The sequence below is a fragment of the Budorcas taxicolor genome, chromosome 11 (assembly GCF_023091745.1).
Source record: "Budorcas taxicolor isolate Tak-1 chromosome 11, Takin1.1, whole genome shotgun sequence".
Classification (NCBI taxonomy): Eukaryota; Metazoa; Chordata; class Mammalia; order Artiodactyla; family Bovidae; genus Budorcas; species Budorcas taxicolor.
The window spans coordinates 126,146,231-126,215,516 of NC_068920.1; the positions used below are offsets into that span (position 1 = coordinate 126,146,231).

At 40.2% G+C, this 69,286-nt stretch overlaps 1 protein-coding gene across 1 annotated transcript; it reads right to left on the reverse strand.

The window, feature by feature from the left end:
* Window positions 1-5,237: 5,237 nt before the first annotated feature.
* On the reverse strand, window positions 5,238-29,068 carry CNRIP1 (cannabinoid receptor interacting protein 1). Its single transcript, XM_052648807.1, has 3 exons — window positions 28,602-29,068; window positions 26,387-26,537; window positions 5,238-6,211 (listed from the first exon to the last, which is right to left on the reverse strand). Exons 1-3 carry the CDS (start codon window positions 28,778-28,780, stop codon window positions 6,047-6,049), a joined length of 495 nt encoding a protein of 164 aa, XP_052504767.1. The 5' UTR covers window positions 28,781-29,068; the 3' UTR covers window positions 5,238-6,046.
* Window positions 29,069-69,286: the final 40,218 nt, after the last annotated feature.

Below are 69,286 nucleotides of genomic sequence, written 5' to 3' on the forward strand. Positions count from 1 at the left end.
AATACCAAATAAATACCATACTTGCTAAGAAAATACGGAATTAGTCTTATCTTACGCTCCAACAGTAGTTCCTATGACTTCCAAGAGTAAAGTTTCTCTCCAAGTAATCTGTTTGTAGAGAGCTGTAGGTTTCTAACTAAATACAGAGTTCCTAGGAATGGAATACTTCTATTTATTGATAATAATTTAGAGTCATCTATATAGATTTCATCAATTTTTGAGGGAAAGGCATTGACCTAGTAGACTGCAAGTAACGGAAGGCAAAACCACCAGTTAAAAAAAATAAACACGGCAGGAATGTGGGGACATGATGAAGTCATTTTAAATATAATGTATCAGGAGGAAGGTGTTTCGCATGTGACAAATTATTTAATCCTAACACACTTCGGGAAGTGGATGGTAATGTCACCATTTTGCAAATGAGAAAACTGAGGAACAAATAGTTTCTTATAAAATCATCTGTTTAAACTTGAGCATTATTTTTCAACATCTGAGACATTGTTTTTTTCCTATAAAACCGAGATTTGACATGTGCTGCCTACCTCATAGTGCTGTTGGGAGGATTAAAAGAAATAACAAACAGAACGTTTGACATCAATCTTGACCTTTCTCTGGTTTTAAGTTTTCTGATTCTGTCCTGATGTTTACATATTATTAAGAACTGGCTCTTTGTAAAAGAGACTCTATGAAGGCTGTTGGTGGAGAAAGTCTTTCCCTAATATATCTGAAAATATACTGATTCAAACTATTTGTTTTTAAATAATTAAAAATATGGTCTTTACATGCCTTCTCCTCCTTTTCCTTCTTCTACTTCTCCTTTTCCTCCTCTCCTCCTTTCCCTCATCTCTCTCTTCTCCTCCTTCTTCTTGCTCCTCTTCTTCCTCTTCCCCTTCTCTTTCTTCCTCTTCTGCTTCTTCTTCTTTCTCTCCTTCTCCTTCTTCATGTTTTATGTAAAATCAAAGCACAAACTTTGACCATTACCCATGCATGGAGTATCTTTTAAAACACTTTCAGTTTTTCTCTTTGCATTTTAATGGTTTTAGTTGAAAATGTATTTTTTTCCCCTGTCTTTTAAAATAACATCTCATGGACAGAGGAGTCTTGCAGGCTACAGTCCATGGGTCGCAAAGAGTTGAACATGACTGGGCCCAAACACACCAAGTAATAATGTTATGTGTCCATCACAGTTAATTTTATATACATTAACTTACTTAATCTTCACAACAACTCTTTCTCTAAGGTAAATATTGTTATTATCTCCATTTTCCAACTGAGAATATGGAAGCAAAGAGATAATAAGTGACTTGCCTAAGATCACACAGTTAATAAGAGGCTGAGTCAGGTTGTGAATTGAGGCATCTTGGCTCCAGACTGAACTCTTAAAACACTGGGTCATGATGTAACATTTCTGAAGATAATGGATCACTTTCCTAAATAAATCAGAGTCATGATTATGTATATCAATTTTTATTCATATCCACAGAAACTATGGAGAAGGCAATGGCACCCCACTCCAGTACTCTTGCCTGGAAAACCCCATGGACGGAGGAGCCTGGTGGGCTGCAGTCCATGGGGTCGCCAAGAGTCGGACACGACTGAGCGACTTCACTTTCACTTTCCACTTTCATGCACTGGAGAAGGAAATGGCAGCCCACTCCAGTGTTCTTGCCTGGAGGATCCCAGGGACGGGGGAGCCTGGTGGGCTGCCGTCTATGGGGTCGCACAGAGTCGGACACGACTGAAGTGACTTAGCAGCAGCAGTAGCACAGAAACTATTCTTTAATTCAGAATTATGTCCCTATCTGTTATGCTTTTTGACTTACCTTCTTTCAATATTTTTTCTCTTTGTCCTCTCTCTGTGAAAAAATTATTTTCAGTATATTGACCTACAAATTGCCATCTTTCCTCTAGTTATTCTGCTCCCAATTTTCCAAGAGCCAGAGACCAGGTCACCCTATAAGTTAGAACTGTCTTTAAAATATGAGTCATGAGGTCTTGAGAGAAGACCTAAGCCTTTAGTGATTGGACTTGGTGACATCTGTGATGGAAATCTTCACTTTTGGGCATGTTTTCTGTTCTCGACTGGGATTCTGGATGGTTTAGATGACTTCTCAATAAGCGAGGTGTCACAAAATAGAAATTCAAGACATTTCTACTCTTCCACCTGTTCCAAAGTGTTTCAGACATCATAGTAATTAGAAGGATGGCCTAGTTCCTCAAGCTTCTGGGTAGCCATCCGATGCTTAGAAGTAGAGAGACATGGCTACAACTTGTATAAAAATAGCCCTTCCAGATGGTCGAGGGGCAAAGTTACAACTCAGCAGCTTGATATAGCTGAGCTCTTGAATTTAGGAGTAGGAGGCGAGCTATGCCGAGAAGTAGCCAGAGAGACTGGGCTTGAGTCCAATCATAAGTATAACAGGAGATGCCAGGAGAGATCACTTAACGTGGCAGATTAGCTGTTAAGATTTCCTGTTTACTTCATCTTCATCCCCTCCTCACCTCCCTTGATTCAACCTTACCTCCTAGCCTCAAGGGAAACACACACACACACACACACACACACACACACTTAAAAAAAATAAGGGGTACAAAGTAGAGGTATAAACCATGAATCTTAATGTGTGTTAGAATTCCACCAGCCAACTTATTTTAGCCACAAGCAGAATAATGGTGAGCACTGAAACCCACACAGCATGTCTCTAGGACTCAGACCCTCCAGCTTCTGGGTCGGAGTTCATCTTCTCTTTGGTGGGAGGGTGTGTCCAGTGATATGCGCCATATTTCCCCCAGCCCTACCTTAAGTCATTTCACACTCAAAAATGGAAGCCTCTAGTTAAAAAAAAAAAACAAAAACATGGAAAATGACCAAAGTCACGATACTGTTTCTACCTCTGAAAACAAATACTAAGGCTCTGATGAACGAGTCACTAGCTTGTTTCCCGAATGAGAATACTGACTCAGCAAATGTTTCAACAGGCTAAGATATGTGGTTTTCACATTTACTCCACCTTCTAATAACTCTGCATTTCCCCTGGATATTCTGGAAGAAAACTTAAGCCTCTGCCTGTAGTAAATCTATTACTTTAAATATCTCAATGTTTGAAGTCAAGTGTTAACTTTTAAAATACAGTAATTAGGAATGGATTAATGCTAACATGTAGCAGCAGTTGTAATAGACACTACCATTTTTGAAAAACAAGCAAATTGAGAAGCATACTCTTCTCTTTTAATACCACTCATGATTAGCCCAAACCCAAGGCATTGCTGTGCCCTGCTGGCAGTCCAGCCTCATTGCAGGTAAGTAACATACAGGTGCAGAGGTTCTGGGGCCAGTCTTCCAAATTCATTTCTACAACAGTCCCAGGTTTCCCTGATAGCTCAGTTGGTAAAAAATCTACCTGCAATGCAGGAGACTCTGGTTCAATTCCTGGGTTGGGAAGATCCCCTGGAGAAGGCATAGGCTACCCACTCCAGTATTCTTGGGCTTCCCTTGTGGCTCAGCTGGTAAAGAATCCGCCTGCAATGTAAGAGACCTGGGTTCAGTCACTGGGTTGGGAAGATCCCCTGAAGAAGGCAAAGGCTCCCCACTCCAGTATTCTGGCCTGGAGAATTCCATGGACTGCATAGAGTTGGACACGACTGAGTGACTTTCACTTTCACTTTTCATTCTTATATGGAAGGTTGACAGGCAGCAAGAAACAAACCCCCAACTAACTTTTTCCAACCCAGTAAGATTTGTGCTTCCCAAGTGAACATTACAATATTGTTACCAAGTGGTAAGTTACTTTTCTTTTCTCCCTCATCTATGTGCAAATATATTTATATATATTTAAGAATATTTTTGGCCACACCGCATGGCATGTGGGATCCTAGTTCCTCGACCAGGGATCAAACCCAAGCCCTCCTGCATTAGAAGCACAGAGTCTTAACCACTGGACAGTCAGGGAAGTTCCATTAAGTCACTTTTCAAGAGAATGGTTCTTCACTTTTTGGAGATTTATCCTCAACCCGCATGGAGTACTGGCTTTGTGCCAGGTGTCTTGCAGTGTCTGGGAGCAGGCAAGGAGGCCTCTACCTTGATAGACAGGCACAGTTACAGAGCCACATCCTCAAACAGCTCAGCTACATGGCTGGCTGATGGAGGACTGGTCACCCTGGAAGAAGGAATGGAGAGAGGGGGAGGGCCATTTTTTGATTGTTCACCAAGAACTCAAGCCTGCGTTTGCTTTGTTGGAGCCAGGTGGAGTATTCCTGTGTAATGGTCAGAATTGATCTATGGGTAAGTGTGCTAATTCTACTCCAGGTATATCCCCCAGCCTTGCAACATAGGTAGAGATCTTGTAACAGAGAAAAATAAACTTGATTTCATATTGGATCTATTCCTTTAGCTCTAATCTTTGTGTTCTGGTGCCTGTGCTTTGTCATGCTGGCTCTGTACCTTTTGTAAAAGAATGTGGCCTATAGTCTGAAATACACAGGACAGCCCATTCTCAAGGCTCTGATCTTTAAAAGTGTACTACTTTTCTAATCATAAAGAGATTAAAAGGTTGCAGAAGATAGAGAATAACATTTGTCTTGTTGGAGGTTTCCAGGAACATCATGACCTGACCTATGCAGACAGCTGCAAGAAAAACGACTCCGACATTAAGAATTTTGCAACAATCTGCCATGTTTTCTCCCTTTTCAGTATTCTGAAGGATGCCTGAATTCAACTCAGGTAAGATGGTTCTTTGGGACACTAATCCACCATCTTCTTGGGTTGCTGGCTTTCCAAATAAAGTTTTTTTCTTTGACCTGACACATTGTCTCTTGATTTATTGACCTGTCATGCAGTTACCCGGAGAAGGCAATGGCACCCCACTCCAGTACTCTCGCCTGGAAAATCCCATGGACGGAGGAGCCTGGAAGGCTGCAGTCCGTGGGGTCACTGAGGGTTGGACACTACTGAGGGCCTTCACTTTCACTTTTCACTTTCATGCATTGGAGAAGGAAATGGCAACCCACTCCAGTGTTCTTGCCTGGAGAATCCCAGGGACAGGGGAGCCTGGTGGGCTGCCGTCTCTGGGGTCACACAGAGTCGGACACGACTGAAGCGACGTAGCAGCAGCAGCACCACGCAGTCACCAGTACCAATTTGGACTCAGGAACAGTCTTAGTAGAGCTGACCTGAAGCAGAGGTCTACCTGCTGAACAGATATTGCCCAAACTAAGAAGGTAAGTCAAGGATGATTTTCAATATCTTTATTAAGAAATATCAAAAGTTGATTACATTTCCATACACAGTTTTACAAAGTTCAAGTGAAGGGGAATGTAGGGAGGCCATCAGTATGCCTGTTTGGACACCACAATCACTTACCAAAAAGGTAACCTTGTCACTTTTGGTCACCTTAACAGTGGTCCACACAAGGCCCTTTCCCACTTCCACTAGGCCACAGCACAAGACATTACTTGAGTTTTACTAAGTTATAAATTCTCTTCTGTCATTATCCTTCCCTGAAAGAGCCAAGCTGTTTATAGAAAGCACAACACTTGAGTCCCATTGACTGCTGTTTGCATCACATTTTCACAAAGCCTGCTCTGAGAGTTGGGAAACATTGCAAGCTACATGTTACCATAGCACACTTGGGATGGAACCCACGCACATTGTTATTTTTTATTTAACATTTAACAAAAAAGAGGGAAGCACTCAACTTGGAAACAAAACAGCACAGTCATCAGTGGAGAAGTTAAGTGCGGGACAGGGCCTGCAGATTCTACCATGCTCCTCCAAGAGGTCACCAGGGTGACCAAGAACAACTGGAGGCAGGGATACCAATACAGAATACAGAAAGAGAGCCTCTTGGGCAGGGAACATCACAATCTTCTGTGTCAGGGATATTGAATCAGAGGGGAATTACACTTTCAAAAATAACCAGGGCTAATGGGTCCTTGGCACCCGACAGGACACAGCAATGGTGTGGTGTGCCTCGGGGAAGGCTTGTGCTGGGTCAACTAAAACTGGGTCTCTGAAGGGACTGTCCAGCAGCATCAGGAAGTGCTGTCTTCAGAGGAAGGACTCCTTATTCACCCACATGAGACTGCGGGTCTCGTTGGGCTTGCATTCGTACTCGATGACGGAGAAGGGACTTCCCCACTGGCAGTGATCTCGCTTGTGGTAATTGTAGAACTTGACCTGCCACATCGTCTCGAAGGTCCCAATGTCAGTGAACTGAGGGAAAAGAAACACACCCCGTCAAAAACTCATTCTGCCACTAGCAATAGACAAGAGCTGGTGTTCGTGGAAGAGGTGTAACAGGGAAGAACAGATCCGACTCCATATTAGAGCTGTTCCTTTTACTTTAACCTTCACATTCTATTGTTTTTGCTTCGAGGTAAGAATGTTACCTGAAATACACAGGAGAGCCCATTTTCAAGGTTCTGACTTTTAAGAATACACTTTTCTATTCATATAGAGGTAAAATGTTGCAGAACAGAGAAGAACATTCATCTTGTTGGAGGTTTACGGTAACATTGTGACCTGACCGAAGTGGACTGCTGCAAGAATAAAGGATTCCTGCACTAAGAGGTTTGCAATGACTAACTCTCCTCCCTACACTCTGCCCCTCACGTTTTAGAAACCAGTATAATTATTCCGGGCTCCTGTGATAAAAGCTTAGGCCTTTTACTCTAACGACCGATCTTCTTTGTTACAAGAAAGATTTTCCTGAAAAGCTATCTGTAAGTCATTTATTTCTCTATAAAATCATATTCCCATTACACTTATTGCATTTGCTATGATATTGCCTTTAATAAAAATAACTCCCCAAATGTATATGTTTCCCAAATTTAAGTTCTGGAAACGACTCTTAGAATTTCACAATTTCAGAGCTTGCCACAGAAGGGAGATTGGGAAGAGAAGAGAGGGAATGGTGTTTAATGATTGTTTTTGGTTTCTGTTTCAAAAAACAGTTGTACAAAATAACGTGTGTACATCAGGACTAAACATAAGATACAACTGCCCTCCCATCATTAATTTCAACTCCAGGAATACCTATCTTATTGAGAGCATTTGCTTGCTAAAGATGCTAACTTTCAAGTACTATCGAGTGTTTATAAGCCATACCCATGCCTCAGGTTTTGATTATACATTATCCAAAGCCACAGTTGAGTACCTACTGTGTGCCTTGCACATAGAAATATTTGTATAAGGGATGCTCCTTGCTCTCAAGAAATTTGCCTTCTTCTTCCAGAAGACAGGCCCTGAAAACACTGCACAGAATTCTCCAGAGTCATGAGCACACAATTCTCATGTAGCTGAGAAGAGGGTACAGAATACCCTAGAGGCCACTGGGCAGGGGCTCAAGTGGCCTGTGGGGTAGCCTGACCCTGCCACCATCTCCTGGAGCTATTTAGGGGACCTGGCATTAAGTAGCATGATGCCTGCTGTTATTTTCTCCTCTGACCCTCCCTTGTCATGGGAGGTTACAGGGACTGACTTAGTAGGGTTCTTAGACTTGTCAGGAGCCAGAAGACATGGAGGGGGGAGGGCAGTGAGCAATAGGAGGCTTCTGCTTGCGGCTGCCACAGGGGGAGGGTGATCAGGTGCTTCCCAGATAGCTTTCCAAGATGCTTTCAAAATTATATCCTGCACCATTGCCTCATCTTGTTAATCTGATCCCAAAACAAGGTTTGGCTTGCCTTTGGAAAATTCGCTTGACTTGTAACAGTGGATGATGTACCTCGAGTCCACAAATCTTCTCTCAGCTAAGAAAATGAAGTCTCTCTTTTTAGAAAGTCATAACTTAAAGATCTGTGCACAAATATGCAGCTTTATTCACAAAAGCCCTAGACTGGAATCAACCCAAATGTTCCATCATTTACCTGCTGATAGACACATTTTGGTATATCTATTAATATAAAAAGGATTTTTACTTAACAATAAAATAGAACATACTGATTCAGGAAGCAATAAAGTTGGATTTCAAAGTCATACTGAGCAAAAGAATTTAAACCCCAAAGAATATATGATTCCGTATATGTTTGTACATATATATGTATATCTATATAGTCTGTAGTGATAGAATGCCAGGCTCCTCTGTCTATGGAGTTTTCCAGGCAAGAATATTGGAGTGGGTTGCCAGTTCCTACTCCAGGGGATCTCCCTGACTCAGGGATTGAAACTGCATCTCTTGTGTGTCTTGCACTGCAGGTGGACTCTTTACCTGCTGAGCCATCAGGGAAGCCCCAGAATATAATCTATGCTGAGAGGAAATATCTGTGGTTATGTAGGTTACCTGAGGTAGGAGGAGGGGATAGATGATTGATTAAAATGTGCCAGAGGCAACTTTTTGCAGGTGACGGAAACATTTTACATCTTGATTGGGGTGGTAGTTACATGAGCACATGTATGTGTTTGTTAAAACTCATTAATCAGTATACTTAAAATGGGTATATTTATTATATGTAAGCTATACAACAAAGTTGATTAAAAATTAGAAATATTGATTTTTAATGAGCAACAAGGAGACAAGTATTCTTAACCCTGCCAATGGCAACTGAATTCCATAGCCTTTTGGAAGGGTAATTTGTATCAAGTAAAGCTGTGAACATACTTGGGTATAGCAATTTCATTTATAATTTATCTTGACATCACAGTGTTCGGAATAGTGAAAAACTGAATACTAAATTTCCATCCTTAATTATGGCATATCTATATAGTGGAATACTATGTAACAATTCTAAATGTAAATATTTAAATAAAAAATTTCTATTATTCTGTATTGTTACCTGAACTAAGCAGAGTACCAACAAGACTGTCTAGCATTAATTGCATTAAAATTATACATGTTATGGACTTTCCTGGTGGTCCAGTGGTTAAGAATCCGCCTGCCGGTGTAGGGACACGGGATCAGTCCCTGGTCCAGGAAGATCCCACATGCCGTGGAGCAACTAAGCCCACATGCCACAGCTAATGAGCCTGTGTTCTAGAGCCTATGAGAAGCGACTGAGCCGGGGGCCACAGCTACTGAAGCCCATGTGCCTAGAATCTAGGCTCTGCAACAAGGGAAGTCATAGCAATGAGAAGCCCGTGCACCACAACTAGAGAGAAGGCCCTACTCTCCGTAACTAGAAAGCCTGCATGTAGCCACGAAGACCCAGTGCAGCCAATAAATAAATTGCATTTAAAAAATTACACATGTTAATGCTGATGGAATAAGTTTCATTTTCTTCTATGTACTTATTGGCACTTTAAAGATTTAATGATCAAGTTTTACTTTTATAATCAGAAAAAATGTTAAGCCAAATTGTATTTACAAGTTTTACCAAATAGATAATATCCTTAACATAAAATATGTTAAGAACTACTAAGAACATTTGGATAAAACTGAACAGTTCATTAAAAAAATTGGCTAACTCTGAAAAATATGAGTCGGACAAGACTGAGTGACTTCACTTTGACTTTTCACTTTCATGCATTGGAGAAGGAAATGGCAACCCACTCCAGTGTTCTTGCCTAGAGAATCCCAGGGATGGGGGAGCCTGGCGGGCTGCCGTCTACGGGGTCGCACAGAGTCAGACACGACTGAAGCGACTTAGCAGCAGCAGTATTATTAGTAATTAAAGAAATACAAACTTTCAGAGTTTTGTATCTTGTTCACCTATCAACTTAGCAAACATTTTCAAATACCAGAAGCAATTTAAGCCTAAAACTTTAGGAAAGTATTGTGAAAAAAGGTGGTATATCTGTACTCTGAATATGTATAATCACTAAACAGAAATTTAGGTTTTTAAAAAAGTGTATTATTTATTTATTTCGCTTTGGCTGTGCTGGGTCTTTGCTGTTGTGCAGGCTTTCCTCTAGCTGTGGTGAGTGGGGGCTATGCTTTGAACTTCTTACTGCGGTGGCTCCTTGTTGGGGAGCATGTGCTCTGAGGCATGTGGGCTCAGTAGCTGCAGTGCATGGGCTCAGTAGTTGTGGTCGGTGGGCTCTAGAGAGCAGGTGCTGTAGCTGTGGCACCCGGGCTTAGGTGCCCAGTGGCAAGTTGAATCTTTCTGCATCAGGGATTGAAACTGTGTCTTCTGCATTGGCAGGTGGGTTTTTTACCACTGAGCCACCAGGGAAGCCCAGGAATTAAGTTTTAATGATGACAGAAGATGATTAAAACAATGTTAACAGAAAAAAGATGGCTGAAAATGAGCTCAAATACACTAAGATGTATAGAGAAAAGGAAATGGAAAAATATTAACAATAGTTCCCAAAGTAAACTTTTTCTATCTTTCTACTTAGATTTTCTGCAATAAATATGTTACTCTTATAAGCAGAAAGAATATTTTAAATGGTAAAATGGATCTATCACCCCTGAAAAATTAACACGAATATCCCTCAAACCCTAGGGATTTAATAAAATCTATTTAAGGATACATATATCCTAATGAAAACATTACAACTTTGTTTATAATACCATCCTTAAGTGGTAATAATAAACTGATATCTCATTTTACAAATCACCGAGATGACTTACTATTATTTTTTACCAATGTAGGATACTGTACATTTTAAGTGCAACTGAATTAAATTATAAAAATATTGTATAAACACCAACTAAACTTTCACAGGAGCAGCTTGAAACAAGGTTAGGTAAGTGGGAGAAACAATACTGTGGCCTTTCTGGAAATAGATATAAATAAAAGTTAGTCACAAAAACAAACAAAGATGATTATGACCACAGGCAATCAACAAAAATGAAAGCCCTTAAGGCACTACACTTACATCTGAGTAACCTTACAGCTAAGAAAGTCTCCATCCAAGAATTCTCAGTAACACAGTAAACCAAAACAGAAATATGTTGACAGCAAGTCACAGCTAAAAATTCTACTTTGTTTCTCTGTTATTAATGTTGGATTCACGGTCATGTTATAGCAAACTTAACTGCTGCTGACTAGGCATATATTTTCCTCTCTCCCACATCTTAATTGTTTTAACTTCTCATAAGCGCTCTTTCTATTTTTCCTTCTGGAGCTCTATTTCCTGGCCATTTCTACCTAACTCAGGATTTCTTCTGTTCTGGCTAAGAACAGATGGGGTCTTCAAAGCCGACATTGTTTTTGAAGAACAGAAACAACTACACAGCTCTCTACCCTCTCCCAACCCATCTGTGCCTTCCAAGGAAAATCTACCCAGGCAAGCTCCCCAGTGATGCAATTAGACAGTGTAATTCTGTGCATTTAATAGCTCTCTTTTTTAAAATACACAATTACTATCACTTAATCTCATTCAGTCTTGTGACTGGTTTTAACATCTCCATTTTGTGGATGAAAGAACTAATTCAGAGAGGTTAAGTGAGTCACTCTAGTACTGTGCAGCCAGCTAGTGGTAGGAGCAAGTCAAGAACCTAGGTTTCCTAATTTTCATCTAGAAAATGATAACCAGGGTACAAGCAAATGAGCTACAAGCTACTGAACAGTGTTTCTTTTTTCTCCCTGAATGAGAAGAACATCTATGAATTGTCATGTGTAGAATGTTTTAGGAGGCCACTACAGACTGACTGTATCTCCCCAAAATTCATATGGTGAAGCCTAAATCCCCAGTGATGGTATTTGGAAGTGGGATCCTCCAGAAGTAATTATGGCGGGAAGATGGAGCCCTCATGAATAGGATTAGTGCCCTTATAAAAATAGACATAAGAGGGGTGATCTGTTTCTCCCTTCCTTCATGTGAGAACACGGTAAGAAAGAAGCTGTCTATGAATCAGGAAGAGTGTTCCCATCAGACACCAGGTCTGCTGGCACCTTGATCTTGGATTTCCGGCCTCCAGAACTGTGAGAAATAAATATCTGGTGTTTAAGCCACCCAGTCTATCGTATTCTGAAACTGACACTCTACTATAGACCTGGACATTTTATTTACTTTAGTGTTCTTACAAGTTACAAGCCTTGGTACACTTTTATTTGACAACCAATGTGAAGGGGAACCCATCAGATTCTAAGGAGAGGAGACTCATTTGTTGTCCTCAGTAATAAGTGAGGAATCTTGACTTGTTAATAAACAGTAAATATCTTATTAACATTGTTTTTCTGTTGTGCTGGGTCTCTGTTACCCTGTGCAGGCTTTCCCTGGTTGTGGAGAGCAGGGGCTACTCTCTACTTGCGGTACATGGGCTTCTCACTCTGGTGGCCTCTCCTGTTGGAGAGAAAAGGCTCTAGGCACAAAGGCTCTGGGTTGCGGCACTTGGGCTCGGTAGCTGTCGTGTGGGTTTGGTAGTTGTGGCTCATGGGCTCTAGAGTGTGGGGTTAGTAACTGTAGCACATGGGCTTAGCTGCCCCATAGCATGTGGAATCTTCCCGGACTGGGGATTGAACTCATGTCTCCTAAATTGGAAGGTAGATATTTAATCACTGTACCACCAAGGAAGTCCTGAAGAATTAGTTTTAAACAATTTCTGTGGTGGTCTTACAACCATATGACCTAGAATCCCCAGAGTACTTCTCTCCATTCACCATTCTACTCAATTTCACCGGTGACATGTGAAATTCATTAAGAATAAAGTGACTCAGAAATTCACTGACTTAGGAGCACAGAATGAACTTACTGTATTGATAGAGACATGATGTTACTTCATTAGTAAACAAATTCAGTATAAATGAGCATCTATAACTTTTAACTGTGGTATGACCTACCAATTCCTACTGGATTCCGAACATCTCTATTCCTGTACTGTTTGAAGTTTTATTAGTAAATCCTTATTTTCCATTTCTCTTAGCTGAATATATAGGGTTAAAAGTTCTAAGTCTTGTAAGTATGCTTAACTTCATAAGAAATTGTTAAACTTTTCCAAAGTGATTGTGCCATTTTACTTTCCCACCAGCAATATGACTTTCAGTTGCTCTATTGATACATTCTCTCCAAAAGCTGACATTGCCAGTTCTTTTAATTTTAGCTGTATAGCAGTAAGAGGAAGAAAAGCAATAAAGAGCAGAAACCAATTAAACAGAAAAAGGAAAAACAGTAAAGAAAAACTGATGAAACTAAAATCTTCTTTAAAAACTGTCTTTAAAATTGATAAATCCCAGCAAAACTGAGCAGGAAAAAGAAAGCAAATTACCAATATTAGGAATGAAAGATGCTATCACTATTGATCCTATATTGGTAACAACATGGGATCCTTAGATTAGGAACAACGTTATATCAATATGGGCTTCCCTGGTGGCTCAGTGGTAAAAAATCTGCCTGCCGATGCACGAGACATGGGTTCAGTCCTTGCATTGGGAAGATCCCTGGGAGGAGGCAATGGCAACTCACTCCAGTATTCTTCCTTAGGAAATCTCAAGGACCGAGGAGCCTGGCAGGGTGCAGTCCATTGGGTTGCAAAAGTGTTGGCCACAACTTAGAGACTAAACAGCAACATATACCAATATATTTGGTATACAAACGTACAAATTCTTTGAAAGACACAAACTGTCACTAAATCTCTAACTACTAAAGAAACTGAATTTGTAATTAAAATTCTTCTAAGGAAGACAATTTCAGGCTCAGTGGCTTCATTGATAAATTCATACACTTAAGGGGAAAATACTGATTCTACATAACAGAGGAAGGAATACTTCTCAATTCATTTTGTGAAGCCACTGTTACCCTGATACCGAAACCTGGGATATTATGGGTAAAGGAAAGTTGCAGACAAAAATTCCTCATGGATTTATGCATAAAACTTACATATAATTTTATTTGCTTGAAATATTTGTAAATCAAATCCAGCAATACATAATAAGGATATTACATTGGAGGTTTATCTTCAGAACTCAAGGATGGTTCAATATTTGAAAATCTATGTAACCTGCATATTAACAAAATAAAGGAGAAACACTATGTAATCATATCAATAAATACAGAAAGAACATGTGGTAATTCAACTTCCTTATACCTTATTAAAGACTCTGATGCTGGGAGGGATTGGGGGCAGGAGGAGAAGGGGACGACCAAGGATGAGATGGCTGGATGGCATCATGGACTTGATGGATGTGAGTCTGAGTGAACTCCGGAAGATGGTGATGGACAGGGAGGCCTGGCATGCTGCGATTCATGGGGTCGCAAAGAGTCGGACACGACTGAGCGACTGAACTGAACTGAACTATACCGTATTTATACTTATACCATCCTTATTTATACCTTTTACCATCCTTATACTTTATTTTCATATATATAATAAAAACTCTCAGCAAACTAGGAATAGAAGAAAATTTCTTCAGTCTGATTAAGGGCCATCAATAAAAAAGCAATAGCTAACATCACTTTCAATGTTAAGTGAAGCGAGTCCTTTTCCTATAAGATGGAAATAAACCAAGGAGAGCAGTCGCTTCTATTCCTGTTCAGCATTGTATTAGTGGCCCTAAGTCAGTATCTTAAGGCAAGAGGGGGAAAAAGGGAAACAAAACTTTCAATTCATGATAAAAATATGTGTGCAAAAATTATGAAGCAGTTAACAAGCAAATTCAGCAAGTTTGAAGGACCCAAAATCAATTTAGAGTAAATCATATTTAATAAAGAAATACACTAGCACTGAATTAGTAGTAGTATTTTTACTATTTGGCCAATTTTGTGGGTGAAAATTGGCCTTGTATTATTTATATATATATTTATCAATAGTGAAATTGTCATTTTTTAATATTTATTGATGATTTGCATTCCTTTAGCCTATTATTTTTTGCTTATTTTTCAATTTCCCATGTCCTTCTCTTTCAATTTCCTATGTCCAGTAAGGTTCTCTTCCTTACTGGTTTCTAAGAACTCTTTATATATGAAGCAACAGATTGTGGCGAAATATTAGAAAGAGTTGACATGAGGAACACATTTTACGTTTGGGAACGCATGGATAAGGCCACCTTCCGGCACAACACAGGTTCACCACATGTACTGCTTGCCTCATTCCTCCAAACTACCCCCAGTCTCCTGTCTAAGAGGGCCAAACAAAAGGGGAATAATGTGATGACTATCATAATCCAGACAGAATCTCCCTTTGAGCTCTCTCCTTGAAGGGACTAAGTGGAGAATTAGTCCCATTAAAATACAAGTCAGCAATACTCTTTGAAATGGGGGTGGAGGCTTTTGGAGTTGCGTGACGAATCGGACACGACTGAGCGACTTCACTTTCACTTTTCACTTTCATGCATTGGAGAAGGAAATGGCAACCCACTCCAATGTTCTTGCCTGGAGAATCCCAGGGACAGGGGAGCCTGGAGGGCTGCCATCTATGGGGTCACACAGAGTCGGACACGACTGAAGCGACTTAGCAGCAGCAGCAGTTGTTGTTTAGTCACTAAGCCATGCCCAAATCTTTTGTGACTCCACGGACTATAGCCCTCCATCAGGCTCCTCTGTCTGCGGGATTTCCCAGGCAATAATACTGGAGTGGGCTGCCATTTCCTTCTCTAGGGGATCTTTGCCACCCAGGGATGGAAGCCACATCCCCTCTGTCTCCTGTACAGAGGTTGCTCCTGTACAGGCAGGTTCTTTATCACTGAGCTGTCAGGGAAGCCCTCAGAGTTGGGTATCACTCATTAATTCCCTGTGCCAGGGCCTCTGGAATTATGTGAATAAAGAGATCACTGCCACTAATCTAAGTCTGATGGCATTTGATAACATCCTGAGTTCAGCTTCAGGGCTGCAGCATTGTCTGCACGGGCAGTGGTAAATCGAGGCAACAATGCTCACCCATCCATGTTATAAACAAGCTTTTCACGTGTTACCGAGTATCATTTGCCTTTTAAGGAGAATTTAATTACCTTTGTTTACAATGTTTAACAGGAAATCTACATTTATGTAATCAGAGTTTTCCATTTTTAATCTTTGAATTTCTTCCATTTCTTTTAGGTTTAGATACATTCTTTTCATTTTGTTTTTTTAATAAAGTTGATGCTTTAGAGATAATCTCGTAATCCATCTGAAATATTTTTTGATCAGGAAAGAAGGAAAGGCATCAGGAAAGAAGAACAGAGCCTCCCAAATAGCCAATTATCCTAGCATCATTTATCCAATGTTTAAAAATCTGAGAAACTATCTTGAGGTAACCTTAGACTTATAAGAAGTTGTTTCGGTGTATCTTTAATTCAGCTTTCCTTGCTAGCTTCACCTACTTGATTAATTGACTTTACCTAGACATCTCAAGACTTCCTTATTGTGCAAGTGGTTGTGTCAGCAATGTATAATATTTAAGCTTGACAAAAGTTTTGTCATAGGATAGTGTTAAAGCATATGCAAGGCTTTCATCACTAAAATGAAATTTTCACTTAACATTTCAGCTGCTTACTTGATCAGAAAAACTTCTAATTTCAGTTAATAATTCTAATTTCAACTGTAATTGAATCAGCCTATCACTGATAAAATACAGATGCAAGGCCAATGCACAAACCAAAAGCTGTATGGTCATTGTTGGAACAATCAATCACCTGCTTCTTCTAGAGTAGAAATTATATTTAAGGACCTAGGCTTTACTGCTTGGACTCATAAAATGTGAAATACCATTTTAAATCTTTTGGAAATGATGTACAATATAAACATAAATGAAGTTAGAATTAGAGGAAAGTTAAATCACATAAAATCTAAAATTATGGGAAAGCCAAAATAGTCTGTCGACTATGAAGAAATAACCATCTTCATTTTAAAAGAAAAAATCATAATAAAAAATGAAAAATTTTAGTGTAATTGTATTTTGACACAATGGAAAATAAAATAGAGCAAAAGAGAAATAGGATAGATATGACAGATTTTTTTTGTTTATTAGGAGTCTGTGATTTAAAAAAATAATTTTCAACAGAAGCATTGATAAAACATGAAAGAACAATCTACAGAAGAAACAAAATTAAATTGACATGTAGAAATGTTCATTCTTGTGATAGTGAAAAGTAAACTAGAAAATCTATTACATTTGAAGTAATTCTCAGTGATGTACTAATTATAACAAAGTCAGTAGGTTTCTTCATTGCTAGCAACATTGTAAAATAGTATGTACAACTTAAAAAAACAAATACCAAAATGCTATACTGGAGAAGAGCCTCAAAGATTCAGTTCTTTTGACCAAATATTTTTACTCAGATTGACATGGATATATATATGTATATATGTATATACATATATAAAATTTTACATTATAGCACTTTTTATGATGGGACAATCAATATATCTAATATCTGGGTAAGTCTAATCATGATACATTGTGATACAGTCATATTACCATTAAAATTTTAAAAATATGTAGGAAGTTGGACAATATATATATTAAAAATGATTGCAACTATAGAAGGTATTTATGTGGAAGTTAATCTGAAAATGAACCAAATAAAAATGTAGGGATTAGTGGTGCTTTAAAAGTTTGCTCACACTTCTGAATCTTATCTTGATATTTCAGTTTTTTAAAGAAACATGCAAATCCCTTGAGATGCTGGGATGCATTGCCATACTTCTCGGCATGCCTGTACCCAACCAGAAAGGAATCCTATATGGATTTGTTGGATTTCAGTCCTAGTTGGTGTCATCCTAAATGACAGTATTTGAGAATCTGACTTCAGCAAATAACTAGTATCATACCCTAAGGGTAAGTTTATAATTTTTATACCATGTTAGGGCTGACAGTGGTCTTAGTGATCAAAGAGTAGAATCCATCTATTTGTTTTAAAGGAACAGGCCCACTGAGTTAAGCCTGGGATCCCACTGCCTGGGATCACAGTTAATTATGGGGCTTCCCTCATGGCTCAGATGATAGAGAATTGTCTGTAATGCAGAATACCTGGGTCAAGAAGATCTCCTGGAGAAGGGAATGGCAACCCACTCCAGTATTCTTGCCTGGAGAATCCCACGGACAGAGGAACTTGGCAGACTACACTCCATGGTGTTTCAAAGAGTCGGACACAACTGAGGGGCTAACACACAGCTAATTATAGAAGAAGATGGCATCCTAATACCTTCAGAACGTCCAGTTTTAATTCTGACATTCTAGAGGTTTCCTCAGGCACCCACACCACTGATGTTTCCCTTGATAAAGTATATAAATTTAATAATCCAGGAATTTGCTGCTTAACTGACTGTATTTACCTGGATAATTCAAGGTTTTGGTGTTGCCTGTGAGAATATGTTATGTCTACACTTTTTAAAATTTGAGTCATAATAATGGTAACTTAAAAATGTCACAGGATAATGATGAAACTAGCTGAAAGCTTCACCACTAGAATGAACATTTGAATTTAATACCAGAGCTGCTGACATAATAAGAAAACCTCTAATTTCCATTGTTTTCCTGAGAATCAGCCTACTACAAATAAAACACAAATGCATGGCCAATGCTCAAACCTAACGCTATGTGATCACTGCTGGAACACTGAACTATCAATCACCTGCTTCTTCTAGAGTGGAAATTATATGGAAGAATCTAGGCTTTACAGATGGCACTCAGGATTCTGGAGTTAGAGCATAGGGATTCTTTTCCCCACAACACATCCTAAAGGCATTGAGTAACGTAAAAGCTCCCCAGCCTTTTAGGAGGTACCTAGACAGGCAATCCAGACTTATGTGAGTAATAAAATCACAGTATGATTTGTGATATGGATATGGATATGTTTAAATTATACTCACATTAAAAAAAATACCGTGTTTCAGTCTCATTCAAAATAATGTAGATGTTCTTAGTTTACAAATCCAATTAAGGTTTTAACCAAGTTCTAAATTGTTTGTTAATCATTCTCCCTAGTGTTCTTTTTACACTTACAGCAAAAGAAGTGTGACTGCACACCATTTTAAAACCAGAGGAAGTTATAGCCCTGCTCCCCTCAGCCCATACTGGCTCCAGGGAGAAGGTGGGGAGGGGAGGTCTCCTCTCCTGTCCTGTGACCACCTGGAACGGGATAGTCTCATCTACTGTGACTGCCTCCGTACCTGACCCAGTGCTCGGTACCAGTTCAGTGAAAGAATGAACAACTTAAAGTCAGCCCACCGGCCTTCTGAGTTCTCATTAGAATTCTGATAGATGGCCAATAGGCATATGAAAAGATGCTCAACATCACTATTAAAGAAATGCAAATCAAAACTATAATGAGGTACCACCTCACACCAGTCAGAATGGCTTACCATTAAAAGGTCTACAAATAACAAATGCTGGACAGGGGGCAGAGATCTGTACACCATTGGTGGGAATGTAAATTGGTGCAGACACTATGGAAAACAGTATGGAGTTTCCCCCAAAAAACTAAATATAGAGTTGTCATATGATTCAGCAATCCCACTCCTGGGCATATGCCCAGACAAAAGTCAAGTTTTAAAAGATACATGCATCCCTATGTTTAAGCAGCACCATTTAGCCAAGACATGGAAACAACCTAAATGTCCTTTGACAGATGAATGGATAAAGAAGATGTGGTGCACACATACAATGGATATTACTCAGCTACCAAAAAGAATGAAATTATGCCATTTGCAGCAACTTGGATAGACCTAGAGATTATCACACTAAGCAAAGTAAGTCAGAAAGAAAGAGACAAATACCATATGAGATCAGTTACATGTGGAATCTAAAATACTATACAAATCAACATACCTATGAAACAAAAACAGACTCACAGATATAGACAACACGCTTGTGGTTGCCAAGCGGGAGAGAGAGTAGAGGAGGGAAGGAAATTAGCAGATTATTAATTAGCAGAAGCAAACTGTTATATATAGGATAGAAAAACAACAACAAGGCCATACTGTACAGCACAGGGGACTATGTTCAATATTTTATGACAAACCATAATGGAAAAGACTGTGAAAAGACTATATATATATAGTCTTCCAGGATTTTCTGAAAATATAAACATATATGAGTAACTGGCGTGCTGCGATTCATGGGGTCTCAAAGAGTCGGACACGACTGAGCGACTGAACTGAGCTGAACTGAACTTAGCTGTACAGAAGAAATTAACACAACACTGTAAATCAACTAAACTTCAATAAAAAAAATAAAATTCTGATAAGCAATTGCAATTCTGCTTCCAGTTAATCATTCCTTTAACTCTAACTATTGATACATATGCTATTCTTGATACACTAGAAGGACACTTCTTTGATACAGAAGAAAGTTATTTTGATCCACCAGTATTTTACTGGATATGTGATCTTCAAATATTTTTTTAGAAGTCTAAAATACCTTTTAACATGTGTTTCTGTAGAAATGGATGGTTTTCTCAGAAAACCAACTAAAACGGACTCAATAAAACATTCAAAGCCTCTCCAAAGGCAAACTTATGGACTAAGTTGAAAGTTATGGATATTCTTCCCAAATATCTTTACTTTGGATCCTGTCTTTTATGGGGAAATTCTGTCAGACTTTCAAATAACAGCTAAATCATATACCATGTAAACAGTTTCAGAGCACAAACTATGAAAATGTGCCCAATTCATTTTACAAAGCGATTAATTCTAACACCTCAACTTAAACTGTGAAGTCCTTTGCACATTTCCCCTTCTCATCTACACACTGCTACTAGACTGATTTTTAACAACTGGCAAATCTTATCACCGTTACCAGGAAATGGAAGTCCTACATTGAAATGTTTTTTAAAATGGTGATAATAGTGGAGTGGAACTGTTAGATGAAACTTACAAAGATATAAGTTTGTAAGAAACTGACAAAATGTAAACAAAAGCTATTTGATGCCTTTAAAAAGCAACTGAAAGCAAGACAGAAATCAGTTACTCTTGAAGGATCTTAATTCTAACAATTAAGAACTGTCCCTGTGGTTTTTTGCCTGAGGGTGCTCCCCAATCACAGGCAGTTCTGGCAGAAGGAAACAGCAGTTTTATCCACTGGAAAAAGGAGAAGAGTGTCCTGGGCTGGAAGAGCAGCTGGAAATTTAGGGAGAAAATCCTGGAAGCAAGAGAGCTGTAGAAGAGGTGAGACCCCAAATCTGACTGTGGTTATGCCATAATTCTACAGGCTAATCGCCATGTATAGGCTGCTGGGAGGGGGCTCTTCCTGCTTGAAATAACAGACAAACCAGTAAAGAGTCTATTCCCCCCATCAAACAGCAGAAATTTATTGTTTCATAGTTCAAGAGGTTGGTGGTGGTTTAGTCGCTAAGTCATGTCTGACTCTTCTGCGACCCCATGGGCTAGAGGACGCCAGGCTCCTCAGATGTCCCAGATCAGGGTGTTGGCAGGGTTGATTTCAACTAAGGGAAGCGTCAATTCTTGAAAGAGAAAGTTATGCTGAATAAGATTTGGAAGTTTGCTGCTGTTTTGTTTTTTTGTTTTTTTTTTTAATTGAATGCATTCCTAAACCTGAGAAGTTGAAGCCTTAATGGCTTGAAAGTACCAAAGCAAAGGGCTCAGGACTGGCAGAGAAACAGGAAATTTAGAGGAACCTGAGGGTGGATGGATACCAAACTCATAGTATAAACTGTCCAATTCCTTAGCTGACTGCTAAACTCCACTGGGACAAAGGGGACCAGGCTAGAAAAGCAGCAACTGGAAGTCGAAAAAAATTCAGCAGAGATTTCAGCTGCTATCCTGCTGGAAAGATAGAATTTGCAGCTTCAGTCCCGGAATGTACCGCAAAAATAGAATAATCCTCAGAAGAATAAAATAAACTAAAATCAATAATATACCATCTATAACATTTAGTTTCTAATCAAATACTATCAAACAAGTAACAACAGAGGAAAGCATGACCCATATTCAGGAAAAAAGTCATTCCTGCTCTAAATGGGATTAGATACTAGATTTACCAAATAAATATTTCAGACAAGCAATTATAAATCTGCTCAAAGAGGTAAAGGGGTATATGGTCAAAATGGGCAAACAGATAAGGGACCTTGAGAAATGGAAACTATAGAAAATACAGATAAAAATTCTAGAGATGAAAAATATAATGATAGAAAAAAAAATCAGAAAACAAGCATGAGTAAATTGGGGCAGATGACAAAAACAGTGAACTTGAGTATATATCAATAGGAATTATCTAATTTGGAGATCCATAAAGTAAAGACCTGTAGGATAATACCAAACTGTCCAATGTGTAATTGAAGCACTACAAAGGGAGAGAATAAAGTTGGAAAGAATTTGAGGCAAAATAAAAATTAAAAATAACTCAAATTTGGTAAGAACATTAACTTATACACTCAAATTCTATCTCTGTGTATATAACCTAAATTAAAATGTTTTAATGCAAGCAAAAGAAAGAGATAATTTAGATAGGATTGGAAATCAATGAAACAGAAAAATGGGTCAGTGAAGCATGTGAAAACAAAGCTGGGTTTTTGAAAAAGCCAATAAAATTGGTAAATCTCTAGCTAGACTGGTTGGGGATAAGGGAGGAATGGAAAATTATAAACATAAAAAGTGAGTGGACATTATTAGAGATCCTAACACATCAAAGGATGGTGGAGGATTATTACCAACAATTTTGTGCAAACAAATTTGACAATTTAGTTGAAATAAATGAATGATATCAAAGACAAATTACAAAAATTAACTCAAGAAATAAAACCTGAATAGCCCGTTATCAAAGAAGGAAGGTGAATTTGTAACTAAAAACCTTTAAACAAAATTAAACGCATACCTTTATTGGTGAATTCTATCCAACATTAAATAAAACTAATATTTTAATAATAATAATATAAACTCTTCCAGAAACAGAAGAGTGAACAACTTTCAAATAATTTTATTATTATTCTGATACCAAAACTAGACAATGACAATACAAAAAAGAAAACCACAGACTAATATTTCTCAGGAACACAGATGTAAAATCCTCAATAATATGCTAATGAATCAAATCCAGTCATATATACAGGGAACATACCATTGACCAATTGGTATTTATCCTAGTATTCAATAACTCAAAGTTGTTTCAACATTGAATAAACAATAAAATCTACTAGAGAATAAAGAAGACATTATATGATCATCCCAGCAGGTAAAGAAAGAATCTTTGAAAACATATGACACAGTCATATTTTTTTAAACCTCTCAGTAAAATTTCAGTAAATTAGTGATAGAAGGGAACTTCATTAACCTGATAACATGCATTTAATAAAAAACCCTACAGCTAACACCGTACTTAGTGTTGAAAGACTGAATGCTTTCTTCCTGAGATTAGGGGAACAAAGATGTCCACTCTCATCAGTTCTGCTTAGCATCAGACTGGAGGTCCTAGGCATTGCCATCAAGAAAGAAATAAAAGGAATATGAATTGAAAAAGAAGAAAAAAAACTTTTTCTTTGCAGAAGACATTATATCAAACATGGAAAAGCTAAGTGTTCTACAAAAAAAAAAAATCCCAAACAACTATTAGGATTAATAAGTGAGATTAGCAAGGCCTCAGAATTCAAGATGAATATAGAAAAAAATCAATTTTATTTCTATAAATAGTAAACCACCATATATAATAGTGTTTAAATATGAAATGCATAATGAAAAATTTAACAACATACGTATAAAATCTGTACAGGAAACACTGTAATACATTATAGAGAGAAATTAAAGAAGACCTAAATAAGCAGACATATTCATGTATCACAAGACTCAATATTAAAGTGTCAAATCTTTCCAAACTGCCCAATTTGCAAACCCAATTAATATTCCAGTTCTTGGAGAATTGGAGGATGAACTGACAAGTTCATGCTAAAATCTATATAACAATGCCCAGGGCCTAGAATAGTCAAAATGACTTTGAATAAACAAAGCTGAAAGATTTAGGCTATCCAATTTAAAGACTAAAATATAGATCATGAAATAAAATGTTTTAGCTCTTGTAGGTCTTTTGCATTTCTAAACTTAAAAGACTGATATAATTAAGTATGTAAAGTAACTAGAATTCTTATACATTGCTGGTAAAAATATGAAATGGTACAACAATCAGCATATTTCTCATATGGTTAAATGTATACTTACCATGTGATTTGTTAAATCTCCTCTTAGGTATTTACTCAAGAGAAATGAAAACATGTTCACTTTAAGAGTCATACTCAAATATTCATAACAATTTTATTTATAACTCCAAAGGCTGCAAACAACCCAGCTGTTCATTTATTGGTAAAGGGATAAATAAACTCTTATATATCCTTACCATGAAATACTACTCAGTAACAAAAGGAACCAACTACTTAAACAAAAACATTATACTACAACATAATGCTAAGTGAAGGAAATCAGGCACAATGCTATGATTCTATTTACATGAAATTCTAGAACCATAAGAACTGTTATTGAGACAAAAAGCTCAGAGTGGCTAAGACTGGGGGCACTGACTACAGGTAGGCGTGGAGGAAATTTTCAGGATGACCAGAAATGTTCTATATTTTTACTGGGGTGGTGATTATACACTAGTCAAAATCTATGTTACTGTACACTTTAAATTGGTGTATTAATATATTTGCGCTTCCCTGTGGCTCAGCTGGTAAAGAATCTGCCTGCAATGTGGGAGAGCTGGGTTTGATCCCAGGGTTGGGAAGATCCCCTGGAGATGGCAAAGGCTACCCACTCCAGTAATCTAGCCTGGTGAATATATTTACATACAATTTGTATGTAATTGCATACCAAAGTTGACTTACAAACCTTCAATGGATTCCCAGAGGCATGAAGATAAATTCAATAAGCAGGCCCTGTAACATCTAAGCTGTATTTACCTCTCCAGTTTAATCTTTAAAAAAAAATTTTTTTTATTGGAATATAGTTGATTTACAATGTTGGGTTGCTGCTGCTGCTGCTTCTAAGTCGCTTCAGTCGTGTCCGACTCTGTGTGACCCCAGAGACGGCAGCCCACCAGGCTCCCCTATCCCTGGGATTCTCCAGGCAAGAACACTGGAGTGGGTTGCCATTTCCTTCTCCAATGCGTGAAAGTGAAGTCTCTCAGTCGTGTCCAACTCCTAGCAACCCGATGGACTGCAGCCTACCAGGCTCCTCCGTCCATGGGGTTTTCCAGGCAAGAGTACTGGAGTGGGTTGCCATTGCCTTCTCCGACAATGTTGGGTTAAATCCATCTTAATCTTAAGTCAGTCTCAACCTCACTGACTGCTCAAGCTATGCTGGGCTACTCATTCCTTGAAACACGTTTATTGCTCTCCTCCAGCTGTTGATCTTTGTAGCTCCTTTTCCCTCAAGTGTTCCCTCTTCTCTCAGCTCTTAAGAAAGCCATCCCTTAAATCTTGGGCTAGACTAAGACCCCTGGTATATGTCCCAAGGGTACCACTACTCTTTTAGTACATTTTGTACAATAATGATTATTCACTTTATTATTGATAATCTTGTATAACGTATGTTTTCCTCCTCTAGATTAGAAGCCCTATGAAGCCAGGGATATCTATTCTGTTTGCCACTCTTCTCCCAATGCCTGATATATACAAGAAGTGTTTACATATTTGCTGATAAATCAGCCAAACAAAAAAATAATAAAATTAAAAATTAGAACCCTTAAATATTAGCATTTTCAATGTAACAACATATTAAAAATAAGTGACATTAAGTAGGGTTTCTTTTAAGAAATGAAGAGATGTTTAGTATTTCAAATTATTTCCATAGATGGATGGATAAAGGAATGAAATGAAAGTCAACACATCTCCCAATTATCTCTTAATGAACCAGAAAAAGGATGCTTTAACAAGATAAATATTTGAAACCAATAGTACATCTAATAGTGAAACATTGGAGATAAGGATTATCACTATTAGTGGAAAACATTATTCTAGAAACATTAGCCAATGCAATAAGGGCAGGGAAAAAACCCAGAAAACGACACTATTATATGAATTAATAGATTATGACTGTCTACCTGAAAAAGCCAAGATCACTGAATGAAGAATTTTAGTAAGCAAGTTCAGTAAGGTGGCCAATCATAAAATACACAAACATGTTCTGTAAAAACAGCGCAGTAGTGGCACAAGTATAGGCAGATCAACGGAACAGATAACAAAAATGTAGGGAGAGAATTGAACTTTTGCCACAAAGAAATTACTATAAAACGGATCATTGGAGAAGCATGGATTATTTAATTAACTGTACTGAGACACTGGGCTTCCCAGGTGGCTCAGTGGTAAAGAATCTGCCTGCCAATGCAGGAGATGTGGGTTTGATCCTTGGGTTGGGAAGAACCTCTGGCGAAGGAAATGGCAACCTACTCCAGTATTCTTGTCTGGGAAATCCCATAGACAGAGGAACCTGGCAGGCTATAGTCCATGGGGTCACAAAAAATTGGACATGACTTCGAGACTAAAACAACAACAAGTGGGACATTATGAACAAATATATGAAATTATGAGCTGATATAACATTTCATAATATTTGATTTTATATCCTTTCTTAAGGGAAAATCGTGATTATTTTCTTTTACATGGTTTCCGTTTGCTTTGGCATCATACCCCAACACTCCCAAGTAGACCTTACCGGCATGGTGATCTGGATGGGCTGCCGTTCTCCGCTCTTGGTCGGGGCCACACCTTCTGTGTCATATGTTCCCGTATATACGATTCTGTCCCCATCGGGCTCTTTAGACTTCAGTTCCAGTGGGACAACCACACCACCAATGGAAATGTTCCTGCAATGGACTTGAGTTGATCATATATGGTAGAAATTAGCTTAGGCACCCTGTCCTGGTCTGGACCATAACCCTGGGCAGAAACCATACAGCGTTGGCTAACAGAGACACTGTGATGTGACAGAAAGTTCTGAAACTTTAGGGAGCTTGTCTTTCCCAACTAACCAGGCATGTGAACCTAGATCAACTGCTTTATCTCTCTGGATTGACATGAGTATTCTCATCCAGAATACTTGTACAAGGCTAAGTCAGATTCTGTCAATGGTCTTCCTCTTTAGTTTCTCATCCGTGGAGCTTTAAAAAACCTAGCTATACCCAGCCTATCTCAAACACTTGGCTTGGGGTGTGGTTTGGGCATTTGTAAATTAATTTTAACATTGCAGAGGTGATTCTAATGCACAGGAAGAATTCAAAACCACTGAACAAGTTCTCTAATAATTTTTTTTCTGTTCTAACAACAGAACATTAGGGGTCCCATGATTTGGGGGGTACACTTCCTCAAGCCAGGCATATACCAAAAATTCTCACTGCATCATTTCCTCATGTTAGGGTAATGGTTCTTGAAGTGTCATCCCTGGACCAGCAATGTCAGTATCACCTGCCAACCTATCAGAAAGCAAATTCTTAAGCTCCACTCTAGTGGCAGAGTTTACTACATCTACTTAAGGTGAGGTTCAGTCATCTGTGTTTTAAAGAGCCCTCCAGGTGATTTCTCATGTACACTCAGGTTTGAGAACCACTGGTTAGGGCACTGAAGCACTTTGAAAAAATTAAAGTATAACAGGAAAAAAAAGTTTTATCATTAACACAAATTTGTTTTTAGATTAACTTGAAAAATAGAGAACTATCCTGAGGGAACTAGACTAGGTAACTTGGTAGAAGGGTTTGCCAGGAAAAAAGGGAAAGGAAAAGTCTAGATCATATCTAGATGCACAGAACACTGGGAAATGTGAGGATAACGGATGCTTGGAGCTGCTGGGGATGCTGACAAGTAAACAGACCAAGAGCATCAGAAGCAACCCAGGTTTGATTCTAGGTCTTTCAACTGGAGCCTGGCACCTAGAAGGCCGATACAACTTTGTTGAATTAAGGTCAACTGCGGGAGACTTAACCTATCAGCCCTCTCCACCCCACCTTCTGAACTCAGCAAATGGTAGTAGATAAAATACGGGGTGGCTTCTTTCCTCTTTCCACACTAGACTTCACACCCTGCTTAGGTAGAAGCTGAGAGGTAAAGGACTCCACCTCTTATGGTAAAGGATACTTCCCCGTTCCTGCACTCTTCTACACTGACTTTCTAGCCCGAGGTTTACTGGATACATTAACCTCTGAGATCAGAGACGAGATAGTTTCTGCCACACACACACACACACACACACACACACACACACACACACACAAAGATACACACACACCACCATCCTTTTGTTGTTAGGATGCTGCTAATCCCATCACCAGGCTGAACAGACAATTCAGGAGAAAAAGAAACACACCAGGCAAGGGAAACTAGGCCTAAGCGGGGAAGGCTACCCGCTCCGTCTTGCTCTTCCAGCCCCGGGATTCCAGGCTCATAATGGCTGATGGATGAGTGGCAAGCATCCTTAAGAAGCCCCAATAATCATCCACCCCCAATTTTATACCTCATTACTCAGCCTTTCTCCCTCCTTCAGTCTCGCAGAACCCGGCGGAGATGAACCAGAATTGCGGTAGGTGAAGCCCAAGGCGAGCTTTTCCCCTCCGCCCCACCCCGGCCGCCTGAGGGTCCGCATCAATGGCTGGACAGAAGGGATGAGAAATTTACAAGCAAAAGCCCCCAGTCCCCTGGTTTCCAGTTGCAGTTTTAAACACCTCACCCTTCAGGCGTGGAGGGAAGCGAGAATAGCGGAGATGACTTAGGGAGCAGACAGCTGACCTCATATCTCCCCCCAACAAAACCTCCTGGGCCCTCCGGGCGAGGTGAGAGGCAAGAGGTGCCCGGAAGAGGCTCTGGCTGTCCCGGGGGCCTCGTTTCACCCAGCGTATCCCAAGCGGGGCCGGTCAGCCGCGGCGCGCGCCCGCACTCACTCGACCTGCAGTGTGGTGGGCTTAATCTTCACCTCCACCTTGTAGGAGGAGCCCGTGAGCAGCTTGATGGTGCGGTTCTGGCCGAAGCGCTGCCCGTCCACCTTGTAGAAAACCGGGCCGTCGTTCGGCTGGATGCGCAGGGCGATGGAGAGGCGCACGAGGCCCGGCAGGTCTCCCATGGCTGGGCGCGGGCGGGCGCGGCGGCTCCAGGGGGGCGGAGGACTGAGCCGGCGGCGACCGGGCGGCTGGAGCGCGGTGGGCGGAGAGGAAGCGCGGGGAGGAGAGGGAGGCGGCGGAGCGGAGGCTGCCGCTAGGAGCCCGAGCCGTCGCGGCCGTCAGCCCCGGCTTCCCAGGAGCAGCTCCGCAAGCTGTGGTCCCCAGCCCCCCTCGGCGAAGAAGCGGGCCCCAGGGACAGCTCCGAGGTCCGGTGCTCCCACATCCCCCACTCCCCGAGCCGCGCGCTCCGCGCACCCATGGGGCTCACTCCGGCCCGCAGGCCGCGGGCCGATCCGCGCAGCTGGAGGAGAGAGAGTTAATCCTGTTTACGCATTACAATCCCCTTCAGCGGGGGAAGCGGACATTTAGGCTCCTCCTAGGGCAGCGCGGGGCGGGCGGAGGGGAGGATGGGAAGGAACCGGGTAGATCTTGGGTTTAAGAGGCGCTACATCCAGCCGCAAGACTTCGGGATCTGGATATCCCCTCGCACAGCGAAGAGCTGTGGACACCGTTGCTCGCGGATCTGGCCCCAGCCAGGCAGGAGGAGGCTGAGGAGCCAAAGCGGGGCAGGAAACCGTTAGCTAGTGATTTTAATCTCAGGAAACATGTTTTTCCAAAGTTTAGGGGACAAGGCTGAGGATACTAGCAATTCCATCTAATGTGAATTGCAAACCATCCTGGATTAGGAATGCGCGCAAAAAGAGAAAAAGAAAAGAACCAATACATATTCAAGGAGCTACATCTTCTCTTGGGTGTGTATTTCCATTATACATGTCCTTGTCTCAAGAATGAAACCGTGTAATGAATCACATACATTTTCACTGATCTTGTAGGATAAGCTATTATAACCCTGTCAAAGGAATTGACATGGGTCTAAGGCATGGTGACAGTGGGCAAGAGGAGGGATCAGTAAAAAGATTGTTGGCAGGGCATCCGGTGCGACACCCGCCGAGTTCAGGTTTGCATATTAAGCATGCAGAAGTCGGTTGACAGCTCGAGATTTTGGAGGCAAGGGGAGACGAATGGTGTCCCGGCTCCACTGGGAATGGCTTCAGATAGCCGGGAATGATCACCTGCTTCAGCACCACCTCGTGGATAGTACCAGGGCCGCGGAGCACACCTGGGGATGGAGAAGCAGGTTAGTGAGGACGAAGGGGCAAGATGAGTCCGTTCGGTGGTTTTTGCTCACTCACGGTAGTAATACTTTTCTTTAGAAATAGTTCCATCTTGAAGGTGATTTGTTTCCTATATTCTACAAATATAAATCAGCTTTTGTTTTGTTTTGTTTTTTAAAAGGAACAAAACCTGGTCATCTAAAAAAAATAAATCAGCTTTAATTCTCATTTCAGGATGGTCTGCCATATTCCCCACACTACTCTTTGAAGAGTATTAAATTCTGTAGAGCTGCAGAACTGGGTATGGCCGTTTGTTTGCCTGACATTGGATAGATTTGCCCACCACACCACAGTTACTAACATTGCTGTTATTTTCCTTCTAAAAATACTGATATATATCCATATATATATTAATTTGTTTAAAAAAGTGAAAATGAAAGTGTTAGTCCCTCAGTCATCTCTGACTGTGACCCCAAGGACAGAGGAGCCTGGAGGGCAAGAATACTGGAGTGGATAGCCATTCCCTTTTCTAGGGGATCTTCCCCTCCCAGGGGTTGAACCAGGATCTGCTGCATTGCAGTCAGATTCTTTACCATCTGAGGAACCAGGGAACCCATATGCCTCTCATATGTAGTGTATTTTGGTTCCCTAAGAAGATTTTGGCACAGGATCTTTGCCTCTTCGGGTTTCCCAATAGTGTCTACCATACTTTCTTCGGCAAAAGGACTCTTCAAGTTTTTGCTAATTTAACCAACTTGTTCAGACTTCACTAGAAGGGAGTGAGTAATGCTGGAGGAAATGGCTTGAAAATGTTCCTGGCAGCAGAAGCAGTTGGTGCAGTGATTAAGCCCAGAATCACAACAATCAGACTTGATAAAATCCACACTCAACCACTTTGCTAGTTGTGTAACCTTGTGTAAGTTTCGCTACCTCTTGGAAATGGTTTTCTCATCTGTAAAATAAGGGAGGGGGAAGTAGATGCTATCTCTTTGATATGGTTGTCATGAGGATCAAATGAGATAATGCACATTCTAGTGCTGAATCTAATATTATTAGGTGGAAATGCAAATAGTCACTATTTGGGCTTCCTGGGTAGCTTGAACGGTAAAGAATCTGTCTGCAGTGCTGGAGACCCTGGTTCGATCCCTGGTTCAGGGAGATCCCCTGAAGAAAGGTATGGCAAACCACTCCAGTATTCTTGCTTGGAGAATTCCACGGTCAGATGAGCCTGGTGGGCTACAGTCCTTGGGGTTGCAAAGAGTCAGACACGACTGAGGAACCAACACACACACAAGGATGCTCACCATCTCTAGTAGAAGAGTCAGAAGAATGCAGATTGAATCAGTAATATCAAACTATTTGGCCTATCAGTAGGAACAAACTTAAAAGGCTTTTGAATTCAGTGTTGGTAAAGATGTGGGGAAATCAGGCCTCCTAGTAGTAATCTGCTAGTAAAGTAATGCTCAAAATTCTCCAAGCCAGGCTTCAGCAATATGTGAACCATGAACTCCCTGATGTTCAAGCTGGTTTTAGAAAAGGCAGAGGAACCAGAGATCAAATTGCCAACATCCACTGGATCAAGGAAAAAGCAAGAGAGTTCCAAAAAAACATCTATTTCTGCTTTATTGACTAGGCCAAAGCCTTTGACTGTGTGGATCACAATAAACTGTGCAAAATTCTGAAAGAGATGGGAATACCAGACCACCTAACCTGCCTCTTGAGAAATCTGTATGCAGGTCAGGAAGCAACAGTTAGAACTGGACATGGAACAACAGACTGGTTCCAAATAGGAAAAGGAGTTACGTCAAGGCTGTATATTGTCACCCTGCTTCTTTAACTTATATGCAGAGTACATCATGAGAAACACTGGACTGGAAGAAGCACAAGCTGGAATCAGGATTGCCAGGAGAAATATCAATAACTCAGATATGCAGATGACACCACCCTTATGGCAGAAAGTGAAGAGGAGCTAAAAAGCCTCTTGATGAAAGTGAAAGAGGAGAGCGAAAAAGTTGGCTTAAAGCTCAACATTCAGAAAATGAAGATCATGGCATCTGGTCCCATCACTTCCTGGGAAATAGATGGGGAAACAGTAGAAACAGTGTCAGACTTTATTTTTTTGGGCTCCAAAATCACTGCAGATGGTGACTGCAGCCATGAAATTAAAAGACGCTTACTCCTTGGAAGAAAAGTTATAACCAACCTAGATAGCATATTCAAAAGCAGAGACATTACTTTGCCGACTAAGGTCCGTCTAGTCAAGGCTATGGTTTTTCCAGTGGTCATGTATGGATGTGAGAGTTGGACTGTGAAGAAAGCTGAGTGCCGAAGAATTGATGCTTTTGAACTGTGGTGTTGGAGAAGTCTTGAGAGTCCCTTGGACTGCAAGGAGATCCAACCAGTCCATTCTGAAGGAGATCAGCCCTGGGATTTCTTTGGAAGGAATGATGCTAAAGCTGAAGCTCCAGTACTTAGGCCACCTCATGCGAAGAGTTGAGTCATTGGAAAAGACTCTGATGCTAGGAGGTATTGGGGGCAGGAGGAGAAAGGGACAACCGAGGATGAGATGGCTGGATGGCATCACGGACTCAATGGACATGAGTCTGAATGAACTCCAGGAGATGGTGATGGACAGGGAGGCCTGGCGTGCTGCGATTCATGGGGTCGCAAAGAGTTGGACACGACTGAGCGACTGAACTGACCTGAGTAGTAATCTGATGAATTTATTCCAACTTTATTAAGCCATATATATGTATATATAGAGTTAGAAATCCTACTTTAAAAACCTATCCTTCAGAAGAAATAAAGGTATCATTGTATATAATTGGATATATGTAATTGTTGTTGTTGTGTTATGGGTGCTTATTGCAGCTCTGATTGTGAAAATCCAAACCAAGCATAAATTGAATGTTAACCAATGAATAAATGGCTGAAAAGCTTCTCATATATCCATACTATAGAATTTATGCCACTGTTAAAATAATAAATTTCTTGTTGTATTGGCAAACATATGTTTAAAACTATTAATGATAAAGATGGGGCAGCTACACAGTGGCAAACTGTGGAAGCCTAAGGGCATGCATTTTTATCTAGGGCTTCCCAGGTGGCACTAGTGGTAAAGAATCCTCCTGCAATGCAGAAGACACAGGAGACAGAGGAGATGTAGATTCGATCCCTGGGTCAGGAAGATCCCCTGGAGAAGGAAATGGCAACCCATTCCAGGATTCTTGCCTGGAAAATCCCATGGACAGAGGAGCCTGGTGGGCTACAGTCCATGGGCTTGCAAAGAGTTGGATACAACTGAGTGACTAAGCTAAGTTCTCTGTTGTATCCCCAGAATGCGCAGAACAGTGCCTGGCTCATTGTAGGTACTCTGTAAGTATTTGTTGAATTGAATTTCTGTCTTATTTTAAACATGTCCTTATATGTTTTTTCCATATCTTGAAAAGTAATTATATCCATATGATTTATGTAGAATAATAAAGAGGAAAAATATAATTTCAAATAACATCTATAGTATGATAGTATTTAAAAACACTAAAGAAAACACAAATAAATTTATATACACTTTTATTAGCATATTAAAAATTAGAGGGTATACAGCAAACTTAATGTTAGTTACTTTGGTGGATGGGGCTGGGAAGAAGATGATAACTTTCTGGAACTCTTTGAAAGTCTTTTTAAAATTTCACTTTTTTTCTCAACTTTTTGTTCAACAGCCCCACAGTCTCTAGTCAGTTCCCACCTAGGTATTGAAGAGGGTGTTGGGCATGGAGTAAGAGTACTTCAGTTTGAATCCTGGCTCAGTCACTAATTGGTTTCTTTTACACAAGGCACTTCAATCTTTGCATTTCATTTTTCACTTTTTGCCAAATGGAAATTAAAACACTTCCTTCCGCATGTCATGAAAATTAAAGGAGAAAAGGGAAAGCATTTGAAAAAATAAATTACTTTCCAAATATGAGGTGTTACAAATGCTGGGCAACTTGCATTAGGAATAACATCTGTGGAACAATAAAATGCAACTTCTTAAGATAGAATTAATAAGTGTCAAAGTAATAGGAAAATTTCTTGTCATTGATATAAACTTTCAAAGAAGGTGGGAATGGAGTTTAATGGATGTGTTTGTATCTCAGTTGTGCTGATTACAAGCTGGCTGACTTTGAACAAACTAAGCTATTTAGCCTATCAGAAACCCCTTATTTTTAAAAATCATTTGTTCAATGATAGAATCAAGTGAGAATATATAAAACCCACAAGAGTATCAGTCATGTGTAGAAACTCAATAAATTATAGCTATTTCTTTTTGTCTGAAACAAAACTATAGTTTTAAGTTGTCTGGTATTATTACCTCAAACTGATGACCTTAAACGTTGTTTATCAACAAGGCAACCATTATTACCATTTTTTTTTTTTTTTGGAAACTGATAAACAGGAGCCTGTTGGGCTATGGTCCATGGGGTCGCAAAGAGTCAAACACTACTTAGCGACTAAACAACAACAATAACTAAACTAAACAAAAACAAATATAGTTCTGTGGCATTAAACACATTCATTGTTCGTGTAACCATCACCCACATCCATCAGAATGTTTTCATCGTCCCCAGTTCAAACTTTCTTACTCTGTGAATGCACAGAACAGTGGCAAAATGTCTGGCTGTAACACAGTATTATAGGTTGTATCTGATTGGTAAGAGGTTTAGTGCTGAGCATATTTTACTTACTAATAAGTGTCTTTTAGCATGCAGCTGTTATGGCAATTTTAATATTTTTTGTCACAAATATAATACTGTTTTTTCAAATTCACTGTAGCTGAAAACCACATGATGCACCAGCAGATAATTATATTTATACCCTCTTACACAATTCTCTACTTTTTTCTTTTTAATATGCATTGTGTTTCTTGTTCTTTTATTTATATCACAACACAACACCTGAATTAGTTGGGATTCATTAGCAAGCAGTTGCCAGTAAAGTAACTCTGTCCTAACCACTTTAGGGAAAGCTGGGTATATTGTGTAACAAAATGAAGGGTGAATGAAGCCATGTGTAGCAGAGCCGGAGGCTCAGCTGAACCTCGGGAATCACTGGGACTAGAATTTTTAAAACTGAATGCTTGGAGAGGGAATCATTTCCCCGAATAAAGGGTGCTGTTTCCCAAAGAAGGACCAGTGAAGGGACTGCACAGGCTTCTCACTGTAGTGCCTTCTTCTGTTGCGGAGCACAGGCTCTAGGGTGCAATGGCCCAGTAGTTGCCATGGGCTTAGTTGCCTCAGCCACCCCCCACCCCCTGCAATGTGAGATCTTCCCAGACCAGGGATCGAACCATGTCCCCTGCATTGGCAGGTGGATTCTTAACCACTGAACCTCCAGGGAAGCCCTCTTAAAGACCTCTTGATGTTTGTTCTGAATTTAGAGTTCTCTGATTAATTAAGAAACACGTCGAACAAGGGAAGTTAGAACAACTGGGTATTTCCCACTTCCCACCCCTTGTCTCTCGTTGCCTCCTGCACACATGTGCCCACATGCTCCGGGCTAACAAACCCCTTTACAATGAAACAAAATGCACAACCCCAATCACTTTCTAAGTGTACAGAAGGTGTTTATGAACTTTCCACTGCGCTGAAACCACAAAATACAATAAGATGATTTCCTGCTAATGACGACGGGCCTGGCTCCAAGCTTCTGTCAGGATCATGTGATTGACTTGGCAGAGTGAGTGTTATTTTCTTGCTTTTCCTGCCTTATGTTTTACAAAATGTCATCTTGAACAATCACAGGACCTTTAATACTGACAAGTAAGAAGCAATAAACAGTGGAATAGATTGTGCATTATAAAGGAAAATCAGGTGACTGGTCAAAAAATAAAGCACAATTCTCAAAGACAAAATTTATTGTGTGCAAAGATACTGAAAAGGGTGATTGAGGAGAGCTGGACATTTATATAGCAAGTTAAGAAGCAGTGACTAAATTTCTTATTTTTTCTTAAGAGGGAAGGATACTTTAAACCACAAGATTCAGAAAATCTGACCAGTGTTTTATGGAAAATAATATGTAGGAACATTTCCCCCCTCTTCTTTTACTAGTTCCACATGTAACACACAGATGTTCCAAAGGCTGGAGTTAAGGCTTGGTTTCAGGGAGTGTCTTAGTACAGCAAGGTTCGTAGACTGGGCACCCACTCAAGCTGTTGGGTTTGAGTCAGAGCAGAGTGTTCTTGAGAGCAGCGATATGTGAAGGGTTAGTGTTAGGAGCCCAATAGACCTTGGTCAAATATAGGTGCTGTATTAACTTATGAATCATGAAAAATTACCCCCAAGCTTAGCAGCTACAAAGAATACACAGGTTTTGTGTGTGTGTTTGTTTTTTTCGGCTGTGCTGATCTTCATTGCGGGCTTTTCTCTAGTTGCAGCAAGTGGGGGCTTCTGGTTACAGTGGCTTCTCTTGTTGCAGACCACAGGCTCTAGAGTGCATGGGGTCTAGTGGTGAGGCCTTCCGGGCTCTAGAGCAAGGCTTAGTAGTTGTGGTGCACTGGCTTAGTTGCTCTGCGGCAGGCGGGGTCTTCCCAGACCAGGGATCAAACCCGTATCTCCTGCTTTGGCAGATGGATTCTTTACCACTGAGCCACCAGAAGCCCAATATACAGTTTTACAGTTTCTGTGATGTTAGAATTCTAGGAGAGTTAGTGGGGTGATTTTATTGCAGAATCTCCCATGAGGTTGTATGCAAGCTGTTAGCCAAGGCTGCAGTCATCTAAAGGCTCGACTGGAAGAAAAAGATCGGCCTCCAAGCTTACTCTCATGCGTGTTGTCAGGAGGCCTCGGTTCATCTCTGAACGCTGGGTAGTGGCTTTGGCTCCTTGCCTTGTGGGCCTCACCACACAACATGGCAGAGACCTGAGAGAGAGCATGCATCCAAGACAGAGAAGTATAGCCCTTATAACCGCATCTTAGACATTAGGTAGCATCGCTTCTCCCAGGTGCTACTGTGATGTGGGAGGGGCTACACAGGGCCCACGAAGTAAGAATGGTTTTTCACTCTCAAATGACTGGAAAAAAATTACCTCTTTGTGACCCCATGGACTGTAGCCCACCAGGCTCCTCTGTCCATGGGATTTCCCAGGCAAGAATACTGGAGTGGGTTGCCATTTCCTGCTCCAGGGGATCTTCCTGATCCAGGAATGGGAACACACATCTCTTGTGCCTCCTACTTTGGCAGACAGATTCTTAACCACTTAACCACCTGGGAAGCCCTGCAACTGAGACTATGCAGTCTGCAAATTCTAAAAGACTTACCATCTGACTCTATATAAAAAATTTGCCAACCCCTGGTTTCAAAGGACACTTAAAATAATGTCCTTGTTACTCATAATGGTAAAAGAATATGAAGAACTTTTAAATTGATAATACAGTATATCTTATGGATGAGTATTGGTGTCATGGTATAGGGATAGTACATTAATCTTATAGACATTCTGATATTGCTATGCTCATTCGGCACATATCCAATTCAGATATTTAATGGACAGTGTGCTATATTTTAATAGATAATGGGAGACATTATCGAACACTTTTAGTGTTGGATGAGACTAAATTCTCCTTATTTGTTGTATTTAACAGCTATTTAATCTTTAGTTTTAAAATAATCTTTAAATTGTCATATATTTTATATAAATTGTTAACTTTTTAAATATATGTGTTACATAAAAATCAGAATGTAATATCAAAATTGGAATATAATATAAAATCAGAAAAAAAGGAAAAGCAAAACAAAGAAAAATGTCTACAGTTTTACTTACCCTGTGGAATATAATCACTGTATAATTTTAGTGTATATATTTATATATTAGACAGCAAAGAAATTGTAGAATTTCCTAGAGCTTTTAGTTTGATACAGGGCACTTTGCATATCCAAAAATATAACATAGTATGCAATGTTTCCCAAATGTGGTTGACTGCCAAAACTCTTTCCTCAAAATTAATATTAATATCACCAAGTACACTAGCATTCTATAAATGAATGTGCCCATAAGTATTACAAAGTACTGCTTTAGATGCACATCTGAGGATATTGCCTTTCATTTCTCATTTGTTGAGGGTGTAGAATAGGCTCAGATCACCTAATAGTTTTTTTTTTTTTTCCTCTTTTTTTTTTTTTTTTTAGTATTAAGTTTTTTATTTTTTTAATTTTAAAATCTTTAATTCTTACATGTGTTCCCAAACATGAACCCCCCTCCTACCTCCCTCCCCATAACATCTCTGTGGGTCATCCCCATGCACCAGCCCCAAGCATGCTGTATCCTGCGTCAGACATAGACTAGCGATTCAATTCTTACATGATAGTATACATGATAGAATGCCATTCTCCCATATCATCCCACCCTCTCCCTCTCCCTCTGAGTCCAAAAGTCCGTTATACACAGCTGCGTCTTTTTTTCCTGTCTTGCATACAGGGTCGTCATTGCCATCTTTCTAAATTCCATATATATGTGTTAGTATACTGTATTGGTGTTTTTCTTTCTGGCTTACTTCACTCTGTATAATAGTTTTTAAAATAAATAGAATCAACTTTTATTTTGCTTTAATTAAGTGTAATATGGGCTTCCCAGGTGGCGCTAGTGGTAAAGAACCTGCCTGCTGATGCAGGAGACATAACAGACGTGGGTTTGATCCCGGGGTCGGGAAGATCCCCTGGAGGAGGGCATGGCAACCCACTCCAGAATTCTTGCCTGGAGAATCCCACAGACAGAGGACCAGGTAGGCTACAGTCCATGAGGTCATAAAGAGTCGGACACAACTGAAGCAACTTAGCATGCATATGTGTAATGTACTTATGGGGACCACACCCTCCAGTCCACTGTGGACTTTCTCTTCTCGCTTCTCACTTCACCCAGTGGTCTTTGGCAGGATAAAGGGTTGGAGGGGCCTGGAGGCAGCAGAAAACCACAGTCCTCAGTCACTGATATCTGCTCAAGAAACCCGCCAGAATGAGAGTCAGCCCAGGGTTTCTCACAAGCAGTGGTGGTAGGTGTGGGGCAACATAAATTCATGAACTTGGCTGTGACCCCACAGAAAGGAGGAAAAACAGGTGGTTTGAAAACACTCCTTTTTATCCAGTTCACTTTGGTGGGAACAGAAGCACCCCACCCTCACTTGTACTGGCTCTTAGTCCCTGCCTGATTCCCTGCAGTCTTAGTGGGATTGCCTAACACAGTGCTCTGTGCTGGCTGACAGGCAGTTTGGAGATGAGTCCTAGGGAGACTGTCTGTGATTTCCATTTTCTGAAGACTGCCATGGTTCCTGTGCATTCTGAGGCCTGAGTGTTCCACTTGAACTCTGGGCACTTACCAGATCCTTCTAATAAATACCTTTTGTTGTTTAAATAACTGAATGGTAGCAGAATTTGCCACCCCCAAATATGCCACTTTGGCATAACGATTAACTTGAGCTGAAGGCATCTGAGAAGAGCAGATACAAGAAAAGCTCTCTGTCCTCCCCCGTTTGCCTAAGTGCGGGATGTAAAGTCATAAATATGTACCCCTACTCCTCTCTATCAGGAAGGTCAGAAGTTAATCACCGAGGCCATTCTAGACCCGTATCAGCCCAGAGAAGGCACCAGAGGTACCTCCATACCGAACCTGGCTGAAATGAACTCTTATCCATCATTCATTTCCCCATCTGTTTGCCTTCCTGTAATCTGTTGCCCCCAGAAAGTAAAAGTCATTTTATCTTGTCACTTCTCTACAAAATTATTGTTCTTTGCTAAGATATTTTATAATCTTACCGGGTTCTCCCATGTCTGTGATGTACTTGTTAATATGCCTTTGTTTGTTTTCCCTTGTTAACTTATCTTTTGTCAGTCTAATTTGCAGGGTCCCAGGCAGGGAACCTAAGTGGGTAGAAGAAAAAGAAAAATTCCTTCCCCTGCATAAGTCCAAGTCAGTTTTTCCTTCTGGCCGTCAAATAATAACAATAAAGTTGGGTGGGGGTAGGGATGGTATAACCAGAGAATCTACAGTAAGGTTTCAAAAGTAACAACTGTTTTTTGTTTTTCATTTTCTGTGTCTATATTCTCTACAGTGAATAATGAATATGTGTTACTCTTATGACTTAATATGAATCAAGCTACTTCTAATACAAGCAGGATCAGAGACAGAGATGGGCCAGGCACCCAAGTGAGCTTAGTTTAGATCTGACTTTTTTGGGAGTTAAGGAAAATGAGTAGAGACAGGAGACATATGGGTGATTTAGTCTGATAAAAAGAAGCAAACATATTTTTCTGACAAGGCAAAGTTTTTCCTGGCACTGAATTTGAGGTGAAATTTTGTATGTGTGGGTTCCTGTTTAAGGTACACTGAGTAATTTAATAGATATCTTAAAATGTGTTTTTGTAAAAGAATGTTCTTCAAATGAATTTTTATATTAGTATGCTGTAAAAACTATGAGACTTATATTACTTACATCTTAATATAGTGAAGACATTTCTGCAAGAGACCAAAATAAGATCAAGGTAAACTTCATTCTCCAGATATGATCAAATGTAGGTAATAGACCCTGACTCTCACTCTCACCTACCTCAGAGCCAAATTCAGAATTTCATTGCTTTTTTCAAAGTTGATATGAATTCACATTGTTGTAAAACATAGACGTATTTGTAGCTGGTTTATGAGTCACATCTCTCACCAAACAGCAAAAGCTTAAATCAGACTCATCCCATAGAGTTTGTTTCTCTTTCCAGTTACCCCTTTTTTCTTCTTTTCTTCCTCAAATTACTACAGATCCTCTCTGTTTTCCAGGTTTAGCTTTTTCCTTCCGCTGAGGACAATCCAGCTCTTGTCTATTTTATTAAAAAAAAAAAATTAGCCTAGTTTGGTTAGTCTAATGATTTCCATTTATTGTTCTCAGGCACGACCCTAGTGCCTTACCAACCTATCAAGAAGTGAGACCTGGAAGTCTTCTGCTTTTGACATGGCAGTGGACCAGATAATCTCTTACAAAACACCTAGAATTGACAGAAAACACAATTTTATTATATTGCTTGTGTCACAGCAAATAGAGAACTTTCCAAAGGAAAAAACAACAACTCAATGAATCTCATGCCTCTGAGAAGGCAAATGAAATGACAGTATCTGTCCTACAATCCAGAAACTAAGCTGCTAGGTCAGCGACAAGGTGGAGGAGGGATAGAAAGGGAGGGGTGTCTACGACTCCTGATGCTCCAAACATGGGTTAGAAATGCTTGCAGGTTTGCAGCAGTCCCAGGCTCCTGGAAGACATGAATAAAAATCATATCTGGAGGAAGCATCCTCAACTTGAGCCACAGTTTTCAAGCAGATAAGTATCAACCAAATGTCAGCTTACAATCAAACATCACCAAAGCCACATAGATAAATGAAAAAAGAACAAGACTCCACACAAACAATAAACAAGTTTAGACCACCAAGAACTCCAGATTTTAGAATACCAGACAGGAACTATAAAATAGCTATGGATGAAATGCTTAAAGAAACAAAAAGATAAAATCACATTGATATGGTAGGTCAAAAGAGACTGCTACAAAATAGACTCGGGTGTCTATGAAAAAGAATTTAAAACTCACTGAGACCAAGCAGCAGCAACCCATTGCCCTCTCCCCCCAAAAAAATTGGGGGAAAGAATCAAATATTCACCAGCAATAGAATGGATACATTTCAGAGAATGGAATACCATACTTCAATAAAAACTAGAACTGTAGCAGTAATACAAATCCATCTCTCAATGCCAAATCAAAGAAACAAGCTCCTCAAGAATACAAATAATAAGATTCCATATAGTTCTAAAACAAGCAATATTAAGCTACAGTAATCAAAACCATGTGGTACTGGCATAAAGACAAACATACAGACAGATGGGATAGAATAGTGAGCCCAGAAATAAACCTTTGCATATATGCTCAAATGATTTTCAGTGGGGCAAAGAATAGTCTTTTCAACAAATGGTGTTGGGAAAACTGGCTTTCTACATCCAAAAGAAAGAAGCTGGGCTCTTAACTAAAGCCATAAAAAATTAACTAAAAATGGGTCAAAGATTTAAGTGTAAGACTTAAAACTATAGAACTGTTAGAACAAAGTATAAGGGAAAATTTCTGACACTGGATTTGACAATGATTTCTTGACTATAATACCAAAAGCATGGACAATTAAAGTAAAAATAGATTAATTTGATTCCATCAAAATTAAAAACTTCCCTGTGTCAAAGGACAATAAAGTGAAAAGGCAACCCATAGAATGGGAGAAAATATTTATAAATCAAATATCTTATATGGTGTTTCTCAAAAAATTAGAATTACCATGTAGCCCCACAATACGGGTATGTATCCAAAGGAACTAAAAGCAGGGTATTGAAGGGGTAATTGTACAATCATGTTCATAGTAACATTATTCATGATAACCATAAGGTGAAAGTGACTCAAATGCCCCATTGACAGATAATCAAATAAAATATGGTGTAGATGTACAATGGAATATTGTTTGGCCTTATAAAGGTAGAAAATTCTGACATATTGAACATGGATGAACCTTGAGGATGTTATGGTATGTGAAATAAGCTAGCCACAAAAAGACAAATATTGTATCACTTCACTTATATGAAGTATTTAAAGTGGTCAAAATCACAGAAACAAAGTACAGTGGTTTACCAAGACTAGGGGGAAGGGAGAATGGGAGTCCTTGTTTAAAGTTTCCATTTAGCAGGATGAGACATTCAGGAGCTCTGTTGTACAGTGATGTACACTTAGAAATGGTTAAGATGGAAAATTTTATGTTATGTGTATTTTACAATGTAACAGTGTATTTTACCTGTATTTTAAAAAATTTTAGAAGATAAGCAAAATTACTGTACTAGTTAGCGATGCACTTCTATGTGAATTTATATGTGCATATAAGGAAATACAAAGGAAAACACAATTATTATCAAGCAGTCAAGATAATGATAAACTCTGGGAGGAGGAGAAGTGTGCCATAGGGAGGAGTGTATGCAATTTCTAGGCTGCTGGTGATCTTCTATTTCTAGACTTGAGTGATGATTACATACATATTCACTTTGTAACTTTTCTCTAAACTGTTTATATATTTTACTCATACATATACAAACGTTTTAATGTTTTTCTTTAAAATGTGTGTATACATATATACATATGTATGTGTATGGGTACCACAAAGAATGGTGAATAATACATATAAAGTGTTTAAAGAAAATTATGAAATGAATGTGTGTATACATGTATATGCGTGTATGTATATATATGTATACATATGTGTTTATTGCCTTTTCCTGCTGTAGCCAATTACAGCGAAGTTAGTGGCTTTAAACAATATAAATGTATGGTCTTTCCCTTTGGGGGTCATAAGTCTGGAATAAGGTGTTGGCAGGATTGTGTTTCTTCTGATGGCTCTGAGTGATCCATTTCCCTGCCTTTTCCACCTTCTAGAGGCTGCCTGCACTCTTGGCTCGTGGACACAGTATCTGTCTTCCCAACCAGCAGCCTAGCATCTTCCAATGTCTCTCTCTGGTTTTGTTGTCACATTGCTTTTTCCTGCCTCCCTTTTACAAGGACTCCTGTAGTTACACTGGGCCCAACTGAATAATCCAGGATGATCTTCCATCTCACGATCCTTAATTTAATTATTCTTGCAGGGTGTCTTTTGCCGTGCAAGATAATAGTATCATATCCACAAATTCTAGGAATTAGAATGTGGGCATCTTTGGGAAGCCATTGTTCAGCCTACTGCAAAGTAATTAAATTTTTTGGGACAATTTTTGCATTTGTTATTAAGTTTTGAGAGTTCTTCATATGTTTTAGACTTAATACAGAAATGTGCTCTGCAAATATTTTCTCCTGTTATGAGCTTTGTCTTTTCATTTTCTTAACGGTGTTTTTTGAGAAGGAGAGTTGCTAATTTAGAAGAATTCCAATCTGTTGCTCTTATGGATCATGATTTGCTGCCATATTTAAGAAATCTTTGCCTAATCTAAAGTCTCAAAAAATTTTTTCCTATTTTTCTTCTGCAAGTTTTTTAGTTTTCAGTTCAGTTCAGTCGCTCAGTCGTGTCTGACTGTTTGTGACCCCATGGACTGCAGCATGCCAGGCTTCCCTATCCATAGGCTGTTCTCTATTTTTAGTTACTTTTTATGAAAGGTGTGCAGGATAGGTCTTTATTTTTTTCAAGATTTAACCATATGGTATCACTTATATGTGGAATCTAAAATATGACACAAATGAACTTATCTAGGAAACAAACAGAGTCACAGACACAGAGACCACAGACCTGTGACTGCCAAGGGACGGGGATGGGGAAGGGACGGAGTGGGAGTCTGGGGTTATCAGATGCACGCTATTACATATAGGACAGAAGGACAACAAGGCCCTACTGTATAGTACAGAGAACTATATTCAATGTCCTGTGATAAGCCATAATGGAAAAGAATATGAAAAAGAATATATACATCTGTATAACTGAATCATTTTGCTGTACAGAAATTAACACAACATTGTGAAGCAACTACACTTCAATAAAATAAACTTAAAAAAATAAAACTTTCCTAGATTTAAATCTAGAATGGATGATGCAAAGACTAAAACATAATGAGAATTCATCAGCTGTATGAGTGGTTGGTGTTGGATGTTCTTTATTAGCAGCCTCTTGGCCATGGAATTCCTTCTGGAATACCTAGATTTCTCTCTTCATGTATGACAAGGCAACTATACTGAATATAAAAATTGTATCTGTGCTCAACAAAACATAAAAAACCCACAAGCAAACAATTCCCCAAAATAACATCAACAACAAATACAAATACCTTCTGTAGAAACCGGTTTGTGATGATAAATATTCTTTTCTCTACCACTTTTTCAAATGTTTAAATAAAGGATTTATTATAGACACTGAACAAGAATAAGACTAACTTACATTGTGCTCCTTGTTTGAGGAGTTATATGAAAAGGCCTGAACAGAACAGTATAATTTTTATTTATCCCAATGGTTTTTAAATACAGTTTGATGTCTTAGACTACTGCTTGTTTGGCCAACTCTTTATTGCAGCTCTTTGTTTCTGTGTCTCTTCTCAGGTTTCTATGACGGAAAGAGACTTTCCTCTTATTATTATACTCTAATATTTCGTTCTTATATGGTTGAAATTTGGGAGAGCAAGAAAATGAAGTATGAGTTCTGAAAACACTCTGGACCTTTAAATGCTTAAGAATTATTTTTATGTCTACTTTTGGCCTTTTTTTGTTTTCCATTGTGTATTTTTTTTAAAAAGGGGTGACTTATAGGTTTATATGGATAATTTCAAAATGGACAGTCTCAAATGCTAAATGCTACAGAATCAAGATGGGAGAATATAAGTCCTGGCACTAGATAGATCTGGGCTTCAGTCCCAGGTTGGCACCTAATAGCCTTTAGAGAATTTCTTGGTCTTGCTGAGCCTCAGTTTTCCCTTCTGCAAAATGGAGATAATGATAGCTTCCCGGGTGCACGGACTAGGCGCTTTATAAACCTAGTTGTATAAGGGAGGCCTTGGAGGGTTGAAAGGGGGGCAGAATTCTGGGCTGGATCCTCAGGCATGGATGGGATGCTTTCTCTGACTTTTGCCTTTCACCAGCCTTTTTGTCTCTGTAATGAAGTAATATCCCTTCTCCACCCCTCGCCTGCTTTTGCTGTTACCATGGTGATCCAGGTTCTATTTAGCCAGAGTTTGTAACAAGACAGATTGGTTTTGTGATTTGTGAAATCTCACTCTCTAAATTAAGGACCAGGCAGTGGTGGCAGCAATAACAACACAGTGTTGGGTAGAGCTTCTGCGACCTCCCAGTCACACATGAAGTGGGGAAGCTATTGTCAGCCTGGCTTAGTGCCAGGCCCTGGATGTCTGGGTTGATCAGGAGGGGCTGTCTTCTCTTTGTTTTTTAAGTTTTTATTGGAGTACAGTTGATTTACATTGTTGTGTTAGTTTCTGCTACAAAGCAAAGTGATTTAGTTATACAAATGTCCACTCTTTTTTAGATATTTTTTTCCCTTATATGCCATTATGGAGTATTGAGTAGAGTTCCTTGTGCTATACAGTAGGTTCTTACTAATTATCCTTTATATATATATATATAATTTATATATAGATATGTATAGATATATGGAGAAGGAAATGGCAACCCACTTCCTAGCCTAGAGAATCCCGTGGACAGAGGAGCCTGGTGGGCTGCCGTCCATTGGGTCGCACAGAGTTGGATATGACTGAAGTGACTTAGCAGCAGCAGCAGCATGTATAGATACATACATATATAGATATGTGTAGATATATGTAGCCTGCCAAGCTCCTTTCCAGGCTAGAATACTGGAGTGGGTAGCTGTCCCCTCCTCCAGGGGATCTTCCCAACCCAGGGATCGAGCCCAGGGCTTCCGCATTACCGGCAGATTCTTTGCCAGCTAAGCCACCAGGGAAGCCCAAGAATACTGGAGTGGGCAGCCTATCTCTTCTCCAGGAGATCTTCCCAACCCAGGAACTGAACCAAGATCTGCTACACTGCAGGTGGATTCTTTACCAGCTGAGCTCCCAGGGAAGCCCATTTTATATATAGTAGTGTGTATATGCCAGTTCTCAGCTTATCCCTCCTTACTCCCTTATCCCCTGGTTACCATAAATTTCTTCTCTACATCTGTAACTCTACTTCTTTTCTGTAGATAAGTTCATTTATACCCTTTCAGGAGGGGTTTCTTCTGAACTGATAAGATACGGCAGTTGAAGATTGCCATTAGCTTGTTTCTTTTTCCTTCAGTTTCTTTTTTTTTTACCCCACATTCCTTCGTGTTCTGCCCCTTTTGACCATTAAGGCCTGCTCTCAGCTCCTTTGTTCTTACCCAGCTGACATAGTAGAAGCTGTGTAGTAGGCCTTAAACATAGAGGTTCTTATAATTGATCTCAGAAAACTTTTTATTATGGAAAATTTTAAACATTAAAAAGTAGACACTACATGCTTATCACCCAACTTCAGTAATTATCCATTCATAGTCAGTGTTTGCTGCTAAGTCACTTCAGTCGTGTCTGACTCTGTGCGACCCTATAGACGGCAGCCCACCAGGCTCTGCCGTCCCTGGGATTCTCCAGGCAAGAACACTGGAGTGGGTTGCCATTTCCTTCTCCAAAGCATAAAAATGAAAAGTGAAAGTGAAGTCACTCAGTCGTGTCCAACTCTCAGCAACCCCATGGACTGCAGCCCACCAGGCTCCTCCATCCATGGGATTTTCCAGGCAACAGTACCCCATTGCAATTTCACTTTCACCCATATTTTTGAAACGAATCCCAGAAATTATATCACTTAGTCAGAAGCCCTAAAAGATAAGAATTGGTGTGTCTATGTGTATAAAACATGACCACAATATCATTATATCATTTAAATTGATCTAGTAGATATTCTTGGAGAAATTATGAAGAATAAAATTGACATGTACTTCCTCTCAAGGAGATTTAACTGCAACAAGAATTTTCCTCCTGTAATGAAAAAAAGGTAGAAAATTAAACAAAATATATGACACTGTTTCCAGACAGTGGATTGCAGGTAGCATAGGACTGTGAAATACACACAAGGTAAGCTCAATGGCTGTCCCAGCTTGCTGTCTACAGCCACTTCCAGGCCATGGAGCTGGAAGGAGGATGGAAACAGTGCTTAGTGGCCTCCAGTGGGACTGAGGAGCAGAGATCAGAATTAGTGGAAACTGGCTAGAATTTACAGTACAGAATATCAGTGAGGAGGGGTTTGGGGAGAGAGTGAGAGAGAATACTCTGGATATCTGCAGGGCAGTCCTGGAGAATCTTTGGCTGATGACTGATCTGTGTGAAATGAAATCCCATGAGACCAGGACAGAACCACCAGAAAGCAGAAGGCTGAATAATTCCTGGAGCTCAAGGTCGTTGGTTGGGGGTGGGTGCGGGGGTGTGGGAGTGGTTTTCACTGCTACCAGCCAGATTGGAAGAACCTTGTAACATTTGCTGCTTTTCTTGTTGTTGTTGGACTTTACCTTTGATTTTGTGAAAGCAAGCAGTTAATGGGCCAAAATCTATAGAAAACTTGTATGGACAAGCATTGTCTGATTTAGAGCCTGATTAAAGAACTCATCCTATGATAACCAGTTAGTAAGAACCTATCAAATCACATGATCTTTCTGAGTGATATAAAGATAGGCAATGTTCTAACCTATCTTTTAAGTTTATTTCTCAATGATTTCTCACAACTCTTGGATCATCTGTAAGTTTCTCCTCATCTATCCCATTCGTTATGTAGGAAATAGAAAAAAAATCTTTCTCTGCTTCAATAGATATACTTTTAGTTGTTAAGAAATAGTGATTTTTGTTCTCTATGATCAGAAAGCTTAATACAAGCTCCTTAAAAGCAGTTACTTTTTGTCAGCGTCCCTTCCCTCAAAACTTATTGATTGACATTCAACAATTTCTTAGAGAAGACTGATATCTTTAGTTACGTTTGGTATATTACTTTCCAACCTGCTGTCTTGGTGGGATCACTGTGACTCTATGTTGTTACGTGTCTGCCTATCTACTGCATCCCACTCCCAGCTTTGTTCAGAGCCTTTAAAGATTTTTCTTTCTGTGGCATGTTCATGCCCTCGGAGAACTAGAACACCATGCTTCTGAAAGCAAATCACAGAGCTATCCTAGTAATATCAGCTTTGAGACTTCTCTAGGTCAAAATCATTATTGCTTCTGATACACAACCTTGATTAGTCATTTACATATTTGTATATTTGGAAGAATAATATACCGACAACTGTTTTCCAAGAAGAATCTCTGTCCTGACATTAAAAAATTCTGCAGCCACCAAATGCAGAAGCTAGCCTGTGCAGATGGGAGCAATATAATTTTTTTGCACAAAGGACAGCATGCAGTGTCACCATTGTGTACCCTGCACTTTTTCACTTACCAATATATCCATCCATCTATTCATTTATTCTTTAGGTGCTATTTGTAGAACTTTAATATGTGCCAGGTGCTGTTCTAGATGCTGGGCACACAGCCTGCTATTTGGTGCTTTGTCCTTCTACCAGGAGAAGCTCCAGGTTCAGACTGGCAATCCAACTGGCTGGACTCAATGGGACTGAGTCTAGTGTTAAGCTTACTCTGTCCATAGAGAAAGGTCATGGAAAGCAACACGCGAAGCATATTCGGGTTCATCAGTGATCCAACAGGGAGTGCAAACAGTTTCCATGAACAAGGTCAGGAGATCTGTGATTCACCCTGAAACAGAAACTTTTCTGCTCTAGTTCCCTTCCTGTCTCTCTATATGATTCTGGATATGTCAGTCCAAGGCTTGAGTGCTTGCTTCTCTCTCAGTAAACAAGACAGAAAACAAAACCTAGTATGTAATAGTCCACGTTTATGAAAGGAAGTAGCACTGTGAGAAAGCAAGCCCAGGATCAGTTCCGCAAGCAAGCCTGCTGGTCACCCTTTCTTCACATGCACACACTTGAGGGGGAGACACACGAAACAGATTAAAGTATTGTAAGAACAGTGTTATTAAGTGTTATGATGACCAAGAAGGAGAAAGAAATAGAGAATGATGCAAGGTGCTACTTTATACTTGCATACTTCTTATTTGCATACAGGCAAGATAGTTCCAGAAAAACATCTATTTCTGCTTTATTGACTATGCCAAAGCCTTTGACTGTGTGGATCACAATAAACTGTGGAAAATTCTGAAAGAGATGGGAATACCAGACCACCTGACCTGCCTCTTGAGAAACCTATATGCAGGTCAGGGCGCAACAGTTAGAACTGGACATGGAACAACAGACTGGTTCCAAATAGGAAAAGGAGTATGTCAAGGCTGTATATTGTCACCCTGCTTCTTTAACTTATATGCAGAGTACATCATGAGAAATGCTGGGCTGGAAGAAGCACAAGCTAGAATCAAGATTGCCGGGAGAAATACCAATCACCTCAGATATGCAGATGACACCACCCTTATGGCAGAAAGTGAAGAAGAACTAAAAAGCCTCTTGATGAAAGTGAAAGTGGAGAGTGAAAAAGTTGGCTTAAAGCTCAACATTCAGAAAACTAAGATCATGGCATCTGGTCCCATCACTTCCTGGGAAATAGATGGGGAAACAGTGGAAACAGTGTCAGACTTTATTTTTTTGGGCTCCAGAATCACTGCAGATGGTGATTGCAGCCATGAAATTAAAAGATGCTTACTCCTTGGAAGGAAAGTTATGAGCAACCTAAATAGCATATTAAAAAGCAGAGATATTACTTTACCAACCAAGGTCCATCTAGTCAAGGCTATGGTTTTTCCAGTGGTCATGTATGGATGTGAGAGTTGGACTGTGAAGAAAGCTGAGCGCCGAAGAATTGATGCTTTTGAACTGTGGTGCTGGAGAAGACTCTTGTGAGTCCCTTGGACTTCAAGGAGATCCAACCAGTCCATCCTAAAGGAGACCAGTCCTGGGTGTTCATTGGAAGGACTGATGCTGAGGCTGAAACTCCAATACTTTGGCCACCTCATGTGAGGAGTTGACTCATTGGAAAAGACCCTGATGCTGGGAGGGATTGGGGGCAGGAGGAGAAGGGGACAACCCAGGATGAGATGGCTGGATGGCATCACCGACTCGATGCACATGGATTTGGGTGAACTCCGGGAGTTGGTGATGGACAGGGAAGACTGAGGTGCTGCGGTTCATGGGGTCGCAAAGAGTTGGACACGACTGAGCAACTGAACTGAACTGAACTGAAGTATATCCATAGGATTTTTGCTCAGAAACAGATTTGGTGGGTCAAAGAGTATATGCTTCGGGGAATTTTCATAATTATAGCTGCATTTCCTTCTGTGGAGTTTGCTCTCCTTTACCCTCCTACCAGCCATGTGCCTATTTCCCCACACCTTCATCAACACAGGTGCTATCCAAGTTTTGACTCTGAGCCACCTGATAGGTAAAGAATAGCATCCCGTCTCTTTTTGGTGATTCCTTTTATGGGTTCACACCTTTTTCATACGTTTAGGAAATCATTTGAACCCCCTTGCTGTTTATGTTCTCTGCCCATTTTCTGTGGTCTCTATCTTTTACTTATTTGTGTGAAGGAAATAAGTCTTTTGTCTGGGACGTTTAGTACAATGTTTTTTGACTTGACACATCTTTTTGCTTTGTATGTGATGCTTTTATCACACATAGTTTTTAAAAACTTTTATGTAATTAAATCCATCAATCTCTTACGGCATCACCACTCTAGGATGATGAAAATAATTTCATCTCGTGTTTTCTGATCAGACTTTCTTGATATAATTTTTAATATTTATACTTTTGATCCATCTGGACTTCATTGGGATATAAGGTGTGAAATATAGAACCTAAATGTATCTGTTTTTTTTTTCTATATGGCTATCACCACTTTGATTTATTGAATAATGACTTATTTCAGAGGATATACACCTGCTCCTAATTGACCAACTAGAATATATACACTAAGTCCTTTGCCAAAGACTAAAATCTCAAATTTTTATCTTAAGCACTTTGATGAAAGATGATTTACATGCGCAACTGCTTAAAAGATATTCCTCTGAGGTTTTATATGTGTGTGTGTGTGTGTTTTCAAGTGTTATTTCTGGATTATGGCAGAGAGCTTTATATATAACTCCTACTGCTTTAACACCTTTTTGAAGGTATTTCTGTACCTCAGATTTGTTGAGAAATTTTAAGAAATTGCTATCCAGAATATAAGATTGCATTTATCATAGGGATATTTTATTCGGGGACTTCTATATAAGGAAAGGTGAGCGCCGAAGAACTGATGCTTTTGAACTGTGGTACTGGTTCTTCAATACTCTTGAGAGTCCCTTGGACAGCAAGGAGATCCAACCAGTCCATCCTAAAGGAAATCAGTCCTGAATATTCATTGAAAGGACTGATGCTGAAGCTGAAACTCCAATACTTTGGCCACCTGATGCGAAGAACTGACTCATTGGAAAAGACCCTGAGGCCGGGAAATATTGAAGGTGGAAGGAGAAGGGGATGACAGAGGATGAGATGGTTGGATGGCATCAGCGACTCTATGGACATGTGTTTGAGTAGCCTCTGGGAGTTGGTGATGGACAGGGAGGCCTGGCGTGCTGCAGTCCATGGGGTCACAAAAAGTTGGACTCGATTGAGTGACTGAACTGAACTGATGGAAAAATACACAGTAAGCATTTTTTAAAAATAAAGAATCAATGAAGTTATTTTTCTTCTGTTGAAATGGTGGCTCTTTTTGGAGGCTGGTGTGAATTTAATGATTGATTTCTCTTGGCTGCCAAGCACCAGAGCTTAAGGTGACTGTATGCCAGGTGTTGTATGGAGCTTTAGGCTCTAGAAAGAGGTAGACCTGGATCAAATCTCAGCCCCTCATTCGTATGAGCTGAGCTGCCTTGGGCAAGCCATGTATTTGTGTATGTATGTATGTATGTATCTATTTTCTGAATGTTCTCATTTATTTTTATGAATAATGTTTGTCTTTTAAATATTTTTATTGAAGTATATTTGACTTCGAATGCTTCAGGTGTACAGCAAAGTGATTCAGTTATATATGCATTTTTTCATTACAGGCTAATACTAGATATTGAATATAGTTCCCTGTGGTAAACAGTCGGACCTTGTTGCTTATGTATTTTATATAAAATTGTATGTATCTGTTAATCCTGAATTTCTAATTTATCCCTCTCCCTTCTTCCCCTTTGGTAACTGTAAGTTGTTTTCTGTCTGTATGTCTATTACGGTTTTGTAAATAGTCATTTGTATCTTTTTTTAATATTCTATATGTGTGTTTGTGTGTTAGTCACTCAGTTGTGTCTGACTCTGCGACCCCATGGACTGTAGCCCATTCAGTTCATTTCAGTTCAGTCACTCAGTCGTGTCCGACTCTTTGCAACCCCATGAACGGCAGCACGCCAGGCCTCCCTGTCCATCACCAACTCCCAGAGTCTACCCAAACCCATGTCCATTGATTTGGTGATGCCATCCAACCATCTCATCCTCTGTCCTCCCCTTCTCCTCCCACCCTCAATCTTTCCCACCATCAGGGTCTTTTCCAATGAGTCAGCTCTTCGCATCAGGTGGCCAAAGTATTGGAGTTTCAGCTTCAACATCAGTCCTTCCATTGAACACCCAGGACTGATCTCTTTTAGGATGGACTGATTGGATCTCCTTGCAGTCCAAGGGACTCTCAAGAGTCTTCTCCAACACCACAGTTCAAAAGCATCAATTCTTCTGCGCTCAGCTTTCTTTATAGTCCAACTCTCACATCCATACATGACCACTGGAGAAGCCACAGCCTTGACTAAATGGGCCTTTGTTGGCAAAGTAATGTCTCTGCTTTTTAATAAGCTGCCTAGGTTGGTCATAACTTTTCTTCCAAAGAGTAAGTGTCTTTTAATTTCATGGCTGCAGTCACCATCTGCAGTGATTTTGGAGCCCCCCAAAAATAAAGTCAGCCACTGCTTCCCCACCTATTTGCCATGAAGTGATAGGGCTCCTCTGTCCATGGGATTCTCCAGGCAAGAATACTGGAGTAGATTGCCATTTCCTACTCCAGATAAGATTCTACATATAAGTAATGTCATATTATATTTGTCTTTGTCTGATTTACTTCACTTAATATGATAATCTGTAGGTCCTTGGGCAAGTCATTTAACTTTTCTGTGCTGGCTGCCTCATCTGTAAGCCGGGAATAATAATCACATTTGCCTTGTTAGATTGGGAGGATTAGACGAGATTAAAATAAATGAAGGTTTTAGCACAAAGCCAAAACATAGTAAGCATTCAATAAAACTTAGCATATTATTATTGTTATTGATTCAAGTTGATCAAATGTTTAGAAGTTTGCCATTTAAAAAATGGTTTATAGCATTTAGAAGATTAATACAAGTCTTAGATGCATTGACCTCTGTCCTTCCCAGGAAGAGGTGAATTATTTCTCTTTTGCTATCATCCTTAACATCAGAAACTGGGGACTTGAAAAAGTTAAACAAAGCAAATGTGAGTGAATCCTATCCATTTTATAGAATTACAGAATCTAGGTGTCAAAAAGCAATTTGGATGTTATCTGGTCCAGTTTTCCTTCCCAGAGTTATTTGCTAAATATTTAAATAAACCTCAATTTTAATTTTTTTCCCTGTGAGACTAAGGCATCTTTTAAAGAAATGAGAAGTCAGTTTGAATCAGAATGAAATATATACTTGCTATTTCTAAAGTGTCAAATATTTTCAGGACCAAGCCATGATCTAACATTTGGTTTAAATTCTGTTGGGAAATAGTTTCCTCTATCTTTTATGGAAGATTAGCTGCTAGAAGGCCCATGATCTCACTGTGTTCTTGGCACCCACTGAGATCTGGTACCCATTGTGGTCCTGTGCAGTCAGGCAGTAATCAGCATTGCTGCAGAGAAGACGTTTTGCTGACCCAGGAATAACAGCTCTGAGCTGATGATGTCAGTAACTTTTAAAATAGCTTATTTAAAAACCTTTTCAGTGACCTCAGCTACACTTAATGCCTCTTAGCTCATCTGGACGTGGGCAAGAAATGTAAGAAGGATGGGTGACAACTGCAACTCCAAGCAGCTGTGTCTTCAGAAGCCCGTTTTAGGAAAGAACTTGTCTGAACAAGTTGGAGATGGAAGATACCCTTGGTATCCAGTGACTGTGATGCAGATATAGAACTTGTATAGCTCCAACCCTACAAGCCTGGGGAAAATGAAGCTACCCAACAACAGTTGTACGTAGTATATCTCGAGCTCTGCACATACTTTCAGTGATGCAAGCTCTGGCTCCCTTCCCTGGGTCCCCTGTGTATTTTGGAAATTATGTAGTTGATTCACATGGACTCATGGACAGCCCTATCAGTTGCCATGGGTTTCCCCTGTTGGCCCTTCTTACCATTGTCTCCTGCAGTTCATGCTGCTACTGTAGCAGGTGATGCCTGCCTAGGTCCGCTGCATCCATCCAGGCCAGGGATGTGTAATGCCAAGGATGCTGACATCTGCACTGAGAGCACATTCCCCACTTGCAGAGGCTGCTGCTGCCAGTCCCTTAAAAGCTGTGCTTGGTCTTCTGGAGCCTTTGGTGTAGCTGAAGCAACCCCAAAGCCGAGGGCATTTTGACATTTGTTAATGCTATTCATCTGTTAATTGGACACCAAAGCTATACCCCCAAATCTCCAGCACTCTGTACCTGTTACTAATGAAATTCTTAAGGACCATTATTAAATGTCCTTTTATTAAAAATGAAACAATTGATTCCATAGCACCTAGATCGTCACAGAACTCAACACTTTTCAGCCTAATTATGGTTCCAAGTTCGTTGTGCAAAAATTATCACATAAAGTTTTGAACTGGTTTATATCCTGTTTTTTTCCACTTATTTCTATTAAATACCTTTATTCAGTCTGTCTGGGCTTCATAATTCATTCAACCAACCTTTTATTCTTGCAAATTTAGATTTTGCCCTAATTTTTCATTCCAGTCATCCCCTGGTATCCATGGGGATTGCTTCCAGGACCACACCTCAGATACCAAAATTGGCAGAAGCTCAAGTTCCTTATATGAAAGGGCATCGTGTTTGCATACAGCCTACACATATCTTCCTGAATACTTTAATCATCTCTAGATTACTTATGATGCCCGCTGCTGCTAAGTCGCTTCAGTCATGTCCGACTCTGTGCAACCCCATAGACGGCAGCCCACCAGGCTCCCCCATCCCTGGGATTCTCCAGGCAAGAACACTGGAGCGGGTTGCCATTTCCTTCTCCAACGTATGAAAGTGAAAAGTGAACGTGAAGACGCTCAGTCGTATCCGACTCTTAGCGACCCCATGGACTGCAGCCTACCAGGCTCCTCTGTCCATGGGATTTTCCAGGTATAATGCCTAATACAATGTAAATACTATGTAAATAGTTGCCAGTGCTTAACAAATTCAAGTTTTACTTTTTAGAAATTTCTGGAATTTTTTTTCTGAGTATTTCTTTTTTATCTGCAGTTGATTGAATCCTTAAATTTAGAACCTGTGGATATAGAGGGCCATATTATAAACCATGCTGCAAAGAACATCCTCATGGTTATATTTCCCACCACGTGCTAATCTGTGCTAAGTTGCTTCAGTCATATCCGACTTTTTGTGACCCTATGGATTGTAGCCTGCCAGGTTCTTCTGTGCATGTGTTGCTATACCCTCCTCCAGGGCATCTTCCTGACCCAGGGATCAAACCTGCATCTCTTACATCTCGGGCATGGGCAGGCAGATTCTTTACCACTAGTGCCACCTGGGAAGCCCTGAGTCAAAGGAGTTTATTTTTTTAAGGCTTTTGCTACACGTGGTCTAGTTTCCCTCTCCAATGGTGGGACGGATTTACACTCCTACCGTGTTCTTGACAACACCTTAAAGATCATTAAAATAAATGTTTGTTGGATTAATGCCTAAGCAGGAATACATGCACTTCATAACAAGTTCAAATGATAAAACAGTGATTAAAGTGTAAAGTGAAAGCTTTCCGATTTCCCTAATTGCCTGAAACACTTCAGCTCAGTTCAGTTCAGTCGCTCAGTCATGTAGGATTATGTTAACCAGGCTCTTCGCTGTGAAAGTGAGGAATACTAACCACTGGACCACCAAACAATTCCCAATATTTTAACAGTTTTGTGTGTTTCCTTCTGCTTTCCTGACCAGTGCACCTGCAAGAAGACAGTTCTGAGATTTTAGCATCTACCTTCTCTGATGTGATGAAAATAACTCTGTTGAAATATTAATATAAAATTCCTGCTTTTAATGGAAAACACTTAAAACATTAATTCACCCTCTTTCATTCTATATCTATCTCATTCCTTTAGGTACTGTCTGAAATGTCTACTGGTTTGTATAATTTTTTTAAAAAAAATTATTTATTTAGGGCTTCCCTTGTAGCTCAGTTGATAAAGAGTCTGTCTGCAATGCAGGAGACCTGGGTTCAATCCCTGGGTCAGGAAGATCCCCTGGAGAAGGAAATGGCAACCCACTCTAGTATTCTTGCCTGGAGATTCCCAAGGACAGAAGAGCCTGGCAGGCTACTGTCTATGCGTCGCAAAAAGTTGGACACGACTGAGCAACTAAGCACACAGCAGATCAGGTCTTAGTTGCAGCATGCAGTATCGTTGTGGCTCATGGGCTTATTTCCTCTAAGGCATGTGGGATCTTAGTTCCCCCACCAAGGACTGAACCCATGTCCCATGCATTGCAAAGTGGATTCTTAACCACTGGACCACCAGTGAAGTCCCTGGTTTGTACTATTTTGATAATCCAATCAATCCCTGAGTTTATTCACACATATATTAGAAACAGCATGACTGTTAAGGGATGTCACCCAAAACTATAAAAAAGAAATTTATTATATTTTTGTAATGTATGCATATTACAGAGTGCTGAGAAAACTGTTAGAAATTTAGTTGAGAATTTTTCTATTACTATCTAGAGTTAAGGACAAAAGATCATATTGTAGCTTGTTTATCTAATCTGCAAAATGCAGAAGTTCCATCCCTAAGATTAGAGGTGGACAAATGGCACATGGTCTAAATTGTCACTTGGTTTTAAATGGACTGCGAGCTAATAATGTCTTTTACATTTCTTATAGTAAAATAAGAAAGATTAATATTTAATGATGGGCTTCCCTGGTGGCGCTGGTGGTAAAACAACCTGCCTGTCAATGCAGGAGATACCTGAGGCAAGGGTTGGATCCCTGGGTCAGGAAGATCCCCTGGAGGAGGGCATGTCAACCCACTCCAGTACTCTTGCTTGGAGAATCCTATGGTCAGAGGAGCCTGGCAGGCTACAGTACATGGGGTTGCAAAGAGTCGGACATGACTGAAGCAACTTAGCACACTGGTAATATTTAGTGAGACAAGAACATGATGTGAAATACAATTTCAGAGTTCACATAGAAAATTGTATTGGCACAGGACCTTCCTGGTGACTCAGTGGTAAAGAATCCACCCGCCAATGCAGGAAACATGGGTTTGATCCCTGATCTGGAAAGATCCCACATGCTGCAGATCAACTAAGCCCCTGAGGCACCATTAATGAGCCTGTGCTCTAGATCCAGGGAGCCACAACTACTGAGCCCATGGCATAACTACTGAAGCCCATGTGCCCTAGAGCCTGTGCTCCACAAGAGAAGCCACCACAGTGAGAAGCCCTCGCACCACAACTGGAGAGTAGACCCCATCACTGCAACCAGAGAAAGCCCTCACAGCAAGGAAGACCTGGCACAGCCAAAAATAAACAAACAAATAAAATTATTTTTTTTAAAGAAAATTTTATTGGCACATAGCTACACTTATTCATTCATGTATTGTCAGTGGTGGCTTTTGTACTACGAAGGAGAGTTGAGTTGTCACAGAGACCATACGGCTCTTATCACCTGAAATACTGGGCTGCCCCAAAAGTTCATTCTGGTTTTTTTTTTTTTTAATAAAATCTTATGGAAAAATTTGAATGAACTTTTTGGTGAATCCAATATTTACTATCTGACCTTCTACAGAAAAAGTGTATCAAGCCCTGATTTACATTTTCAAATGTAAAAATCGATGAAATTTTACTACTAAGAGAACGTCAAGGCTGTATATTGTCACCCTGCTTATTTAACTTATATGCAGAGTACATCATGAGAAATGCTGGGCTGGATGAAGCACAAGCTGGAATCAAGATTGCCAGGAGAGATATCAATAACCCCAGATATGCAGATGACACCACCATTATGGCAGAAAGCAAAGAAGAACTAAAGAGCCTCTTGATGAAAGTGGAAGAGGAGAGTGAAAAAGTTGGCTTAAAGCTCAACATTCAGAAAATGAAGATCATGGCATCTGGTCCCATCAATTCATGGCAGATAGATGGGGAAACGGTGAAAACAGTGGCTGGCTTTATTTTTTTGGGCTCCAAAATCACTGCAGAGGGTAATGGAGCCATGAAATTAAAAGATGCTTACTCCTTGGAAGGAAAGTTATGACCAACCTAGACAGCATATTAAAAAGCAGAGACATTACTTTGCCAACCAAGGTCTGTCTAGTCAAGGCTATGGTTTTTCCAGTAGTCATGTATGGATGTGAGAGTTGGACTATAAAGAAAGCTAAGCGCAGAAGAATTAATGCTTTTGAACTGTGGTGTTGGAGAAGACTCTTGAGAGTCCTTTGGACTGCAAGGAGATCCAACAAGTCCACCCTAAAGGAGATCAGTCCTGGGTGTTCATTGCAGGGACTGATGTTGAAGCTGAAACTCCAATACTTTGGCCACCTGATGCGAAGAGTAGACTCATTGGAAAAGACCCTGATGGTGGGAAAGACTGAGGGTAGGAGGAGAAAGGGATGACAGAGGATGAGATGGTTGGATGGCATCACCAACTCAATGGACATGGGTTTGGGTGGACTTCGGGAGTTGGTGATGGACAGGGAGGCCTGGCATGCTGCCTTTCATGGAGTCGCAAAGAGTTGGACATGACTGAGTGACTGAACTGAACTGAACTGAACTGAAGAGACAAATTTGTTTATTAATTTAGAGATGAATGATCAACAGTATTTCAATTTAAAAAGGAAGGATTCAGTCAAAGAATAAAATGTATAAATATTAAGAAAAATTAAATGCAAGTGATTTTAGAAAGAAATCAGAGAATCTTCAATGCAGACCACAAGTGAAATCCTGGCAAGTAGAGGATACTTTTCTTAGAAGGAGCAATGGTCCTTTATGGGATACACAAGTTGAAAAGCATACAATCTTTGAGGTAAACGGTTAGTTATCCTCACAGCATGTGTTTACATTTTGAGAGATACCATCACATTGTTCTTCAAAGAAATTTCTGCTAATTTATATTTTCACGTAATAGTATATGAAAGTGCACCCATGATTTTACCAATATGAAAAAAATTTAAGTCTGATGGGCAAAAACTGGCACATTCTAATTAAGTTGCGTTTTATTTTTTAATTGAAGTATAGTTGATTTGGGGGCTTCCCAGATGGTGTTAGTGGTAAAAAACCCACCTGTTAATGCAGGAGACACACGTTCGATCCCTGGGTGGGGTAGATCTCCTGGAGGAGGAAATGGCAATCCACTCCAGTATTCTTGCCTAGAAAATCCCATGGACAGCAGAGCCTAGCGGGCTACAGGCCATGGCGTTGCAAAGAGTCGGACGCGACTGAAGCGACTTAGCACTTAGCATAGTTGATTTACAATATTGTGTTACCCTGAGGTGTTCAGCAAAGTGATTTGGTTATACGTATATATGTATCTATATTCTTTTTTATTTTTCTGATTTTTTTCAAGTATAGTTTTTTAAGATATTGAATATAGTTTCCTGTGCTATATAGCAAAACTTTGTCATTTCTTAAGTTGCATTTAAAAAATTACTACTGAGGTGATTAGTTTTTCATTCTGATTGGTCATTTTTATTTATTTTGTGAAATGCTTTTTTAATATCTTTTGCCCATTTTTTTCTCTTGGACTTTTTCCCTACCCAACTGGTAGGAGACCTTTTTATATTATGAAGAATAACTTTTGTGCTTGTGTGTGTGTGCTTAGTTGCGTCCGACTCTTTGCGACCCCACGGACTGTAGTGTAGTCCACCAGGCTCCTCTGTCCATGTAATTTTTCAGACAAGAATACTGGAGTGAGTTGCCATATCCTTCTCCAGAGGATCTTTCTGACCCAGGGATCGAACCTGCATCTCTTGACTCTGCTGTATTGGCAAGCGGAATTCTTTACCACTAGCACCACTATATTTCATACTTATTTCAAATATTTTTCCAGACTGTTATTTATGCTTTAACTTAAAAAAATTTACTAAGCACTTACTATTATGCGTAGTGATACTCACCTAAGAGCTGTACATACGTTACTTCATTTACTTCCCATAGCAAGTTTATGAGGTGTGGACTATCATTTATTTATTTAAAATTTATTTTATTGAAAAATAGTTGATTTACAATGTCATGTTCATTTCTGCTGTGCAGTAAAGTGATCCATTTATCCATACAAATACGTTCTTTTTCATATTCTTTTCCACTGTGGTTTATCACAAGATACTGAATGTGGTTTGCCGTGCTATACAATAGGGCCTTGTTGTTTATCCACTCTATATATAATAGTTTGCATATGCGGAGGTGGGGACTACTATTACCCTAGTGTTACAAACAAAGAAACAGAGTCACAGGGAAGCCAAGTAAGTGGTCTAAGATCACATGGCTAGGATAGTGGAGCTGGGATTAGAACCCAGGCAGCTTGGTCTGGTGCCATGATCTTCACCACTCTTTCACATAATCTTCTTTGCAGGCATCACTCAATACTTCCTGTCATCTTTACAACAGTCCTAGAGGTGGGTACTATACCTATCTGCGTCTTACAGATGAGAAAATGAAGGCTAAGAGAGGTCAAGAGAGGTCAAGGCATTTGTCCAAGGGAAGAGAGAGAGCTAGACTTTGAATATGAATTTGTCTCCGAAGTCCAGTTTTTTCTCATCTACAGTTTCCCAGCGTCTCCCCTTTTGAAGAATTCTCTCAAAGTGGGGAGCTCTCAGAAGGGTTGCCTGAGCTCAGAAGGGCTGGGAAGACCTTGCAGTCACAGAGCTTTGTATTCAGGCCACTGCCTTGCCTGCTCCTTTAAGCCCCGCCCAGATTTCTGACTGTGCTTATTTAGAAAACTCCCTTCCTCCATCCTAAATTTGCTGGTGCATCACAGTGGGATATGGCATTAATGTGCTGGTCGGTCTCTGATGGGATCCTTGAGTCTGTAGGACACTTGTATCTCCCAATATCCCTTTCTCCTTGTTCTGGACCACATCCTGCCTCCTACTCACTCTTGTCCTTGGAAACAAAAATTGACATGAGTGGGGGGCGGAGGGTGGTGCTTGAATATACCATCTGTGTGAAAGGAGATTTCAGAGTCTGTATTTTCAGCAGCCTTCACGAACATTCAGCTTGTGGTGGAAGCCAGAGCAGACATGTTAGGATGTGGGATGGAAATCATATGTCAAGGAGATAGAACAACCAGACCAGAGGGGTCCGGATACTGACACTTCAGAGCTGTATTGAGGCACTGGGTTGTTTAGATTCAGTTCACCATATGAGAGAGGAATAAATGTATCTTGTTGAAGCCTCTGTTCTATTTTTTAAGTAGCTACCTTTATGCTAAGATAGCTAATGAGCATATAAAAATATACTCAATTATATTGATAGAATACAAATGAAACCACAAGATACTGTTTTACATCTACCAGATTAGCAAAAATTTTAAAGTCTGATACTATTAATTGTTAGCAAAAATATGGGAAAACCAAAATTCTACTCATGAGAGAATGAATTTGTCAATTTTGCTAATTTGGTCTTTGCTAAACAATTTGGTGTTATTATGGAAAATATGCTCTAGTAGCTACAGTTCTTGATATATTCCCAGTATAAACAAGTGCACATAGATACCCAGAAGGCAAATATCTAGCATTCATAGGATCATTGTTTGTAAAAATAACAAGTTGGAAATAACTCAAATGTCTACTAACAGGTGAAATACATACCAATATATGACCTGCCTCTTGAGAAATCTGTATGCAGATCAGGAAGCAACAGTTAGAAATGGACATGGAACAACAGACTGGTTCCAAATAGGAAAAGGAGTACATTAAGCCTATATACTGTGACCCTGCTTATTTAACTTATATGCAGAGTACATCATGAGAAATGCTGTGCTGAATGAAACACAAGCTGGAATCAAAATTGCCAGGAGAGATATCAATAACCTCAGATATGCAGGTGACACCACCCTTATGGCAGAAAGTGAAGAGGAACTAAAAAGCCTCTTGATGAAAGTGAAAGAGGAGAGTGAAAAAGTTTTGGCTTAAAGCTCAACATTCAGAAAACGAAGATCATGGCGTCAGGTCCCAGAACTTCATGGCAGATAGATGGGGAAACAGTGGCTGACTTTATTTTGGGGGGCTCAAAAATCACTGCAGATGGTGATTGCAGCCATGAAATTAAAAGATGCTTACTCCTTGGAAGTTATGAGCAACCTAGACAGCATATTAAAAAGCAGAGACATTACTTTGTCAACAAAGGTCTGTCTAGTCAAGGCTATGGTTTTTCCAGTAGTCATGTATGGATGTGAGAGGTGGACTATAAAGAAAGCTGAGCGCTGAAGAATTGATGCTTTTGAACTGTGGTGTTGGAGAAGACTCTTGCGAGTTCCTTGGGCTACAAGGAGATCCAACCAGTCCATCCTAAAGTAGATCAGTCCTGGGTGTTCATTGGAAGGACTGATGTTGAAGCTGAAACTCCAATACTTTGGCCACCTGATGCGAAGAACAGACTCATTGGAAAAAACCCTGATGCTGGGAAAGATTGAGGGCGGGAGCAGAAGGGGCAACAGAGGATGAGATGGGTAGATGGCATCACTGACTTGATGGACATTGGTTTGGGTGGACTCTGGGACTTGGTGATGGACAGGGAGGACTGGTGTGCTGCAGTTCATGGGGTCGCAAAGAGTCAGACACGACTGAGTGACTGAGCTGAACTGGACTGCAGCACACCAGGCCTGCCTGTCCATCACCAACTTCCAGAGCTTACCCAGACTCATCTCCATTGAGTTGGTAATGCCATCCAACCATCTCATCCTCTGTTGTCCCCTTCTCCTCCCACCCTCAGTCTTTCCCACCATCAGGGTCTTTTCCAATGAGTCAACTCTTCGCATCAGGTGGCCAAAGTATTGGAGTTTCAGCTTCAACATCAGTCCCTGCAATGAACACCCAGGACTGATTTCCTTTAGGATGGACTGGTTGGATCTCCTTGCAGTCCAAGGGACTCTCAAGAGTCTTCTCCAACACCACAGTTCAAAAGCGTCAATTCTTCAGCACTCAGCTTTCTTTATAGTCCAACTCTCACATCCATACATGACTACTGGGAAAACCATAGCTTTGACTAGACGGACTTTTGTTGACAAAGTAATGTCTCTGCTTTTTAATACACTGTCTAGGTTGCTCATAACTTTCCTTCCAAGGAGTGAGCATCTTCTAATTTTATGGCTGCAATCACCATCTGCAGTGATTTTTGAGCCCCCCAAAAGTAAAGTCAGCCACTGTTGCCACTGTTTCCCCATCTATCTGCCATGAAGTGGTGGTTCCGAATGCCATGATCTTCGTTTTCTGAATGTTGAGCTTTAAGCCAACTTTTTCACTCTCCTCTTCCACTTTCATCAAGAGGCTCTTTAATTCTTTGCTTTCTGCCCTAAGGGTGGTGTCATATGCATATCTGAGGTTATTGGTATTTCTCCAGAAGTCTTGATTCCAGCTTGTGTTTCATTCAGCCCAGTGTTTCTCATGATGTACTCTGCATATAAGTTAAATAAGCAGAGTGACAATATACAGCTTTGATGTACTCCTTTTCCTATTTGGAACCAGTCTGTTGTTCCATGTCCATTTCTAACCTTTGTTTCCTGACATGCATACAGGTTTCTCAAGAGGCAGGTCAGGAGAGGGAGCTAGGACAGTTTAAAAAAGCTGATAAGAAACTTCACTCTTCACTCCAGGTTTCAAACTGAGGATTGTTATGCCCAGAGTCCGAGTCCCCAAAACTGAGAGAATAAGACGTCCACAGCAATGCAAACGCATGAAGGGGTTTTATTTCTAGCTCGAGCTAGGGCTCCCGCCACATCCAACACAGTGGAGTGGAGCAAGGAGCCCCAAGCCCAGATTTACAGCAGTAGTTTTAGCTTTTAGAACAGAGAGTTGGCAAGGACTGATTGGCTGAAAGAGTTTCCTAGTATTTACTAATTGGCTAAACTTTATTGGCTGCAGGGGTTTCCTGGTATTTACTAATTGGCTATTGGCTGCAGAGGGATGTCTTTTACATCCTGATAAACTCAAACCAGGTTACGGGGAGTATGCTGATTAGACAAGTCCTGGCATCTGCGGGGATGACCTCACTGGGCAATGACTCAGCCTTTCCCGTGAGTCCTACCTTAGTCCCTGAAGCCTATCATGGCGTTTGTTAGGTCCCAACAAGGATGAAGAAATTCTGTAAATTAAACAAAAATGTCTGGAGTGTTTACTATTATCCTGGATTATAGTTAATATGATTGTTTGACTGATACTGATTTGGATTGTTTGTTTTTAAAGCTAAGAGTTCTTGGGAAATATGTGGAAACTGTCCAAGATCTTATCCAACGTGCTGAGAAGGAACTGTTTGTCAGAGGGAGGAACACCAAGGAAAAGAATAGGTGCTTTGTGATTGTACCTTACTGGGTCCAGCTCCCTCGGGAACATGGTACAGTTGGCACTGTCTAATCTTTTCATATGTGCTGATTTTGGGGTTTGCTTGTTGTCCTTTAGGAGAAGGATCTATTTATTTCAGTGTCAGAGTTGAGAAGAATTCTATTTCAAGCGAGGATAGAACTTCTCTACTCAAGGAAGTAGAGAAAATTTTAGACTAACTATTGTTTTGTTTTTAAAAAACCAGAAGCCTAATTGTTTGGGATGGTGGCCAGAATATGGAAGTGAGGAGCTTCTCCAAGGTTCTTTTTGAGTTGCAGCTTAGCAGTTGTTTGGGAAACTCCCCTGGGCTGCAGCTAGCCTGTGAAGGTCTTTCACGGCCAAAGGCACCTACTCTGGGCAAAACAACCTCATGACCCCAGTGCTTAACTGGAGGAGGGTACTGTTGCATACAAGGAAAAAGCACCCCTTCCCCAGAGCAGCAATGCTGGGGGTCTTGTCAGACACAGCTTGGATCTCAGCCACTGACTGCGGCCATGGCAAACTGCATGTGTGTTCTGTGAGCCTGAAGCTCCCACTAGGCCCACCCTTTCATCCAACAGTCGCCATGGTCCATAGTAGCACTGCCCTTCTCCTCCTTCAGGTCCACTCACTGCACCAAGAGTGGGCTGACAGTAAGTGCCGAGCAGCACTGTTCCACGGTGCTTGGTTTGCTGCACTTCTCCAAAAGTTCTAACAAGACTAGGATTTGATTGGCATCAAACTTCAGCAGACCATACTTCCGAAAGTTAGTCCTTTCAGTTTGTCCATGTTAGTGGGATTCCTCTGGTTATCCATCCTCTTAGTTTTTGCTTGTTGGTGGTGATGGTGTAAGGCCTTTTTAAAAAACAGCATCTTTAAAAATCTGAAATTTCTCTGACTCAGTGGACATGAATTTGAGCAAATTCCAGGAGACAGTGGAGGACTGAGGAGCCTGGCATGCTGTAGTCCATGGGGATCACAAAGAGTCAGACATGACTTAGCAACTAAACACATATTTAGACAACTGGAGACTTATGATTGCATTAAAATCTTGAACTTAACAGAGGTGCACTCTTTTAAAAAGCAGTGTTCTTTACCTTCAAAATGTTTAGAGGGAGAGGAAGAAATGATGAAACAAATTTTCCATTGCAGAAGAGTCCTGATTGAATTTAAAGCCTTTCTAAACAAATAGCATGTGAACATAACAATATGGAAATGGTTACACCAGAATCTCTACCTGCACAGGATAGAAGTTAAGATGAAGATGAATTGGAAATGCTTTCTTTCTTTTTTCTTTTTTTTTTTTTTTTTACTAAATATTGACTATATTTTAGAATAGTTTTGGATTTACCAAAAAAAAATTATATAGTAGGGAGAGGTACTATATGCCCTTTATTCAGTTTCCTCTACTTTTACATTCAGTCCACTTCAATTGCTCAGTCATGTCCGAATCTTTGTGACCCCCATGGACTGCAGCATGCCAGGCTTCCCTGTCCATCACCAACTCCTGGAGCTTGCTCAAACTCATGCCCATTGAGTTGGTAATGCCGTCTAACAATCTCATTCTCGGTTGTTCCCTTCTCCTCCTGCCTTCAATCTTTCCCAGCATCAGGATCTTTTCCAATGAGTCAGTTCTTCCCATTAGGTGGCCAAAGTATTGGAGTTTCAGCTTTAGCATCAGTCCTTCCAATGAACATTCAGGATTGATTTCCTTTAGGATTGACTGGTTGGATCTCTCTCGTTGCAGTCCAAGGGACTCTCAAGAGTCTTCTCCAACATCACAGTTCAAAAGCGTCAACTTTTCCATGCTCAGCTTTCTTTGTAGTCTAATTCTCACATCCATACATGACTACTAGAAAAAACCATAGCTCTGACTAGATGGACATTTGTTGGCAAAGTAATGTCTCTGCTCTTTAATATGCTGTCTAGGTTGGTCATAGCTTTTTTCCAAGGAGCAAGCATCTTTTAATTTCATGGCTGTAGTTACCATTTGCAGTGATTTTGGAGCCCAAGAAAATAAAGTTTGTCACTGTTTCCATTGTTTCCCCATCTATTTGCCATGAAGTGATGGGACTGGATGCCATGATCTTAATTTTTTGAATGTTGAGTTTTAAGCCAGGTTTTTCACTTTCTTCTTTCACTTTTGTCAAGAGGTTCCTCAATTTCTCTTTACTTTCTGCCATAAGGATGGTGTCATCTGTGTATCTGAGTTTACTGATATTTCTCCTGGCAATCTTAATTCCAGTTTGTGCTTCATCCAGCCTGGCATTTCGTGTGATGTACTCTGCATAGAAGTTAAATAAGCAGGGTGACAACATGCAGTCTTGACGTACTCCTTTCCCAATGTGGAACCAGTCTATTGTTCCATGTCCAGTTCTAACTGTTGCTTCTGGACCTGTGTACAGATTTTTACATTAATATGACCTATTTGCCATTATTAGTTCACATTATTACTTCACGACCAAGATAATCACGATGGTGTGCTCACCTAGAGCCAGACATCCTGGAATGTGAAGTCAGTGGGCCTCAGAAAGCATCACTATGAACAAAGCTGGTGGAGGTGATGGAATTCCAGTGGAGCTATTTCAAATCCTGATAGATGATGCTGTGAAAGTGCTGCACTCAATATGCCAGCAAATTTGGAAAACTCAGCAGTGGCCACAGGACTGGAAAAGGTCCGTTTTCATTCCAATCCCAAAGAAAGGCGATGCCAAAGAATGCTCAAACTACCGCACAATTGCACTCATCTCACACGCTAGTAAAGTAATGCTCAAAATTCTCCAAGCCAGGCTTCGGCAATACTTGAACCGCGAACTTCCAGATGTTCAAGCTGGTTTTAGAAAAGGCAGAGGAACCAGAGATTAAATTGCCAACATCTGGTGGATCATGGAAAAAGCAAGAGAGTTCCAGAAAAACATCTATTTCTGCTTTATTGACTATGCCAAAGCCTTTGACTGTGTGGATCACGATAAACTGTGGAAAATTCTGAAAGAGATGGGAATACCAGACCACCTGACCTGCCTCTTGAGAAACCTATATGCAGGCCAGGAAGCAACAGTTAGAACTGGACATGGAACAGCAGACTGGTTCCAAATAGGAAAAAGAGTACGTAAAGGGTATATATTGTCACCCTGCTTATTTAACTTATATGCAGAGTACATCATGAGAAACGCTATGCTGGAAGAAGCACAAGCTAAAATCAAGATTGCTGGGAGAAATATCCATAACCTCCGATAGGCAGATGACACCACCCTTATGGCAGAAAGTGAAGAGGAACTAAAAAGCCTCTTGATGAAAGTGAAAGTGGAGAGTGAAAAAGTTGGCTTAAAGCTCAGCATTCAGAAAACTAAGATCTGGTCCCATCACTTCATGGGAAATAGATGGGGAAACAGTGGAAACAGTGTCAGACTTTATTTTTTTGGGCTCCAAAATCACTGCAGATGGTGATTGCAGCCATGAAATTAACAGACGCTTACTCCTTGGAAGAAAAGTTATGACCAATGTAGATAGCATGTTGAAAAGCAGAGACATTACTTTGCCAACAAAGGTCTGTCTAGTCAAGGCTATGGTTTTTCCTGTGGTCATGTATGGATGTGAGAGTTGGACTGTGAAGAAGGCTGAGTGCCAAAGAATTGATGGTTTTGAACTGTGGTGTTGGAGAAGACTCTTGAGAGTCCCTTGGACTGCAAGGAGATCCAACCAGTCCATTCTAAAGGAGATCAGCCTTGGGATTTCTTTGGAAGGAATGATGCTAAAGCTGAAACTCCAGTACTTTGGCCACTCATGCAAAGAGTTGAGTCATTGGAAAAGACTCTGATGCTGGGAGGGATTGGGGGCAGGAGGAGAAGGGGACGACAGAGGATGAGATGGCTGGATGTCATCACTGACTCGATGGACATGGGTCTGAGTGAACTCCGGGAGATGGTGATGGACAGGGAGGCCTGGCGTGCTGTGATTCATGGGGTCGCAGTGAGTTGGACACGACTGAGTGACTGGACTGAACTGAACTGATATGCCATTATTAGTTCATTGACATCAATACATTATTATTAAAGTTGATACC

Excerpts from the sequence above, each read along its gene's own strand:
- CNRIP1 (XM_052648807.1), bottom strand. The coding sequence starts at position 28,780 with ATGGGAGACCTGCCGGGCCTCGTGCGCCTCTCCATCGCCCTGCGCATC. Across the intron at positions 26,538-28,601 it reads CCCACCACACTGCAGGTCGA|GAACATTTCCATTGGTGGTG; the intron begins GTGAGTGCGGGC and ends AGTCCATTGCAG. Across the intron at positions 6,212-26,386 it reads CCATCCAGATCACCATGCCG|TTCACTGACATTGGGACCTT; the intron begins GTAAGGTCTACT and ends CTTTTCCCTCAG.